The sequence below is a fragment of the Pipistrellus kuhlii genome, unplaced genomic scaffold (genome assembly GCF_014108245.1).
Source record: "Pipistrellus kuhlii isolate mPipKuh1 unplaced genomic scaffold, mPipKuh1.p scaffold_m20_p_13, whole genome shotgun sequence".
Classification (NCBI taxonomy): domain Eukaryota; kingdom Metazoa; phylum Chordata; class Mammalia; order Chiroptera; family Vespertilionidae; genus Pipistrellus; species Pipistrellus kuhlii.
In genome coordinates, this window is record NW_023425438.1 from 44,644,313 (window position 1) to 44,716,401 (window position 72,089).

At 35.1% G+C, this 72,089-nt stretch overlaps 1 non-coding gene and 1 pseudogene across 1 annotated transcript; both read right to left on the reverse strand.

Moving 5' to 3' along the window:
- Positions 1 to 11,320: 11,320 nt before the first annotated feature.
- On the reverse strand, positions 11,321 to 40,980 carry LOC118717785 (annotated as a pseudogene).
- A 9,920-nt stretch (positions 40,981 to 50,900) lies between these two features.
- On the reverse strand, positions 50,901 to 50,994 carry LOC118717870. Its single transcript, XR_004987630.1, has one exon. It is a non-coding gene; the product is annotated as a small nucleolar RNA U83B (small nucleolar RNA).
- Positions 50,995 to 72,089: the final 21,095 nt, after the last annotated feature.

Below are 72,089 nucleotides of genomic sequence, written 5' to 3' on the forward strand. Positions count from 1 at the left end.
AGGCTAAAATTATATGAAATATTCAAATTTCAAATGCCCTAGCTCAATCTAAAGGCATACTATCTCTTTCACCAGATCAGTTCTCTCTGTAGTTCATAACAATTGTATGAGACAGAGGCCACACCTTATGTGACTGACTATCTTTGCTCTTAACCTAGATGACTCACACAAAGTTATTATTATGACTTCATATTTTATCTTATGTCTTAGATTACACTCTAATATGTTTTGTTTGAGATCTATATCCTTGTTGAAGTAATCAGAATATTAAGACTATATCTGACCCTTCTATATTTTGTATTCTTGTAGGATTTTGGTTATGTTGTTAAGATTGATTTGAACTGTTTCCCTCTTTACTCTTTGAAGATGATTTTTTTTCCTCTTTACTGAAATTCTGTTTATTTGGTTATTCATCCAATCAATGTGTACTCAGTAAATAGCATTCTCACACTATGATGTATTAAGTGATACACAGATAAATATAATGTTCTTTATATGAGACAGCATGAAGTCCAAAGGAAAGCAAGGCTTGTGCTTTAATGATGGCTCTGCCACATACTGCTAGAGTAATATTTCACAAGTTATTTACCCAATTTTGTTTTGATTTTCTTATAGTAATTTGAAGATAATGGTAATGATTATCAGTGAGATCAAATGATAAATACAAGTACTCAATTAAAGCAGTGCCTTGTATGAGATGAGTTGCAGAAAATGTAGCTATGCTTATTCTTGATGATTAGAGTCCATAGGTGAGAGTAGTAATATATGTAACCACAATATTTCACTGCAAATTTGGAGGATAATGGGATTGTGTATACGTAGTTGTGTAGATAATGAAATACTTTGTCAAGGAAATTACATATGCTCCTATTTTGAAAACTAATTTATTGTGGCAAATCAGTTAATTTCTTATGTTTATTAAAATAAATAGATTTGATGTGCCTCAGTCACAGTATTGTTGGTTATTTAAATATGATAATGTGCTCAAATGAACATTTTATATGATAAAATATTAAACAAACTAAGGGATTTTACTAAGTAATGTTAAACCATTTGTATCCCATTTCAAGTCTAGGAAATCCTGCTTTTCCCAAACCAGGGATGAGCATGCTATAGTTATAAAATTAAAAAAATTAAGTGGTAATAAATAGCTAATGAAATGTGAAACACATTTCCTGTCTTATTGAACCAACATTAAACCTTACCTAAGAATGGAAACCTTGACTAGCACTCATACAACTCTTTTGTCATAGGAGTGTTAACCTGTTAACCAGGGAGTTCCCTTTTTAATTACACAACGTACAATGGGCGCATACTCTTTCACTAGGACGTGTCAGTACATCACGCCCAGTGGACGTAATTTTATATTATTATTTTTTTATTTATACTTAATTAAAATAAATGAAATATATATTTTTTGTTTATTTATATATAAAGCACAAAGGAAAATACAAAATTACAAACAAATAGAAAAGAATACCAACAAAAAAATGAAAACATCAAATTAAAAAATTATAAATTTTACAAACAATTATAAAGATTACAAAAAATATATACCGTCCCTCTCAGGGCGAAACATATATTTCAAGGATGTATTCATGCGTCCTACCCGTTCCCAATATTGTTTACGTTTGACGTATTTTAGGTCCCGCTCTGTTAACAGGTTTTAATCAACTATTCTGTGTCCATTAGATATTTCTCAAAAACACTAATGAGGTTTTCTATACAATTGTCCTTCTTGATCTCATTAGAGTGGATGTATCTAGAAATTATAGAGCAGGCATGTTTCTTCTGGTCCCCCAGACACTTATACGGGCTTGGATTTTAGATGACATGCATCATTATAAAAAGTTCTTAGTTCCTCACCCATTCTTTCACATTCATGGGAGAGAACTATTTATTTAGGACTGTTCTGTAGGGATGTTCATGTAACATTAAAACAAGGAACTTAGTTTTGTTTTGTTTTTTAACATGAAGAGGCATGGACAGATGGCACGCCTTTTTTGAAAGGGGTAGTAAGTACATATATTTTCATTCATCTGTGCTATGTGCAGTAACCAAGAACATACTACAGATAAAAGAATCAAATTTTTTTTTAGCTGGAGACTTAAGCCTGCAATGTTAAAAAAAAAAAAAAAAAAAAAAAAAAAAAAAAAAAAAAAAAAAAAAAGCATTACTGGAGTACAGTATTTTAAAGCAAAAAGAAAAAGGGAGGGGGGAAAAGCTTCTCTAAAATATTAATATAATTATTTTTTCTTTTCCAATAATACTTTTTGACATTGTTAACAGCATTATTGAGAATCAACAGTATTCTAACTAGGGTATTCAGAAAATAAGATTAATGTAAAAAATGCAATAGAAACAAAATTGAAGTTATATAATTAAACAAGTAGAGTGATTACTTTTATACCAAAAAAATGAAAAAATAAAATAAAACTCTTTTTGAGATTAACATTTCCAAAGGAGCTGAATCTTTAAAAGGATTTGTTTTCCAAACTCTTAAGTGGATTAAGGCATGGGTTCCTGCCTATAAAATATGTTTTACAAGATAGACCGAGGAAGGATATGGCAAATATTTTAGAAAAATACACCTGTGGAATTTTAATGTTATTTGTTTATGTCTCTCTACCTTACTCCTTCTCTTCCTCCCTCCTCACCCCCCCATCTCTTTCACACACACACACACACACACACACACACACACACACACACACACACAGGATTCAAAATATGCAGAGTGTATTATTTTATTGGTTTTATCCACCATTCCATCCACATTTTTATTGTGCTACTTGCTTATTCTCCTGTGATCTCTTATCCTATTATTTTAAAAATATATTTTCATTGATTTCAGAAAGGAAGGGAAAGGGAGAGAGAGAATCACTGTTAGGCTGCTTCCTCCATGCCCCACACTGGGGATCAGGCCTACAACCTGGGCATATGCCCTAACTTGGAATTGAATCATGACCTCCTGGTTCATAGGCTGGAGCTCAACTACTGAGCCATGCTGATGGGCTCTTAGCTTATTTTTTATTACTATTCTCTTTGTGTCAAACATGCTCTTCTGGTATAATCAGGGACGGGAGCTCAGGATTAGGAAAAGAGTGCTCCATGAAGCTCAGCCACTCCAACACACAGCTTTGTCAAGAAATTCTCAAAGAATCAGGAGTCGAAATAAGTTTATGGTTTGGTATAATGGATAATTATCCATATATCCCCATGCTGCTTTAATTTTAGAAGTTATGAAAGACACACAAAAATCATAAGAGATGAATCACTCTGAGGAGAAAAAATACAATTTAAATCAGTCAGTTTTTCCCGGGTATCCCTGATATTTCTTTGTTCCTCTCAACATCTTTTTTTCAAAAAATGAATTAAATATTTTATTCTCAATGAGCTATGAATCATTGAAATTAGCTCATCTGTAAAGATTGTCAACAACTAAGTGACATGAACGTTAAGAATATAGGAGCTGCAGGCGTTAGCAGCTCGGTGAGACATCAGGGAAGCCTCCAGAGGAGGGGCACTCTGGAGGGAGCTAACCCTTGCCCACGCTCAGGCAGGAGGGTGAGAGAAAGATATGCTTGAACACTCTTCTCAAATATTCCACTTGTATCTGTTCTCCACAGCCATTTCACTTGCCAGCCCAGGAAGTTACATCTCAAAATGCTTTCTTAGATAGCATGTAGTTATCCCAAAAGGTTGTAATGCTCTCTTATTTGTGCAATGAGGACTTTTTGCTGGGAGATAATCTACTCTAAGATCAGTATTAACTTTTGCCATGATCAGTACTCTATTGAATTTCCTTGTCATTTACTTTAGGTTTAGTTTTGAAATGTTCTAGTGACATCAAAGAATTTAGTGAACTTGCAACAAAGTCATGATATCTTGGTAAAAATGGACTACAATTTGTGGGTGTATGTCAAAGCCTAGAGGACACTGACTGTTGAAGCAGGCTATTTCTCTTCTAATGATAATCTTGCAGAGTCACAGGAGTTTTTCACAAATTGTTAGCTATTTTTAATAGTATTTTACATTAGTTTCAGGTGTACAGCATTGTAGTTAGATAATTATTTAATTTACAAAAGTATTTCCCCTATATTTCAAGTATCCACCTGACATTATATATATAGCACATTTTCCGTGCTATCCTTTATATCCTCATGACTATTTTGTGACTACCAATTTGTACTTCTTAATCTCTTCACCTTTTTTTACCCAGACGCCCAAATTCCTGCCTCTGGTAACCATCCTTTGTTCTTAGTGTTTATGAGTTTGTTTCTATTTTGTTTGCTCGTTTTTGTTCTTTAGATTCCACATATACATAAATCATTTGGTATTTGTTTTCCTCAGTTTGACTTATTTCATTACCATAATACCCGTTAGGTCCACCCATACTGTCACAAGTGGTAATATGTCATTTTTTATGGCTGAGCAATATTCTATTGTGTATATGTACCACAACATTTTTATCTACTTGTCTACCAATGGGCAATTGGGTTGCTTTCAGAGTCACCTTATTTTTAACAAATTGAATCATTTCTACACATTTCATTTTGCCTGATCCTCAAAATAATCTTGTTAAGAGAAGAATGGATACTTGAACTTTTCAGAACCAGAAAATGTTCCTATGGCAAGCAAAGTGATTCAGCATCTTTATATTTATAGTCAGTCATTGCTTAGTGGGAACTCGAGCAAGGAAACCTTGACCAGAACCAAGAGAGCATGATGTGTTCCTTTCCTGAATCTCCCACCACATTTTGTACCATTCTTTCCTTGCTCATTAAGATCCAGTTGCTTAGCAGCACAATTTTCTTTTCATAAATTATTTTATTTCAGAGAGAAAGGAAGAGGGAGAGAGATATAGAAATATCAGTGATGAAAGAGAATTAGTGATTGGCTGCCTCCTACATGGCCCCACTAGCGATTGAGCCCACAACCCAAGCATGTGCCCTGACCTCCTGAACAGGAATCAAACTGTGACCACCTGGTTCATAGGATGATGCTCAACCACTGAAGAACACCAGCTGGGCCAGCATCACTTTCTTAAAAATTTCTTTCTGTTCTCAATGAATATGCACCTGTGGTTCCTAATATATTCTTGGGATCCTTTCCCCCCCCCCCCCCCGCCCTTTTTTTTTTATTTTATTTTTTTTATCCTGACTGGTTCTTTGTATTTTTCAGGTGCCAGTCTAATAATAATTTCATAGACAAGCCTTCCCTTCCCACCTTTCTCTCACCTTTGGCCAGGTGTTTTATTCTTTTACTTTTTTAAAATATATTTTATTGATTTTTTACAGAGAGGAAAAGAAAGGGATAGAGAATTAGAAATATTAATGAGAGAGAATCATGGATCAGCTGCCTCTTGCACACCCCCCATTGGGGAAGTGCCTGCAACCAAGGTACGTGCCCTTGACCAGAATCGAACATGGGACCTTTCAGTCCACAGGCTGACGCTCTATCCACTGAGCCAAACCAGTTTCGGCAAGTGTTTTCTTCTTATATTATTGTACTCTTTTTTTTAAGTCCTTAATTTATTTTCACAGTTACCTTTTCAATGCTTATTTCCACCACCGTTCTAAAAGCTCCAGGTATGCTATGGCAATATTTTCCTCCTCATTGCATAAAAGCACTCCATATGCAGCACAATACTTGAGACCATAAGTGCATAAAAATATAAATGAATGAATGAGTAAATCTAGATATTTGCATCCTCGTATTAATTTTCATATGCTATTTTGTCTCCTCTGTATGAAAACGAGGTTTTGAAATCATACCTCTTTTTGGTGGTGAGATACATATAGTATTTCTCCTTTTTTATTAAATGTTATTTTATATGTGTCCTGTTATTTCTCTAGTTCTAATTTTTTTCTTCCTGAAATTAGAGTGTGACTTGATAAATTCTAGAGGGAAATGATCCACTACTTTCTCTTGGCATGAGTAACTAGATGATAGCTCTACCTGAATTTCTACAAAGCTCAGTTCCTCCCTAGACATCTTTCACTGTGATGAAATCCAGAGCTGTCCAAGTGATACCCAGTGAGATTTTTCTCACTAACTAGATATATGGCTATTGCAATGGCATATGTAAATATGTAAATAAAGCTTTGTGATTCTTGATCCAAATCCACTTTATTTATCTACAAGATACCAAGGAAACATCAGCATATAGAGCTACATTTGCCTTCCGAACCTTCTACAGTTGACAGAAAAACAGAAAATAAGCATATTCCTTTGTGAATGCCATAATGTCACATAGTAATGCATATGTTATTTACCTGAGTTGTGTATCATATTAATATATTTTTATATCATTTCAGTTTCTGCTTGGCATTCCTTATGCAGAAATCAAGTATTCTCAATTTGAAGGTCATTATATGTCCCTAGGCAATCAATAAATACTTGCTATAACATACACAAAAAAACTCCAGCAAACCTTCACTTAAATTGTTTTGTAAGGTTATATTCCCAAATGTGAAATATTATTTTCCCAAACCTGGTATTTAAAGGTTTATTTGATTTAGGTGATTGGTGGTCACAAAAGAGTCATAGAAGCACTAGTACTCCCCAGTGGACATGAAGAACAGGTGTTTAAAAGATGGAGAATACCCTAGCCATTTTGCTCAAGCCTGTGGACTGAAGGGTCCCAGGTTCAATTCAGGTTAAGGGCACATGCCTGCATTGCCAGCTCGATCTCCAGTAAGGGGGCGTGCAAGAGGCAGAGGATCAATGATTCTCTGTCATCATTGATGTTTCATCTTTCTCTCCCTCCTCCTTCCTCTCTGAAATAAATAAAAATATATTTAAAAAAATAAAAGAGAATAAAATTTTCAGAGGATTTCTGTAAAATTGTCAGTGAGAAGAACAGAACCAGAAGTTAACTTGAAGCACATTTTCATATATTTATTTTTATTAGTATAAATCAATGATGGATTTAAATAAAGCAATGAAACAAAAATAATATAAAATATAGGATGAGTTACATTATTCAAAAGCACCTGTTCAAATGCCCATAATTGTTAACAATAGTGTTGTCTTAGTACATTTGGGCTCCTAACAAAATGCCATCAACTAGGTAGCTCATCAACAAAAATTTATTTTTCTTCGTTTTGGAGGCTGAGATTTCCAAGATCATACACAGCACTGGCTGATTTGAAGTCTATTAAGGACCTTTTTCATCATTGACAGCTATTGTCTCATTGTGTCCTCACATAATGGAAGGGGTGAGCTAGTTCTGTGGGGTCTCTTACTAGTCCCAATCATGAAGGTTCTACCCTCATAACCTAATTGTCTCTTAAAGGTTCCATATCTTAACACCATCACTGTGGGGATTAGAATTTTGACATAAAATTTGGGGGACACAATCATTTAACCATAGTCATTACTGCACATAGTAAGATATTTTGCACTCAATAAACAACAGTGGGTTTCAAGACTACACTTTGTGATTTTGCATGCATAGGTAAGATAAGGTTTGTATAAAAGTTAAGCTCAATTGTTAATTTTGAAACTCTAGGCATTTATAATATAACTAGAAGCCCGGTGCGTGAGAGTTCATGAACTGGAGGGGGGAGTACCTCAACCAGTCCTGCCCTGTCTCACAGTCCTGGAGCCTCCAGGGGTGGGAGGTGACAGGGCAATCAGAAGAAGACAAAGCCACATCACACCTCTGCTGCTGCCACTGAGAGCAGGGCAAGCCTTGGCTGGTTTTGGTTACCTGAGCCTTGGGTAGCCCTGGGCAGCTGGGCAGCTGTCATCTGAGGCTTGCCTGTGCCTTGGGCTAGCCCTGGGTGACTGGGGGGCTAAGAGGACTGGGGGACTTTGGAGGCAGGCACATGGAGTGGCCAGGCCCATCTTGCTACACGTCTGCCACCCCAGTGGGGCCTAGGGACCTGGGCACCGTCATCTTGTGGGTCTGGGCAATGCTATCTTTGAGGGTGTGGCACTCAATTAGCATATTCCCTCTTTATTGGCTGTGGGAGCTGCTATCTTTGCGATGGTATAAGGGTCAATTAGCCTACTCCCTCTTTATTAGATAGGATAAATGTCCATATTGACTAGAGATGGACAAACAGAATTAGAGCAAAATAGCCATTTGTGAGAGAATAAGAGTGCTAGAGAAACAAGTGAGATGTGTATTCCAGGCAGAATTTTTAAACATTTGAAAGTAGATCTCTATATAACAAAACATATATGTTAAGTCAATGTGGTCACTAGAAACATTTCTAATATCTGGAGGCATAGTAAGCAGCCCTTATGATAGGAGAGTGAGGACCTTATATTTCTTTATTCTCTGAGAAAAACAAGAAATATCATGTGGCTGAAGACAGAAACATTATTTCTAACAATGATTCTTCTTAGATAAGTCATACTTTAAAGCACATGTGTCAAACACAAGGCCCGCGGGCCAAATCCATCCCGCCAGGCTTTGCAATGTGGCCCACACCGCGCTGTCATCACTGCACTCTGCTGCGTTTCCATCACAATGACAGTTTATGACTGTTCAGTAAACCATTCAGCCCGCGATTTAGGCTGGATTTTAGATTTTGGCCCCTTCTCTGATTGAGTTCGACACCCCTACAAGTATCAAATTTAAGCTCTCTTCATAAAATCATAGGTTCCTTTGAATCTGGTGGATTGGAGAGTGCTCTTTCATTTTTCAGGGGTGAATTGGGAAGTGTTCTATTTATGGCTGGAAGACCCACCGAGGTGCTATTTCCATCCTTCATGTGCCCAAGGGTCTGAAGATGCCCTCTGTCTCCTAGCTACTCCTACTTGCTTTGAGGACCAGAGGCTCTGGCAACCGGGAAGGTTTTGGAAATGCACACTCTCAGGTCACTCGGTAGATATAATGAATCAGACTCTATAATTAAACACAATTCCAAGGTAATTTGTATGCACTTTAAGCATTGAGAAGCACTGCTTTAGAGACATGCTATTTTTAAAGAACTGAAGCAGAGAGAAGCATATATTTTAGGCAGAGAAACCTAAAATTAAGGCCCAGTTTTTAACAGAAAGACATGGAGTGAAAATTTGATTTCATTGTTTTCAATATATTGATTTTTGAAGAAAACCTAATCCTACCTCTGATAGCAATAATAATGTTAATAACCCCCATAAAGTAGTAACAACAATAAGATGGCTGTATGTCAATTACTCTGTTAACACCTTTAACACAATACTATGCACTAATGTTTAATCTAAGAACCTAATGAAGCAAGTGTGGTTTTACCTGGGCTTAGAAAGGTGAAGTGACTTACTCCAGATTATTCAATTTGCTCATTAGAGGCTTTAAATCTTACCCTAATTTGTCTGCAGCCTAAGCTCTATACTATTTCCCTTATTAACACATTTCTCACATATAAAGTTAGAATGATATCTTGTTTTGATGATAACATGGTAAAATAGTGACAAATATTTGTTTCCTTCATTTTAAATAACATTTTTCTTACTAGTTCTTTAATTAAATGATGGCATGCACAAATCTAATCCTAAACTTTAAAGACTTCAATGATCTAAAAGTAGAAATAAAATTAGCTGAATCCAACCAAACTGTTTTAACAAGTTATTTTAAAAATGGTTATTTAAAAATATCTAATAGTAGGATAAAATGTGCAATTTGATTTCAAATGTATATACATATTTATGAATACATATATATATTGAAGAATGTAGGTATGGTAAGTAACAAGACACAATAGAATGAGGAAACATGAACCTTATTATTCTAAAAACTAAATTACTCATATCCTCATTTTAACTCCTTTAGACATACACACACACACACACACACACACACACACACACATGTGTGCAACATTGTACATTTGAAATCCTAGAGATGGGAATTTAGTTTTGTAAATTAAGTCACTGTAAGGTAATTTCTCATAATATATTTTCAAGCTTATAAAATGTATATATTAATGGAGAATATGCTTGGTGCTATCTCTGAGAATATTTTTTATATATAATTTTATAAATTAATTTAATAAACCCCACTGTTCTAATCTTACTGAAACACAGCCCTCTTTGAAAATAATTTTTGTCTCTAGTACCAGTGATTCCTTATCTATGACACTTTCATGGAAATTCTGTTTTGACCCTCAAGCCAATGCACATGTTCTGTTTGAAACAACATTTTAATAAACAGATTCACCCCTTTCGTTCACTAAATAACTGAATACAGAAAAAGTATTTTAATAACCAACCAGCATTTCGCAAAGAAACAATGTTCTTATCCCTGGACCAAACCTGCCATTAGCACATCATTTGTTGTTATCCAAAAATTATTTCAGCCAATAGGAACTTTTATGTTGGACCTCTTTGTTCTCTGACAACAACTGCCAAAAATTCCTGGGTGTTGAAAATGTATTATTGTGTACACCACACCATGTTCCCTGGATCAAGTCTTAAAGAAGAAAATCTGCATTTCTCCTGATTAGTTGGTCCAGTTTGACTTATAAAAACTGAGAATCCCATGACTGTGTTTCTTCTCTCTTTGAGTTTTAGGATGTTTGGAACACAATAAATATACAACCCAGTTTTAAAACCATGCAAGTTTTGTGTTATACACAGTACTAATTTCACTGTTTAATTGTCTAAAAAATTATTATCCATTTTATTCCTTATGGTGAGTGACTGTTCAGATTCCACTTCTTATTCCAAGTGTCTAGCAGTGGATGAATGAAAAGAAGAATGGGGGAATTTACCTGCTGTAGTTCTCCAGGGATTCCTGGGACCTTTGAGATCAAGTACTCTGACATCTTCATATAGTTATGACAGTAAAACATGTATTGGATAGATAGAAACTCTTTTTTCAATTGACTTTGAAAAATGCATTACTAACTAGCTACCCAATAATTTTGTGGACCCAATATTGACATTTGAAATATAATTGACTTATGTTACTGTGGCTTGCAGTGCTACATTTTATGTTTCAGTAGCATAAATTTTACATATATTGCTTATATAAAGCTATAAAGCAACATGAATACACACACACACAGATATATATATATATATATATATATATATATATATGATAATGATGAATAATACATAAATAGATGATAAATAGATAAATAGGTAGATAGATGATAGACAGATAGATAGATAGATAGATAGATAGATAGATACTTTACTTTATAGGACAATGATGTCAGTCAAATGGGAAATATTACTTTGTAAACAATGTTTTTCTCCAGCCCATAAATGCATTGTGCCATGAAGGCACATGTAGCAAATCTGGAATGAAAATACAAAGGCAAAAGACAGTGTGTTCTGGAGGTATGCACAGTAGTGAACTAAGTATATTCACTGTTCAAGCTTCTTTTTGGCTCGGTTGGTCATCTGTTTTACATAGAAATAGTAATTATAAGGATAATCCCATTGTATTTTTTTTCATTTTGTCCCAAATCTTTATTACTTAATAATCTCAACCCTTCTTACAACTCATTCATTTCTTTTTGTTTTAAATGAATGACAACTTTATTTCTTAAAAGCTGATGAAAATCCATTATAATTTCTAGTAAAGAAAATACCACATCTTAATTAAAAACTATCATATCTAATAAAAGAGTAATATGCAAAGTAACTATTACTCAGGTTAAGTTATATCGTCATGACTGTTTTGTGAAGTCCACATGGATTATAAATTAAACCTAGCATCAACTCCCATGCATCAAGCCATGTCCACCAGCCAATTAGGAGAGAGTTTGCAAATTAACCCAACCAAGATGGCTGGTGGCCACAGAGAGAGCAGGAGGGAGGCTTGGACTTCTCTGGTGATGGAGAAAGCCAAGATTTCCACACACCCTGGCTGGCCTAGGCCTCTGCTTAAGGCTACAAAGTTTCAATTATAGAAAATCAATAAATCCCAACAGAAATGGTTGCCACCATTGAGCCAGCAGAAAGCTTGGCTCTGCTCCAGGCTACAAAGTTTCAATTGTAGAAGGCAAATAAATCCCAGATACCAGGGTCTCCACTTGGGTCTCTGGGGGGTCGTGGCCAGCCTACAAACCACCACAGGCCCCTCAACCAAGTTGACCCATGCCTAAGGGAACCCCCACCCTGCTCCAGGCTATAAAGTTTCAGTTGTAAAAGGTAAAAAAATCCCAGATACCAGGGCCTCCACTTGGGTCTCCGGGAGCATGGCTGGCCTGCAAACCACCACAGGCCATCTCATGCCCCAAGGAAACTCCCACCCTCATCTGGGACACCCTTCAGGGCAAACCAGCTGGCACCCACCCATGCAACAGGCCTCTATCCTATCTAATAAAATAGTAATATACAGATTGACCATCACTCCAATATGCAAGATGGCTATCCCCATGTGGTCAAAGATTCTGCCCCCATGTGGACATGAGATGGCTACCACAAGATGGCTAGCAGGGGAAGGCAGTTGTGAGGGGGACCAGGCCTGCAAGGGAGGGCGGTTGGGGGCAATCAACCCTGCAGGGGAGGGCAGTTAGGGGTTACCAAGCTGGCAGAGTAGGGCAGTGTGGATCCAATGAATGATGGATTAATCAGAACATTCTGAACTGTTGATGTTGCAGGAATTGTTGCTGATACAGCCTGGGACTATGAAATGGACATTTGTACTGTAAACTTTGCTCTGGGAGGGACATTAGAGTCCCTACTTTAGTTGTAACTAACATGGTTTATGGAGTTGGTGCCAAGTGTGAGAGTACTGAACCAACACTTAATTATGGAACTGCTATTCTTCCTGCAGAAGCAGATGCCTTTTTGGGGGGGTAAAGATTAAATCTATGGTTTGGAGCAGACAAGCAATATCTATCAGTTGGCAATCTAGGACCTGAATATGGCTTGATCAATGACAATGGAGTTTTATTTGCCTTTCAATATCTAATAAAAAATCTCTTGTGGGAGGAGAGGTAAGAGACTGGTCAGCACAACACTGGATTGCCAATTGCACATCAACTGCATTAATGGTAACATTCTTAGCATAGGTTGAATAAATTTTTGCAGCATCTAGAATTGAGATCACATATTGGAAGGCAAACTCAACATCTGATTTATAACTCTTGGCTCATGTAATCCCCATATCCTTCAGGATTTGTGCCATCATCTGTGCATCTTTTGCTATGCTCTTGGAAGAAGCTATCTTGGAGACTCCATGATATCTGGTAATCAGACTTCTTGAGCTAAATCACCCACATTAACATATTTAAGTCCCAATCTCCCTGCAAGTTCTTTGCCTAATGTAGTTTTTCCAACCCTTGGTGTGCCTGTGAGCAAGACGTTTCGGAAACAGCATGGTCCTCAATGTGATCACTCATTCCTTTCTTGAAAAGACAAATAGCTACATATCCAATGCAGTATTTATTTATTGGGAATACTGCGTTTTAATTGTGCTGTCATATTATTTAGAATATTATTATGTCTGGATTTTGATTTTTTTTTCTTCTAGACTTATTTTCTCCATAAACTATTACATTTTTTAGTGTGGGATTTTGCAGAATACAAGATTTTTCAGGAGCACATTTATAGTATTTTAGTAGAAACACCTGCAAATCTGTTGTTTTTGTTGGCTGCTTACAATAAAAAAAATTGATCCTTTTCATGAGAAAGGAGCAATTTGCTTATTGGATAGAATCAAGTTTTGGATGAGAAACAGATGTAAATCTGAAAATAGCTCTAAATATATACCTGTAAAGCCAATTAGTATTGCACTGTGTTGCTGATTGAATTGGTTGTTTATATTTGAAAACTGACATTAACACGTGCTATAAAAAATTAAAATTTCTGTATCAGTCTGGAAAATATCAGGAATATAAAGACCAATATATCTATATTAAAAGGTATTATGCTAATTAGAATGAACATCCTTCCAGGGCATCATTCTGGACATCCATCCGGACAAAGCTGGGGCCAAAGCGAAGCCCTGGTACTGGGTGCCTGCTGGAGGCTGGAGGGAAGCAGCCTGGAGCCCAGGTGCCTACGGGCAGCCAGAGGGAAGCCAGGAACCTGACTGCCAGAAGGAAGCCTGTGCCAGCAGCCGGGGGAAGGAAGGCCTACTCCTGCACGAATTTTCATGCATCAGGTCTCTACTAAAAATATCTAACTAAAATGATGTAACACCATTGTTGGCTGTTCATTTATTTTTTGTTTCAAAACCATAGTTTTTTAAAGGTTCCCATCTCTGAGGCAGGGTGGCACTAATACTCAGCTCAGGGGTAAATCCTGCCAAGTTTACGCTCCCCACAGGCATCCCACAGGTCACAGGTATGTGATGCAGTTCTATTTACTGACACGAGGAGAAAACTGTTGCAGCAATTTGGGGAAATTTTCCTCATTCTAAAGGAAAGAACAGCATTATTGTTTCTTATTCCTCTGTCAGTTGAAGTACCTATATTTATATGACATAGGCCTAGTATCTCATGAACATGAGGGCACCTAAACTGAGGACAACCCAAAGACAAAAACCTGAGTCTTCAATGAAGACTCAATTACTAACCCTGGAGCCATTTACATTCAGTATTTGTTTTTCAATTAAATATGTTTTTATTTTAAACTATGAAATATATATTTCTGTTATATTCAGTTAAATGTATCCTATTCTGTCAAAATATACTAATTTTCATGTACCACACACACATATTCTGTATATATAGTCACACACCCACTATACATTAATATGTGTGCACATGCACATAACACACAGAGAGACTTTCATGGAGATTTTATTTCCACATATTCCCAGTCATCTTCCCCATCATTCTCTTGGATCTATAGTAATTTTTTTTTCCACTTCAAAACAAGGACATTCCCAAAGGGGGGAAATTGTGAACTTCTTCCACTTTTTCTCCAGTTTTTCCTGTCAATAATTGAGTTATTCATGGTTTCAATCATCTTCTTTAAGAAATGTAACTGAATATTACTACACATGATTATACCTCTGCTAACTTCATATGCTAGTGTGGAGTTGTTAGTACCATTATCCATTATCCAGTGACTTTTGAGCATACCCTAATTTTGCCTGATATGATACCAGTATTTGCCATCACTATACTTCTTTGTTGAACTACCTTTCATCAACTCCTTAGCATAAAAATCTAAATTGTCCTTCAGAGTAATAATTTTACTACCATTTTAGATCTTTAATATATTTAATAAGACTAATTTGACTTTAGCAGACCAGACTTCCCAAATAGTGGTGTACAGTAATATATTACTTGTACACATATTTTAAAGCATCTATTATGTACCATGTCCCTTCAAACTGCTGGTGATATATCAGTAAGTAAAACATTTCTATGCTCATTGAACTTACATCTTTTAAAACCCTTTATTAGAAATACACAGTATTTTTTAGTTATTTTAATGCTTATGGCCCAACATTGAATGTGTGTGTGTGTGTGTGTGTGTGCGTGCGCGCGTGTGCACGTGCATATGTGTTAAACCTTCAGATTGGGTCTTGTTTGTTTAGAAGGCCAGTATAACTTTGTGTTTTACTCAGTATCAAGTATTATGTGCCTATTGTATGTGAGGCAAATGGTTACTATCTTTATAGAGATCAATATTCAGGGAGGAGGGAAAGAATGTAAGTCTAGTATTATAAATAAGTACTAGACAGAAGTATGAAAAAATGATCTATAAGTGCACATAAAGTAGTTATATATTCTGTGAAATAATAAAGAGATGATAAAAAATAAAAATAAAGGGAGGATATATTTAATTAGTACCGAATTATGAATAGGAGTTGTTTACATTAGGGATACAGTATTAATAGAGAAGTATGCAATCTGTTAAAGGAAAATACAATTTTAAATTTAAAGTAAACTTGGACTTCAAATTTCACCTACGTACCTAAATGAGGAGTATGGACTCTAGGCACTAGGAGTTATCAGAGAATGTGAAGGGAATGATGTGTCAGTATGCCTCGCAGGGGTCCTCAAACTTTTTAAAGTGGGGGCCAGATCACGGTCCCTCAGAGAGCTGGAGGGCCGGACTATATGAACTACTAATTCCTACTGTAACACCTCGGCTGCGCTCACTGCCCAAAAAACCTGGCGGGCCGGATCAGACTCCTCTGCGGGCCGCATGTGGCCCGCGGGCAGTAGTTTGAAGACGCCTGCCTTAGAGAGTTCATTCTAGTGGCAATGTGAAAGCTGGTTCCCAGTGGAAGTAGCATAGAGTCAGGGAAGCCATTGAAAAGTTAGTGCAATGAATGAGCCAGAGATGGGTGAAGGCTTAAAATGCATCTGGCACAGATTACAGATAAATATGAGAATTATTGATCTAGGCTTTATAAGACAGAAACTCTTAGATCAAAGCCTATAACTAAAGATTAGATGAGCTGCCTTTAAGAATGTAATGGTTTCTTTGATCTTACTGCTCTACTCACGAATCAAAGAATTGTGTGTGCTTGTGTGTGTGTGTGTGTGTGTGTGTGTGTTTGTGTGTGTGAGCATCTTACTAGTGAAGTAAAAATATACATAATATTAAAGTGCCTTTTGACATTTCAAATGCATTCTGGAGGGAGATTAGTTTATGTAGTATTTGGTGATGTTATCTAAATAAGGCAGATAATAAATGCATTGGGATTACTATTCAAACTGAAACCACCATGGTCTAAGAACCATTATGATAAGTGGCTCCTGAAGATGAGGAACTTTTCACGGGTCCTTGGTATTTGCAATCAAACTATGAAGAAAATTGCAACTGCCATCCTTGATGGATAAAGCGGTACCCTGCCCCAGACCTGCCTAAGGGAACACTTATTCTATGTGCAGGGTGAAGCAACTGGCCTTCAATTTTATTTTCTACTCACTTTTCAGCAAGGCCAGAGTTGCCGTGTTTGTATATTTATTTATTTATTTCAATCACAAACTGCCCAAAAGATTTCCCTGTAGCAATTAGAAAGTACAAGGGCCTCCTTGACTGCTGGTGTGTGACCAGTCGTGGGCACTATTTCATAGTCAAATCCCGCTATAGAATAGTAAGTTGTCACCCACACCAGAGAACAAGCGACAATAAAAATAACTACACGATTCAGTTCAGCTCAATGTTAAGAACGGAATATGGGGTCGATGCTGCCTTACAATCTGGCCCCAGGGACTCCAACCAATTTCCAGAAATTGTACAGGTGCACTGCAATCTTCCTTGTTCATTTGTGTATGTGCCTTACATGATTGCTCAGGCTTTCTGATATTAGTTACTTTCCTAAAGGTCAGGAGAAAAAGCAAAATACCAACTAACGACTTGGCCCTGGAAGATCACTGATGTTTCATTATGTTTTGGCAGCTGAGCAAAGTTGCTGTGTACTGCTTCCACAGCTTCCCGGGGAGGGCTATTGTCCTCTTTCTTTCCCTTGTTGTTTTTAGTAAATAATGTGTCATATTTTCAGATGATTAAGTTATACTTTTATGCACACAAAATGATCACCTAACTTCAAAATAAGTCCAAATATACTGTGTATTTTCCTTAAGCATTTGCTTTGCACTATACTAAAAAACCATATATATAATATGGTTTATTATATACAGTATAGATATTATTTATTTAAAAACATTTAAAGCAATTCCTAATATGATGCCAAATTAGTTTGTTGACAAGTCAAAATGTGTCTTAGTAAGAGTAGCAAATCTTTAAAACATTGTGGTAGAAAAAAAGAAAATAACATATCCCCAACTATCCCTAAATGTTCATGCCTCAACCTTTAGAGAATGTTATATCCCATGGTAAAAATAATTTAGATTGAAGAATTTTCATTACTGTTTGATTATTACTTTCATAGAAACATAGTATGTTTCTGTGTACTCATGTACTGCCTTTTTCTGTACTTATTCATTTGTTTAACATTTATTGTTATGGCACTGATATAGGTATTTAGAAAACATGAGGCAACAAATTAGACAGAAATCACTGTCTCTGTGAAATTTACATTTTACTAGGATTTGATATAGTTTAACAAATGTAATATACGGTCCCAAACTATGGGTGATATGTATGTTATCTTTTAAAATCTTTTTTGCTTCTAGATTCCTAGAACATGCAGTACTGATTGATGAAAAAATTTATGTAGAACATCTCAATGAATATTGACATTCTACAATTTCAATAAGTCATTCATTCTCTCTTTTATTAAGCATAAAAGAGCTCTTAGCATTTTTTAATTAGGCACAAAAAATATTCTAAGTTCATGGCCAATATTCATCTGAACTGGTGCCTTTTGGGATTCTGAACTGGTGCCTTTTGTTTTCTGTGTTTCAGAAGAACTAACAAAGGACTATCAATCAAGAACAGGTACACATTTCTGTGATTCTGCTTTCTTGCTATTGAAATCTATCTTGTCCTATGCTAAAATATCCAAGTCTGCAAGGGAAAAATGAAAATTTGTTTGTTTATAACAGAGAAAAATAGTGTTCAAACCAACTAGTAACACTGTTACTTGAAGGATGTTAGGCTGACATTTTTCAGAAAGCATTTACTTATTGAGTTTGTCTTATCATAAGTTACAGAAAGCTAAACACATCCTTCCTTAGCCTTTGAAATCTGATTCAGATTTATACTATGTTTAAATGTTACTTGAAAATCTTATCTAATAAAGAGGGAATATGCTAATTGACCCTCATGTCATCGTAAAGAATGTGGTACCTACAGCCAATAAGGAAGAAATATGCAAATTAGCTACCATGCCCTCAAAGATGGCAGCGCCCACTCCCCTCAGCACTGCTGGGGTGACAAGTGCATGGGAAGGTTGAGTCTGCCCCCAGATAGGACCAGCTATTCCATGTGCCTGCTCCAGAGTCCCCCAGACCCCTCAGGCCCCCAGCCACCTAGAGCTGTCCTAAAGTGCAGGCAAGCCTTGAATGACAGCTGCCCAGTCACCCAGGGCCACCTGAGGCTCATGTAACCAGGGCCAGCTGAGGCTTGTGCTGCTGGCAGTGGAAGAGCAGAGGTATGATGGGGTGTCACATTCCCCTGATCGCCTGGTCACCTCCTATCTCTGAGGGCTCCTGGATTGTGAAAGGGGGCAGGCCAAGCTGAGGGACCTCCCCGTCCAGTGCATGGATTTTCATGCACCGGGCCTCTAGTAATTTTATAATCTAAAATATATCAGAAAACTCAAATAATCACAGATTTTAAAAAATGACAGTGAGTGTGGAGTATAAAAGAACATATAGAATAATATATGTTTTATGTGTCCACAGAAGGGTTTTACAGATTATATAAGTCTTAGCTTTCTAAAACACTTTATGCTTTACAGCCTCTCATTGACTGGCCATTGACTGAAATTTAACACTGATTTTATACTGTGTTTCAATTATGCTTAATAATATGAAACATAGCTGTTTGTATTATGTCTTAAGTGTAATTGGACCCAAGATATTATATATTTGAAAGCTAATGTTCATGAAGATATAAAGATCAAATTATGTGAAGCATATTGGTCTAAGGAGTCTGTTTATTATACCCATTTGGATAGTTGCTTTGCTTTCTCTTTTATTCTTTTAATTATAAATAATTCTGTATACATTTTAACTTCTTAATGTGTACAATTAAAAATATTTTTGTTGATTTCAGAGAGGTAAGAAGAGGGAGAGAGAGATGAAAACATCAATGATGAGAATCATTGATTGGCTACCTTTTGCATACCCTCTACTAGAGATTGAGCCTACAACCCAGGCATGGAACTGTGACCTCCTCGTTGATGGATCAGTTCTTAACCACTGAGGAACACTGACTGGGTTTAATATGTACAATTTTTAATTAATTCTGGACAAAATAATTGCAGTTTTTTCTTCTCTGTGTCAGAGTACCTCTTGTTCTCGGCTTATCGGCAGACACATAGACAATGCCCTACAGGGTTTTCAATGATTGCCACACTGGGATGGCAAAGGTGCTTGCCTACAGGAAGCACCAGCAGCATAAAGGCAAATAACTGGATTAAATGTGGAAAGTTCAGCTCAAAATAATTACTGTATTAAGGGCAATATTTATTGTGTAATGTGAGCTGGTGGATTCTCAAAGCTCTCCTTTGAGGGCAATCATACACCCAGCAGTCAACTCAAGGTTCATTTGTTCTTTCAAAGAAGAGATATCCACTTTTGTTAAGAGGATTTTGAGAAGTCAGGGTTGCCCAGTGATCTTCCATCTCCCTCTTACAGTTTATCTTCAGCAGATATTTCCATTCCTAAAATACCACATTCACAGAAAATCTGTTTATGTATATGTTAGAGCTCTCTTTTGAAAAAATGAATAAAAAGCCCACAAATATGTTAGATATCAGAGGTCAGATAACAGTTCTTTAAATTGCATTTCATAATTGATTTTATAGAAAAATACGGGCCCCAGAATGTACAAGACTAAAACAACATACAATTTTTCTTCAGGGATTTCCCTACTTTGTTTTAAGCTTCTAGGAATTATGCCAATAGATACACAAAAGCCTAGAAGGAGGAACCTAGGAGCCTCCCGTTACTGCCCAGAAAACCAGTTGGCAGGCAAGCAGGAAAGGTTTATATTGTTAACGTGATAATTTATTTCCTTTATACAATGGCCATTGCTAAATTCTAACCTATATTAAGAGTAAATCACATGGCTATACATTTCTGTTTTATGCCACTTCTTTCTTTCTCCCACACTGGGAGACATTCAAACTGCTATCACAATGTTATTAATGAGAAAGCTGAGTAGAAAGTAGAAAAATCTGCTCCAGGTGACCCAGAGGATAAGACTGAGAGATGAGATTATTGCTCTTACTTTCTGACTGGAGAGCCTAAGAATGATCTATCACCTCTCAAAGAGAATGGCACTATTTTTAGTGGAAAAGCAAGTTAAATGGAAACAATCTATTTGTCCTTTTGACTTTTCCTTTTTCTTTTCCACAGTGTTTTGTGCACTTAGTTCAGTTGCCATAATCCATTACCTGAAAACTTGGGAACAATGAACAAAACTGATGTGTAAAGTACAAGTCCACATTTATAGAGCTGACTGTGTTAGTTGTGGGGAATGTGAGGTGAGAATTCCCAGAGTACCATTACTGTCTCTGCCCATTTTGATACATATTTTTATGATTACATGTGCATGTATATCAAAATTGTATGCTGGTTGCTGAAAACCAGCATACAATTTTGTTATTAAAGTTTTTAGTACTGATTACACTTTCCTTCCACTTAAAAAATAATCCATTTGAGACACCAGAGGCAGGAGGACTGAAAATAATTATACCTTATAAGAAATGTTAAGGGGAGTTCTTTAAGTGGAAGTAAAAGGACATTAATTAACATAACAACATAAAACTATAGTGTAATTCTTACAGGTAATGGTAAGTATACAGTTAAATTTAGATTCTGTAATTTGGTAATGGTAGAGCATAATTCACTTACAACTCTAGTTTAAAAGTTAAAAAAAAATGGATGTAGTAAAAATAATCATAACCAGCATGACCTGTTGTCCTGTTGAGATATATATATATATATATATATATATATATATATATATATATATATATATAAAATACATACATTTTGACAATATTAACCTAAAATGTGAGGGAGAGGAGAAGTGAATGTATAAAGTTAAGGAATTGTATTAAAGTTAAGTCCAATGTAAATTAAACCAGCATGCTGTGTGTCTTAAACTTATATGCTACTGTATGTGAGCTATTTCTCAATCAAAGTGGAAAATAATAATTGGGACTTAGATAATACATTTACCAAGAATGCAAAAATCTGCCCTTTCTGCTGTAACTAGAGAGTTCTAACATGTTTAAATATTTTAGAACTATTTCAGACTCAATCACTTTGTTTATTTTTAAGAAGTAAAAATCAAATTTATTAAGTACTATTTATAAGTATATTTATAATATCTCATATTTAATTATCTTTCAAATTCACCAAGACATGATATTTATAAATTACCTTACACATCAATGTCTGTTCTTTCTTCCATTCTTTATCTTTAAAATTTATAATGAAAAGTTTAACTTTCATGTTTTACCTATATTCATTGATAACAATTTACCACATCTTTATGTTTTTCTACACACACACACACACACAAACACACACACATTCGTTTTGGCCATTTGAAAGTAAGTTGTAGATATCATCCAATTATATTATTGTAGAAACTAGGACATTCTTTTACATAACCAAGGTCATCACACTTAATAAATGTCACATTAAAACAGTATTATTCAATATTTCATTTAAATTAAGATTCCCCAACTCTACCAGTAATACCCTTCAGATCTGTTTGTTTCTGTTCACTTCAAGATTTTTTTCAATAGATGTAAATTGCATTTATTTTTCATATATTAGAGGCCCAGTGCATGAAATTCGTGCACAGGAGGGGGTCCCTCAGCCTAGCCTGCACCTTCTACTAATCCAGGACCGCTTAGGTGATGTCCAACTGCCAGTTTTGGCCCAATTCCACAGTGGGATTGGGCCTAAACTGGCAGTTGAACATCCTTCTCACAATCTGCACTGCTGGCTCCTAACTACTTGTCTGCCTGCCTGCCTGATTGCCCCTAACCCTTCTGCCTGCCTGCCAGCATGATCACCCCTAACCATCTCTGCCTGCATGCCTGATCGGGCCTAACTGCCTCTACCTCAGTTCCCACTGCTGAGGCCTGATCCGGAAGAAAGTCTGAAATGACGTCTAGAAGGTTGTTCAGCTGACTGGTCTAATTAGCATATTATGCTTTATTGTTATTATTATTATTATTATTATTATAGATATATAATCCTATTTGCTCTGTAATAGTTATCTAATTTTTGTCATTTATGACATTAATATTTTATACAGTTTATTGCACTTGTATTGCAAAATATCTCACATTCTGTATTTTTCTAACAGCTTCCTAATAAACGGATTTTAAATGAAAGTTGATGTTAATAGCACTTTAGTTAGGGATGCTGCTGTATGTGTCCGGTTGCATTATTCTATTATTGGTGATGATCAGCTTGATTACTTGGTTGGTGGTTTCTCTTGATTTCTTCATTATAAAGAGAACTTTCCCACATTAATTAATAAGTGATCTGGGAGCTAATGTTTGGGATCAATGTTTTTCCTATTTTCCAATAATATTTTATAAATGCTTTCTGTACCCATTGATATCCTCTGCCTGAATAAAGCCTTACATTAGTGGGGATACAATTACAAATTTTGAATTCTATAATTTCTTACCCAAACACTGACTGACATTCTTCTATAGATATTTTTCTATAATTAAATTCCCTTCCTTTTGTTATCATTTTGTTATGGGTTCAGAATTTTATTTTGATTATGTGTATTGAAATATATTACAATTATTCTTTTTAATCTTTAAATTGTCCCCAAATTTGCTCTTTTGAGCTGAAAGAATCAAAATATTTTGAGTTGCTAAAAGAATTAGTCATTTAGTATTTGTGCTCCTTCTTACTTTTTGATGCAACAAACTACACTAGGCTTTCCTTTAACTTTCTCTGACCCATATATATCATTATTTGAGATCTTTTTACTGGGCAATGGTATTTAGAAATGAAGATATGTGAACTAAATGCAGTAGTTTCAAACTGGGGAGACCATTTTCCCCATGTCTGTCGGGGGAACAGAGCTGTGAAATAATTTTGTAAAGCTATTTTAAATTTAAACTGATATCTCTAGTTTACATCTAACACTATGTTCAGCCACCCTTATTCTTAATCCTATCTCATTTATTGCAGAGGAAAATCAAGAAATGTTTCTATGTTTACTTCTTTTCTATCTTTTAACAGACACATATTGTTACAGACTTAATATATTAGTAGCACTATCAAAACAAGTCAATTAATACCCAGTTCATTTTTACACTATCTTTTGCCTTTTGAGTATGTTTCATTGAGGGCATTCAGTTAAACATTTTGCATTGAAAAATTTTTTGATTAATTCGTTTTTTCTATATGTATATTTTAATTTTAGTTTTGGTTTTCTTTTCTTATTATGTTACCTATAATTTTGTTTTTGAAAATGTATAAAACATACATGATTTAAAAATCAAAATTAGATAAGAAAACTATGATCAGAGAAAAGTCATGGAATGTTTCAAACCATCACATAGAATATGATTATGTGTGTGTGTGTGTATACACACATATGCATGTTTTACTGACTGTACAAAAAAATCATCTAGTGCAGATCTGCATTACTCTTGAGGTTTAGAGACCCACATAAACTGCGAGAGTATATAATTTCTTGTTCCCTGTATCATGGCATTTCCAGTACTTTCATGCCCTGCTATGTGATTTATAGCCCCTAGTTTATGAATTGGTAAGGAAGATGGACATACCATTTTAAGAAATGTGTTTATCTCATTTCTATGAAAACAAATGAAGAAAATAATATCATCATGGTTTTGTTCAAATTTTTTAATTGTTTAAATTATAAATGCTTGTTATCAGTTTAAATAACAAAGTGCGGTAGTGTACTACATAAATCCATTTCGGTCAATGATAAACCACAGAAAGGACTGTGCTGTACTGTGTATCCCAGGTGTGCGGTGGGCTATACCATCTATGTTTGGGTAAATGTACTCTATAATGTTTACACAATGATGACCTCGCCTAACAAAGGGTTTCACAGAACTTATACCTTTCATTAAGTGGTGCGTGATGCAATTGCATATGTGTATACACAATACAAATAATTGATTAGGTAACCCAATCATTTGTTTAATTGTTCCATTATATAGTTTGAATGTCAATTATGCATATCATGGTCACTTTGTGGTTACTAAGGAAACTAATATTAATTGCAAATGATAGTGACTCACAAATTGTCAAGTGAGATGAAAATGTTTTAGCTTTTAGTACCTAAGTTCTATTATAACCAAGTATTAAACCTGTACATATGCTTATATGTAAGCACCATGTTTTGTTATTCAAAAACTAAAATAAAATGTATTTTCCCTGCATGTGATAATTTTCTCTACAGTGTTATTCTAACAAGCACAATAATATGAAGTAGCAATTGTATTACTTTCATTATATTAACTAAATTATTGCACACTCTATATTTTAAAAACAACAGGAAAAGAAAGATTTCAATTATGTGGCCCATTAGATCAAGAATTTAGTATTTTATTATTTTGCCCTTCTTTTTGAAAAGCAAAAATGAGTTGTATGGAATAAACCTTTATATAAATTAAAATATATTTTGGTTTTTCGTTAATTATGGTTTGTTTGTTATAACAAATTCTCTATGAATATACATAAGCTTACATTTCCCATTATAGTTTAATTATACAGTCATTAGAAGAAGGAAATTATAGTAAAATATGTTATGAAAATGGTAGATCATCTGCAATACAACTCAAATTAAGTCATTTAAAACATGATTTTGTAGGTTCTGAAGATTTTAATATGCATTTTAGCTTAGCTATTGTTTGTTTATGAAGAAATACATAAAATGTTTTATAGACTTACCACTTGTGTATAGTTTGACATTGACATTTGTGTTAAATATAGAATTATAAGTGTGAAATTTTAATATTCAATTTTCCTGCATTTTATAATATGGAATTTCCACATTACTTTGTAAAGAGATCTTAATTATAACACAATTTGCTTTTCAAATTCTATCCTCCTTATGTGTAAGTAATATATTATAACATTATTAACAAATATATACTTCCTCATTCATATGGGGAAAATCACTTCCAATGACCTAAGTGTATTTTCCTGAGTGAGTACATTGTGTTTGTATGTCTTAAATTATATTCAGAAAATTCAATGTTTCCAGGGAACCCACAAATCTAGAAACTGCAGTCTATTATCTAAATGTAATTCAGCATATAATACATGCATTGTTCAGGGCACTCTGTCTTTGAGCGATGATGTGATGGGAGGGAGGTATAAAACATATATATCAATGCCTATACTATGGGTCAAAATTTATCACAGAATATTTTTATAAAATTTATGAATCTGAGATAAATATCATTAGCTTGTGTCACAAAGATAGACTAAATTACTTTGTTCATCTCTGAAAACAAAACTCTAGAATAGTGATTGACACATAACAATCAATACAAAATATTTGTTGAGAGAGAAAAATAATTAAACAAACTAAACATGAATGAAGATATTAAGGAGTGGTATTTAGAATTTGTCAAATTGCAGCATTTTTGGTAGACAAAGTAGTAAGAGTGCTCTTTGAATAATTTTCTAGGAGAAAGTGTAGTCAATTTAGTTTGGTTATGAGAAACACCTATTATAAAAGATGTTGCTATTTCATCTAAGAGTTAACTCCTCTACTAAAATCAAAGTATATGAATTTTTATCTAACATACTTAAATTCCACATATCCTAATTTTTGCATAATAAAGCATAGTAAACTATAGTTTCATAGGGTGAAGAAAAATATCTGGGGTCTTCAGGATTATAGGATATTTGCTCTGACTTCATGGAAATCCTAAGTGACTCAAGATACCGCAGAGATCCACAGGTCTGACCCACTTAATGGAAGTGAGGTAATAAATGTTTCATTGCCTGAGTTCTTCCCTTATCAGGCCCAGTGTGTTGAGAGACATATTGTATGTTTATCCAGTTCTTGATATTACACTGAGTGGCCAGATTATTATGATCTTTGAAAGCATAATAATCTTGCCACTCAGTGCATATATATTAGAGGCCTGGTGCATGAATTCATGCATGGGTGTGGTCTGGCCAGCCTAGACAAGAGGAAGGGACATGAGCAATTGGCCTGCCTGCATGCTGATAGAACTCCTGGTCTAGGGGACAATTTGCATATTAGCCTTTTATAATATAGGATATACACTGAGTGGCCAGATTATTATGTGTTCAGAGATCATAATAGTCTGACCATTCAGTGTATTTGGACTATATACTGAGCAAGAGGAAAAATACCACATTAGTTCCCTGAACCATGGAACGAGGGATATTTATTAGGAAAGTTTATTTGTACATTACAAAAAATGCCCTTCCCTACTGGATTATTACATCTGGAACAATATTCAGTGATGGGATTTTTCACCCCACTTGAAAAAACCAAAAATAAAAAAGTGTTATCCATGACACTGTACATCAAGCAATGAAGAGCAATAATTCCTGAAAAATGGGAAACAAATGAAAAAAGACCTAGGATAAACCACATTTCTTTGAGATAATTTTCTGGCTAAATGCAGGGAGGACAGAGCTAGATAGATTCCTATGTTAAGGAGAAGAGGCTAATTGTGTGGTGAGAGCAAGGTGACCAGCATAATAGTAAAGACCACCAAATATGAGAGAACAGCACAAAGACAGGTATCTGGGACTGTGCAGAATATTCCATTTGTGTGTTAAGTGTAGTACTGATAAGCAAATATATGTACTGCAAGAATTGGAGGAAGAAACATCTGAAAGAATTAAGGGTGACAACAGAGGACAAGGGTTAGTGCCTATTCCCAATTCCCAGATTAGAGAATCCCATGGTTCATGGGCATTTTGAACAGTATAAGGAAGGTCCTGCTTCAGTAGTGGGAATAATGGACCCTAGACAGAGCCCTGATATAGACCTAACTAAACACTCAGTCAGTTTGAAAGAGTCAAACTTAATTTTACATTAGTTACATGTCTCAGACAGATCTCAAGGACATTTAATATTCTTCTAAAGTAAAACACGATAACTCAATATTCACAAAATCTGACATCTAATCAAATGTTACATGGCCTAGAAAGAAGTTAAAAAAGAAAAAAAAAGTAAAAATCCAAATAAGATAATTAAAATTGATACTAATTCAGAATTAATTCAGACATTAGAATTACCAGAGATACTTTGAAGTTATTAAAACTGTATTTTTCAAGTATTTAGGTAAAATCAGGAACATATAAAATCTACACTAATAAAAGAGAAAAATGCTAATTAACTGTACCTTTGCTATGCCCACAACCAATCAGAGTCAGTATGCAAGTTAACCCAACAAGATGGAGGTTAATTTGCATATGCAGGCCAGAGCAGTGTGAAGGGGGAAAAGGGGCAAGCTGCTATGAGGGGGAAGTGGGCAAACCAAGGGAGCTACTGGAGTGGTGCTCCAGACAGAAGTGAGGACTTGCTGGCTCTGGGTGGTTTAGGTGTGGGGACGTGTGTATAAATAAAACATCTAGACATGAAAACTACAGCTTGTAAGATGAAAGCTACATTAGTAGGCTGAATGGCATGTTTGAAATTGCATAAAACATTAGTGAAACTTGAAGACATAACAAGTATTATCTTGTATAAATAGCACATGCATACAAGCTATTTTTCTAATTTTTTTTTTATGAACAGAGAGAGTATCAGTGCGCTATAAGAAGCCAGCATCACACAATCAAGCATACAGCTTGAGAAATTCCTGAAGCTGAGGGGACAGAAATAATCACCAAAATTACTCAAAATTTATTATACAGCAGAGAAAAAAAAATCCCTTCTTCAGTGCCCCCTAGGCTCCCCAGCTGATGCCCTAGAAATTAAAATGACTAAGCACATATTAGCAAATAAAAAGAAAAGTTTATTAATCTGTACAGTGTGCACACATGTGGAAGAAACTCAGTGATGAGTAACTCAAAAGGGTGGTTAATACTTGGGCTTGTATAACATATTGAATGATACGTTGTTAGAGAAGTGGTAAGACAAAGGGAAAATAATTTAGATTTCTAGGGGCAGCAAATTCTTGGTAGGTAGATAAATAGAGAAAAGTAATGGAAGATAAAGTTTATTTTATTATAGTTTTCTGCAGACCATAGTTAGTGCCTTATTTTAGGCTTTATTTCATGATCTTCATGGCCATAAAACTTCTGGAGAGTGCATTTACACCAGTCTTCATTTCTCAGCAGTTTCTGCTTTGTTCAGATAAGGGAAGTTCCGGGAAGGCTTCTTTCTGCATCTGTAAATTGTCAGTTGCTTTCAGCTCAAAATATTCCTTATACTGAAATGGTATATTTGGGGGAGACATATTCCATTCTCCATACATAAAAGAACTTTAAGAAACTGCAAGCACCAACATATGAAGAAAACTAATGCAAGGTACAGCATAATCAAATTGCTTATAACAAATGATAGAAAAAATGTGAAAAGTAGCCAGAGTAAATGACAAATTAATAGAGAAACAAAAATAAGAATAATGTAATATAATGAGTAATGTAAGTGGAAACACAATAGGAGAATATGTTTAAACTCTGAGGAGGGAAGCCTTTTAACTTAAAATTCTATAATGGCAAGATACTAAGATGATAGACATAAAATTAATCACAACTATGAATAATTTTCAATCACATTAATGCATATTATAATTAATGTAATTAATAGGCAGGTAGTATAAGATTTAATAAAAGGAAGGTGCAAAGCCAGCAGTTGGACATCCACTGAGGTTTCCCAGATTGGAGAGGGTACAGACTGGGCAAAGGGGAAACCCTTCATCCCCATACACAAATTTTGTACACTGAGCCTCTAATAGCAATTATAAATGTTTATGCCTTTTATAAGAGTTTCAAAAAAAACATAAAGCAGTATCTTTCACAGTAATTTTATATTTTCTCAAAACATAGCTTGATACCCGTGTCAGAATCTAAGAAACCAATTTGTTCACACTTAGCATAAAATAAAGGTAACATCAGAATGAGATGACAGTTGAAATCATGATGTGGATGGAACCATCTAAAAAAGCATTTAAAATGTACTGAAGTCTAAACATGGACACTTAAGGAACAACCACCTTTAGGCCATCAGTAGAAAAGTAGCCAAGAGAGGTATCTAGCATGACAAAACAAATCGAAGAGAATGAATGTGAAAATCACCCTGTTTACTTTTTCTTTTCCAATGAATTTGGCATTCCTATAAAATGGCTTTGAATTATTGTTTCAGTTGACAAGTGCAGAATTCAATTAGCCCTTATTTGATTACCTGGAGGACTAAATGACTAACAGTCACAACTACTATTTACAAGTGCAAAATACATGTCAATATCCGTGTCTCTCCAATGAGTTTAATTAGTTCTCTCTTTCTCCTTAACAAGTCTTGATAAGACCATTCATTTTCTAGCACAATAAGAACTCAAAACCTTCTAATTTTCACCTATTTAATTATCTAAGAATGGCTTGGGCAGACCAAGTTGACTTGACATTTTGGTGGTTATAAATAAGGTAAATGGAATGAACAGTGACTCCCTGGATAATGTAATAATGGTAAAAACAACCCTCCTGAAAACTATTTGTTGAAGTATTAACATACAATGCAGATAAGTATAATCTATGCCCTTGGAATTATCTACTGTTAAAATACAGTTCTAAAGAAAAAGATTGCCAGTCTTCTAAAGTCATAGAAGGGGAAATCTACACGCACTTCCAAATAAAACAAATTTTGCATGGACAGGACATTTAGCATATTATGTGCAATTCATTTGTTTAAGTTCCAAAATTAAGGCACAACCTTGTGGATTCAAATCTTCCACATAATTAGTTTAAGAACTTACTCTGGGGTGTTCCAGTAAGGCCTTAGGATGTAGTTTAATTTCTCTCTCTGCTCTTACTAAGCTTGAAGAGATGGACAATTATTCTGAGTTCTTGAGACTTCAATTTTCCCACATATAAATCAGAGAATATAATTTTATTTATTTCAAATTTAGTTTTGAGACTTACATGATAGTAAGACAAACATCTTTGTGAAATTAACTTTTTATACTGTAATTTGAAAAACTTTAATGAATACTTAAATTGCAAATACTTCATTTTTACAGTAGAGACAAAAATGAGACATTAATTTACTCAATATGGTACACTGATTTATAATCACTCACTTAAAAATTGGTCTAGTTTACCTAAATAGATCACAGTAGCATCTTTAATAATTATTCTTTAATATTTCTTTCTTTTTTTAATTTTTGGGAACAATTCTAGGCTTTTTACAAATTTAAAGGAAAGTACATAAATTTCCCATATACTCCCTGCCCCCATACATGCATAGCCTTCCTAATTATCCAACATCACATACCAAAACAATATCTTTTTTATCCTCACCGAAGATATTTTTTCCATTGATTTTCAGAGAGAGTAAAGAGAGAAGGAAAAACAGACTGAAACATCCAAGTTAGAGAAATCCATCGATTGGTTGTCTCTTGCTATAAACCATGTGCAGATTTTGTGTGAGTATAACATTTCAACCCCTTTTGGTTAATACCAAGGAATAAGATCTCTGGATCAGGTAGTAAGAAACTGACAACTTCCTAAGTAGCCTTACTATTTTCCATTCCAATAAGATGTAGTATTTCTGGGAGTATGCAGAACAGTTTATTTTTGTGTTATCATTTATTAATTAATGTATTATTTTCCATACAAGTGATTATAAACCTACCTTTGTACAATATGTTTATAAAACTAGTTTAGTCAGAAATATAATAATTTTTAACAAATTATTAACTTTTATCTGTACAGATTGCCCTGGGTGAACTGTTCAGAAAGGTCAAGTCATATAGCAATGTTTCAACCTTAAAAATGAAATGCCAAGTAAAGAGATAGCTTAGATATACACAGACCACACTTAGAATATAATTTAAAAAAACAAAATTGAAAAATCGAAGACAATAGAACTTATCACTAAGTCTATCGTTACATTAGTAAGATAATAATGGGTTATCAGAGGATAGTTCTTTGAAATTTGGAAAGTAACTTATGCATGTGGGACTTGGGTGCTATTAAAAACAAAGTGGGCTATTGTTTGAGATGTCTTATTAATAAGCATGAGCTAATTCTGGAAGCATTAAATAATTTTCTTTAATTTTTATATAAAGAGAATCAGAAAGTTTAAGAAAATACTAATTTATTAAAGATTTTCTGTGTATTGCTTGAAGCTGAATCTTTCCAGGTGGCATTACACGGGGTCTCTGGCTTTGACCTCTCTATTGTGCATTCTCTCCTGCCTGTCGTGAAGGATTTTGAGTGATTTCAGACCTTCACATTCCTGGCAGCACAGAGAAAAGTCTTTTCACACCCTATTTTTGAGCTCTGCACTATGATGAGGGCTAATCTGAAAATCTGCAAAAAAATGATGAAAATTTAATGATTCATAGTCCCTCGATATTAGGATACATGCCTAGCACAAGTGAATTTTTTTTCCCATAACAAATTTCATATTCATGCAAGCAATGGGCAAAATACAAAAAAGTAAAAGGAAAGAGAAATGTCTTCTTTTCTACTAAAACAACACTAATATTCTTATTCCTATTCTTATTCCTATATCTTTTTAGATTAATATGTTCACAGTGAGCTATCATGAGAATATGATTTAGAGTCAAATTGATGAGTTTAAATATAGGTTGAGCCAAATAATTAGTCACCTTGAGCCTGCTCCTAGATCCAAGAGGTTTGCTAACATGCGCCTGCCTTGCATTTTATTTCTTATTAAATTTTGAGCTGGTTGGTTTACAACATGCCTTCAGTTTATTTTCATAAGACATGAAATATTCTCAGACAAGACTTTTCCTTTGAGGATTTAATATCTAAATAAAATTAACTCAAACCTAAATAGAGTTATCGAAGATTATAATATTCAATTTTTAATTTTGTACTTAAGATAATTTCACAGAAAATAAGTATGATATGACATATTCTGCATTATTGTATTTTATAGTATAATTTATAATATGCTATGTTTGGTTCACACATTTTGTTCGTAAATGTGCATATCTATTGCATGTTGTTAATATTCATACTAAATCTTATTATCCAGTATCTATACTAATAAAAGGGTAATATGCTAATTAGACCAGACAACTTCTGGACATCCTTCTAGACAAAGCCATGGTGGTTAGGCTGAGGAAGAAGTGGCTAAGGGTGATCAGGCTGGCAGGAGAGAGCAGTTAGGGTGGTTAGGCAAGAAGGCAGGTTAGCAGTTAGGAGACAGTGGTCCCAGATTGCGAGAGGGGATGTCCCAACTGCTGGTAGTTGGACATCCCCTGAGGGTTCTCAGATTGGAGAGGGTAAAGGCTGAGCTGAGGGACCCATGACTCCATGCATGAATTTTGTGCACTAGGCCTCTAGCTTATTAGAAAATTGTTAAAGTTTGTTTTATATTAAGTTATTTTTTAGAATCAATAATTATCTTTATATTTATGCAATAAATATATTTGTAATAAACTGACTGATGGAAGTTCCAAATATATGGTAAAAAGAATATTTACTCTCTTTTTATTTAGAATGTATATGTTATTTGAAAAGAAATATTTGAATATCATCTTATTCAAAAGACTGACTTGTGTTATACTAACTTGTTATGATTTTATCTACATTACCCATATTCTTTATTTATACACTTGTTCAGTGATGACAGGAATGGCAGAGATTAGCTGCTTAAATGGGTTACAGTTGAAGCCATAGAGCAGAATTTGGCCAAGGAGTGAGACCATGGTCTACACTTAGTGCAAAAATAAACTTGACATAAAAAAATAGTCTTGTTCCTACAGATTTTATAAGATTCAGGAGATCATTCATACATGAAGAAATTCCATAATGTGAGACATATTTCCAAACAGGACTATGTTATCAATTTCTTCCAGCACATTTAGCAATAGAATTTCATCAACACCTATGAAAAAATATTTGGAATTAAAGAAAACTCTATATTGATCATAATTTTGCCTGTTAAACACATATTTCATCATTAAATACATGGTTTTAAAAGTCTGTATATAACATAGTCTTTAATAATTTAAAAAATATTCTTAAAGTACAGTTTTATTTTATTAAAATTCAGGAACTGAATAGAATAGACTACCAAGTTATAGTTGTAAGTATGAATTAATTTCATGATATTTAATCAAAGCCATTACAGGGGATGGTAGATTGGTTTTCTAAACCAGCTGAATCCAGTAAGAGACAATATTAACTCTAGTAACTCTCTCTTTTTTTAAAAAAAAATATATATATATATTTTATCGATATTCTACAGAGAGGAAGGGAGAGAGACAGAGAGCTAGAAATGTTGATGAGAGAGAAACATCGACCAGCTGCCTCCTGCACACCCCCCACCGGGGATGTGCCCACAACCTGACCAGAATTGAACCTGGGACTCTTCAGTCCATAGACCGACGCTCCACCGCTGAGCCAAACCGGATTTGGTGAACTCTAGTAACTCTTTATAAAGGCTTCCTTTCCTCTAGGAACTGGGTAAACTATGAAACTTATCCCATCCAGCGCTGGCCTGCCCTGTTCCTTTAAGTATTTCCATTCTGCTGTTATTCATGGAACTACTGAGTGAATCAATTCAAGTGACCCAGGAAAGACCCATCATAGCAGTGAATATATTCCCCTAATGCTCCCAACACATACAAGCACAGTATCTGAAATTCTGAATAATTCATCATAATCCATGCTCAGTGCTTCTGGCTACAGGCAAGGTGACAAGACAGGTAAGAAGGGCAGTCAACAAAGACTGCTTTTTGTAAATGAAATGAACAGATGGTTGTTGAAATATACCCTTGCTAACATGCTGGGGATGTTCAGAAACTGGGTAAGCACACTTAGGCTTGATGCACATCAGCTATAGACTATTCTGCTGACAACCGAAGCTAGAATGTATTGAGGGCTGTTGAGGACTACTGTGTCCATAGAAATAATAGATTCTTGCAGTGGTCAGCCTTATTAAAGTCTGCCTTGAAAACTTGGTGTTAATCTGGCCTGAAACCAATAAAAAATAGCAATGAAGTAAACTGTAGTTGAAAACAAAAAAGAGGTTTCCATTAATGTTGAGAAAAATTTGGAAGACCTAAGTATTGGGAATTTGGAATACAAACGCTATCTTGTGGCAACATTGTAGCCTAAATACCTTTCCAATCTCTCCCATCTTTATTCCTCCTTTGTCCCAGACACACCATAGTAAAACTGATCTTACTTTTGATCTTCATCTAATCAGACTCTGTATATCTAAAATACCTCTAGCTTGCCCTAACCGATTTGGCTCAGTGGATATAGCATCGGACTGCGGACTGAAAGGTCTCAGGTTCAATTCCAGTCAAGGACATGTAGCTTGGTTGCGGGCACATCCCCAGAAGGAGGTGTGCAGGAGGCAGCTGATGGATGTTTCTCTCTCATCAGTGTTTTTAATTCTCTATCCTTCTCCCTTCCTCTCTGTAAAAAAACAAACAAACAAACAAACAAAAAAAACAATTAAAATATTTTTTTTAAATTGAAAAAATACCCCTCGCTAATAAATAATGGATTTTTATAAACAGAGTAATCTTACACAAGGAAAATGACAAATACTTAAAAAAAATCTTGCTTTACACTAATGCTCTTTGATTTTTATTAGAGTAATAATTAAAACTCTTACCAGATCATAGTATGCCCTCTGTGTTCTGCTTCTGATATCTGATATGCTTCATTTCTGTCTTCTCTTCAATTTCTGTGGTTTCCTAACTTGAAGTCATTCAGTTCCTCATCTTAACACATTCTCTTTCAAAAGGGAGCTTTTGCATACCAATCGCCCTACCTGAAAAGCCCTGGCTGTCTCCTAACTCTCTCCTTCACCTTTCCCTGGTTATCTTCTGATCATTTTCAGATCGTAGTTTCCTCAAGAAAATCTACTCTGATTCCTCCCATCAGGCTAAATTATTCAGAAATCATCTTCCACAAATGAAAAATTATAATTACTTATACATATTTGGCAATAAATGATACACTAAATTTATTACAAAATTAGCTGTAATATTTATTTTCTCTATACATTTAATCTGATTTAACTTTTTCCACATGTAATTTTATTCAGAAGTATTCAAAAATAAACTATATTAAATTCACTATTATAATTTTAATTAGAAGGATTTGCTTTCTTTTATGAAGAAATCAGGAAGCCAAAATATTTAATATTTAATGTGTATTAATAATAAATATATACCATGAGTTGACTTAACACTAAGGGAGTTGTTATACAAACAGAAACTTCTACTAAAAAAAGAAAAGAAATAGATAATTTTAAGTTACCAAAGTAAGAAAAATCATGGTGATCATCTTGATGTTTACTATAAATATTTCACCTGAACCATGACAACTAGTCTACCTGCCCTTGAAAATTTGATCTTAAAGATTTTGCTAGTGGCTCTAATGAGGGAAATTAAACTTAGACACTGAATCAAATCTGCCACCCTACAACTTTTACTTAATAGTCTTAATTTGGCTATCTTGCTGTAGGCCATAACATAAGTATATCTGGTAGATAATAGTACTTAAAGTAACTAAAAACACATATTTTTCCTATTTATATTTTCTTCTTAAAATTCCTAAAATCTTCTAAGTTTTTTTCCTGAATGATACAGTCTGATCAAAGTTAGACTTACAAGAATGTCTTGAATTGAATTGAATGATCTTGATAGGGTCATATCTATTCAATGTCCAGTTGATATTTTTTATACTCTACCAGTTTGGACAGCCTCCAGTACCTTAGTTGATGATAATCACATCACCTTGTAGGTGCTGCTAATTTTTGGTCTACTGAAATGTTTTATATGGTAGTGTTTTAAGTCACATGTTATCTCTTTTGCTTATTTTCAAGTTCTATATGCAGGTTATTCTTATTTTCCCTTCAATTATTGTATTAGATTAATGATTATCATATCTCTGGAAATTTTAGAGTTAGGGACTTTTGTCTTCAATTTATTTGTTATATCACTTTTGAGCCACATGTATATATCAGCAATAATAATTGCAAACTTGCTACAGGGACTAAGATATTTTAAACTACTGCCTATTAAAAGAAAATGGTGGGAGAAATTGACCAAGACATTTGTTGACAAATTTATTTATTTTAAAAATTAACCACTTTTAATTAAGATGCTTTTTTTCTGTTTACAGATGACTGCCTTAATCACCACTTAACATCCCTTTTCCTTAATATGCCTACCAAAGGTATTATAGTATAACTGTGCATTACTGATTGCTTTCTGTAGCATATGGACACACATCTATCCTGTGTGTCCATATGCTATATGAATTTAAATCTGTCAAAATCTGCATGACTATCAGAATTTTTTTGGTTGCTACTTTGCTTTTAGATTATCAACTGACCCACAAATGAATCTTAACAATCTAAATGCTTTTTATTTGCATAGATCTTTTTTCTTCTAAAGCTATCTTCTCTAAAAGCTCTGACACAAACATCCATAAAATAGGGCAATTGAGACCAAGTGGAGATTTCATGTGATCAATTAAGCAGAAAGTGTGTTTTTCCCCCCAGAGCTTTCCAATATCCCTAAGCTGAGAATATTTTATTAAAGGGGTTATTTTTCCTTTAGTCGCTGAAATATTTCTGGGCTTCGAAGTCATATATAGTCCTTAAGGGTTCCTTGGAGAGAATGTGTGACCTTTATCATCAACACACTAAATGAGAACTCCATTGGCCTAGCTGTATTATCATAAAGCACATTTGGAAACCAGATTTCTAAAAGGGCATGAAATTGGCATAATGGGAAAGGCCAAGCACGAGTCCCTGTGGAATTGTCCCATGTATTGATGAGATTTCAGATCAACTAGAGTGGGAAAATTCTCCTCCTTTAAATATCTGCAGCAAATTGAGCATGAGAATATGAAAATAGGATATCGTTACAGAGACCACACACTAGCCATACATATAGGTTAAATCTTCTTTTACAGATTATAACAAGTCAAGGCTGATTGATTCTATGATAAACACTTCTTAACCTGTGTCAATGACCAGTCAATGAGATGAACACAGCTGATTGTAGATGATTAACTTTAGATTACTTCCATGTGAGTAATAAACACTGCATTGTAGAAAAGCATTATGATACTTTTAAGCAAAAAAAAATATTATGAACTCACTGACAATAACTTTATATCACTTAAAATGTATATGCTACAGCAGTAAAGAATTTGAAGGTTTACTATAGCATCAATAACTAAATTAATCCCCTTACTTTAGCCTTTCCAAATAACCTAATTTGTGTGTACACACACATACACACACACACACACACACACACATAATATTGGCTCAGAAATGTCAGTCTAATTTCTATTGTGCTTTCAATTACCGAGATTGGTTAATTTTTATTAAGAGTGTAAGTATGATTACCTGTGAGAGTTGATATATTAAGTAGCTTACAAATGCCATTTTATAACCTTGCCAATTTCAATATTGATCCTTTGACAATTTTAAAGGCAAGTAATCAAAGCATGATATATATTTAGAATGATATTTTTTAAAAAATAGAAACAGATTACGTTTAAACAACTATTGCCTACGTAGCTATATTCAGAATTAATAAGAATTGAAAAAAAATCAGACAAGAAGACATAAGAGATATAAAGATAAAATAAAATTAAGAATAAGACTTCATAAAGCATTATAGGTGCTTTTTCTTAGTGTGAATAGTTAATCAATGTTTCCTCAGTAGATAATTAAAAGTTCAAGCAGGACAACTCTTCCAGCCAATTACATCTTAATACTTGTAAATGTCTATTGAGTGAATTGAGAACAATCTAAAATGCACTTGGCATGTAGATAGATATGTGAACATGTACACAAGCAAGGTTAACACACAGGAGGGAAGACAACTCTATTCAGCTCAGGGAGGGTGTAAGATGGAAACTGAACACTAAATCTTTTTTAATAGTAGAGCATAATATATTTGTATGGCATTCTCAATCATTGCCTCTGAGTTCATGTTATCACAAACAGAGCTATCACAAAACCTTATGGTTGTGTCTTTAAGACTTACATGAGAGTTTCCATTTGCTACAATATCTGGGAGTGAGTTCGATAAGCCTTAAATACACTTAATTAATATGTTCTGTGCTATAGAAGAGTGAGGGCTTTTTTCATTAACAGTAAATATATATATATATATATTTTTTTTTTCAATTCTACAACACACTAAACATTATTATTTTGCTCACTAGTGAACTGCTTATCTTTTCAAATATCCTACTTGTTAGTCACTTTAATTTCTCTTTTAAACACTTTAATCCATTTTTTTAAAGACAAAATCTATGTTTTGCCAATTTGTTTTCAATAGAATGTCTCTCTCTTATTTAACTGTTGACTGAAAGTAGTTTTTTTTCATGTTTGCAATAATATTAATCCTTTGTTCATTTAGCTATTGAAAATTTTTAGAATCTATATCTCAACAATGATTTTCACTGTGACTTTTTTTATATAGAAATGATTTATTAATAGAGTATGTCAGTATAATTAAACTTTAAAATATAATTTATATTTATATATTTTTTATTTTATTTAATAGGGCCCTCCAAATGCATGGCCACAGGCATATTTTCCAAACCTGTTTTGGAATGATTGTTTTGTTTGTTTTTTTTATGTTACACTTTATTTTGAATGCATCTGATGTGCAGTGTATATATTGTGAATAAATATATTATTCTTAATATTTATGTTACATTTAATAAAATTAATTGATGATAGTTCTAATTTGGTCCTATTTTTAACCCTAAATATTAGTCATTTATGCTCTATTTTTTATTGTTTTGATCGGCTTATTCTTGTTTATTCTATTACTAGAGGCCTGATGCATGAAATTCATGCAAGAGTAGGCCTTCCTTCCCCAGCTGCCAGTATCAAGTTCCCTCTGACACCCTGAACCCAGGCTTCCCTGGCAGCCCTGGCTCTGTCCCAAAGGTCATCTGGAAGGAGGCCCGGTCTAATTAACATATTACACTTTTATTATCATAGATTATCATTTCATAGAAAAAATCACTTCAAAAGAAAAAATCTCTTGTATGACATTTTATTAACTTATGTTCAAAGCAATTGTATCTGCATTCTCCATTTTTATACCCTGGTGCCCTTCTCTTTATATTCTTGATATTGTATGCTTAGTTTAAAACAGTCCATCATTTTCTCACCCTGGCATGTGTCCTGAATGAGTAGAGCATAGAACCACCCATCAATGTTGTGGGTTCAATCCCTATTCTGTAGGTTGTGGCTTATTGAAGAGGCAGCCACCCAATGTGTCTCTCTTATATGGATTTTTTTTCTCTCTCTTCCACCCTCCCTAAAAGTCAATAAAAATATCCTCAGGTTAGGATTTACAACAACAAAAATTGTCCATCATTTTTAAGCATTTAAGGTTATGAGTTGCTTTTGAATTACACTTTTTTTTTGTAACTCTTTTAAAAAAATTAACCTTTCCCCTGTCTATGTGGCTCAGTGGACTCATGAGCCAGGAGGCCACAGGGTTCCATTCCCAGTCAGGGCACATGACAAGGTTGTGGGCTCAGTTGCTAATAGGGGACCTGCAGAAGGCAGCTGATCAACGATTCTCTCTCATCATTAATGTTTCTAGATATCTCTCCCTCTCCTTTCCTTTCTAAAATCAACAAAAATATGTTTTAAAAAATTAACCTCTGGCATTCTTTTGCTTTCTTATCTATAACTAGAGGCCTGTTGCACAGATTCATGCAAGAATAGTACTTCCTTCCCCTGGATGCTGGCACTGGTTTTCCTCCAGCCCCTGGGACCCAGGCGGTCACTCTCAGGGCCACCTTCCGCCTTCGTTCCAGCCATGTTCACTCTGGCCAGAGCACCGCTCCTGTAGCTCACTCTGCCCCCTGCTCTCCTCCTCATAGCAGGCATCCTGCCCTGCCTGGCAGCTCCGTGCCTGTGTATGAAAATTAACCTGCCATCTTTTTAGTTGTTATGCATACTCACTTCTGATTGGCTGGTGGGCATCACAGCAGTATGATCAATTTGTACATGTCTCTTTTATTAGAGTAGATGCCAAGTTATATTTACACAAGAACAAAACAAACTTTAACCTCTTTATTTTATCAAAAACTGGGGAATATTTAAGTGATACCAAAAAATACTGGAAAAGAAACATTTATGCCTCATCAAATTTCAGCTATAATATCAGTGCTTTACCTTTACCATCTGCAGTCCAGTGCTGAACTCATTATCTTCACCCACAAACAGATCATTTCCCCAATGCTTCTGTTCAGAGTACTCTTCTGCTCTTCTTTCCAACCTTGCCTTCTTAACTTTGTACCACTTCATTTGGTCTTGAATGTTTTCTTGCAGAAATAGAAAAATTCTCTGTTTCTTCAGAATTCTTCTAAACAAATAAAGAAGTACATATTTTGAACACTGGTGTTCCAGTGGTATTTCTTTCATAAGGCAGAAAAAGTTCAGTCTTTCAGTTTATCCTTAAATGTCTATCACACAGATTGTTAATGTCTTTGTCTACATTTGTTTTGGTTTGCATATTTTCATTTACTTCATTCAGGTTTTAGATGACAAAAAATGCAGTATAAGGAAAAGTAAAACATAACTGTTTAGTTGCTCAAGCAATGCAAAATATATTGTCACTTAAATTTTAAAAGAGTGTTCTATACATTAACAAAGGGGGAACACATGTCCTACTGGCTTTACATAAAAGCGTGTGTTAAATTTACACAATTTTTATTTGAAACTTACAACAATTAAGGTCAGAAAATCTAAGGAACTGGTGATTGCAATGCCTCAATAAGGACACGTGAGTTGCTGCATTAGGAGAAAGTGAAAGCAAACACAGACAGGCACTGTTCCCCAAGGCAGCTTTTCAGTTGTCAAAGACACACAATCTGTTTGTACTATTGTGAACCTAAGTGATACGTGTGAGCGGAGCCAAAGCACAGGATTACGGAGACATCCTGTATAGCCCATTGATCATGTATCTAAAATCAAGTGCTGTAACCTGCTACAGCAGGTGGAAACCATCAATCTATATATTTTCAATAAATAATGCAGACAACCTAGTAAAGGAATTCCTCAGGTGTCTTTCAGACTTTAAACAGTGTATTATAAATTGCTGGTAAGTACATTTTTTTTTTCTCATCTTGGTCCAGGAACTGTACCACAGTTGCAGGCACCTAAGAAATAAGCATGGAAATTCTACAGAACAGCTGCAAGTTAACCCTATTTTTAAGGATTTTTTTTTAAATTTGCTTTTCAGAGAGAGAAAGGGAGAGGAAGAGAGAGAGAAACATCCACGTGAGAATGGAACATCCATTGGCTGCCTTGGGCACCGGGGATGGACCTGAAGCTTGGGCCTGTGCTGGCACAGGGAATTGAACTGGCAACCTTGTATTCAGTGCAGGGATGATGCCCCACCCACTGAGCCACATTGGCCAGGGCAATCCTATTTTAGACAAAACTGAGTTATAAGTGTCATGCTTAGCTCATATTAATCTTTCTTATAGGAGCATCGATGGATTTTTTACTGGAAATGTGGTAGTAACTTTTTAGGATATTAACCCTCCTTGGGAAGATTTAAGCATAGATAAAATGACAGTAATTTTCCCAAAGAATTAATTCAAAGCAGAGTTGGTTCATTGGCTTTCATTTTTTTACTTGAACTATTTTTGACATTTAGCATTGTGTAAGTTTAATGTATATACCACGGTTTGATACTTCTATATGGCAATAAAATTGTCATTGTCATGGTACACCTCCAAGCCTCAGGTAACCAACATTTTACTCTTTGTTTTTACAAATTTAGTTTTTTTCAGATGTCACATATAAATGGTATTATACAATTACCTATTTTCCTCTAACATCTCATTGGCTTTCATTTTTAATCTTAATATTACAGTATTTAAATAGATAGTGATTTGTTTCCATAAACGTCTTCATAAATATTATGTGTGTACACAATGGACATAGCATTTTTTTCTTCCATATTTTATTCATATAGAAATACTTAAAAAACTAAGTAGCACCATGACTTAAGTTTTACCTTTATTATGTAGAACTTTAAATGTCAGAAAAATAAAACTCTTGATACAATTTCAAATCTTGTCTCAACAAATATAATATTAGTATTTTGACTATGAGTTTAAAGGCCCTTTATCATAAAATAAAATATACTTTTTTAAAAACTTTGCTCAGTAAAGTACATTTAAGCTCAAGTAACATCACCTACATATACATAAACAAGTGGTAAACAAATGTATTAAAATAGAAACACTAAAACTATAATCTTGACTAAAAAATGTATTTTAATAAACTCATAAGTCACCTAACTTTCAGCGATGGTAACAAATTAGGTAAAGGTTACAAAGCTACTAAAAAAATGGAGTTTGGATTCAAACTCTTTAAAAAGTCATGCTTATTAAGTTGATTTATTGTATAATGTGGCTATGGGTTCTATGAACATCAAATATTTATCATAAAATCCCATTTAATTCTTCATTCTTACTGACTATATTTAAAACTCTTTTTTTTCTGTTTATTTTTTAATTTTTTAAATTTCCCTTTCCTTAATGTAACAAATGCTTTGGAAACTAATACAGAAATTCTGTAGAATACTGGAATGCAGAGGAGCAATTTATTCTCTGGGTTCTGGTCATCAGGGTTTAAGCACAGCTCTTGCCACTTCCTGCTTCAGTGTCTTTGGACTAAGACATAAATTTCAGTTTTTAGTTTTTGTCTAGTAATTCCCCAATAATGTGACAAATCCCACTATCTTATAAGCAACCATTAAAAAAATTGTCATTAAAACAAACTCATATATTTGACAAATGGCATATATTCTTTTAGAAAGCACACAACTCGAGCATGATTTTTTCTTCATTTTTACTTCTCTATTGGGGAAGACTAATATTTTACATATTAAATTTTCAATGGTTAGCATATTAAACAATATGCAGGACACTTAAAAAAATTCAGGGTTCTAAAGACAAATATCATATATGTTATAAACTGCTCAAGCAATGTAAAAATAATTCTAAAATTTTCAGGTGTGCATGTAGATTAATTACAAACTAGATTAATAAGGCAAGCAAAATCCAGGAGAAGAAAACATCCTATAATTATTTAACTGAATAAAAATGGTAGGTAGAAATGAAACTGGTCTAAAGACAAGTCAAATATATTATTATAAAGTTATACATATGTAAAATTGAAACTATTCTTAGTCTGAAAAATGTAATAAGTAAGTTTTAGTGTCTCAATTTTACCAAATGAGTCAGCAGGTTAGCCCCTCCCACCCTTACCACCCAAATAAGAAAGCATGGGGAAAGGGAGGAATAAAATATATAATATATGTTATAAAGAGTCTGAAATTTTTTGTGGAACCAGTTAGGAAAACAGGCTAACCAATGTGAGAATGAATAGGACTGATTTTAACAATCAAGACTAATAGAGATCAACCAAGGGACTTGTATGCATGCATATGAGCATAACCCATGGATATAGACAACAGGGGGGTGAGGGCATGTGCTGGGGGGTGGGAGAGGCCAGGAAGTGGTCAATGGGGAGGGGGGAAGGAGACTTGTGTAATACTTTAAATAATAAAAAATTAAATTAAAATATATTTTAAAAAGACTAACGGAGGTCTGTATATTTTCATGATTTTATTTAATTGATTGAAAGATGCGGGAAAGCAATCTTTAACTTCATTCCTAATAATTGCTAAATTGGGCATTTTATCAGTTAACTTCATGTTTATATTTATAATTTTACATAGTTGAAAATAGGGATTTTAATCCCCTCTCCCAATAGTAAGTACTCTGCTGGTTTCCAGAATTTCAAGTCCCGGAGGAATGACTGGTCATGAAAAAGAGTCCACGGATGCAGCAGTGCTATCGGCAACGGTCACATGTGCTTCCCTCACTGGGCCGTGAGTTGACAAACTGAAAACATTAGCTGAAGGGAGATCATTGTGACTATCACGTCTGGAACAAACCAGAGCACCAGACGTTATCAGACATGATCCACATGCCATCTACAGTGTCATGTACTTATAAAAATACTTCTCCTGCAAGATGTCTCTAATAGGGACTCTACATTTAAGGACAGAAAAAAAGTAAAACTAATCAATATTCTTTACTGAGATTCAAAAAGTGTTTCTATTTGTTTCTTTCAAAAGATAAAGAAGCTTCCATAAATCATGCATGGAATTGTTGGCAAGGACTCAAAATTGGCTGGTGAAGGAAACACCTACAAAACTTACAAAAAATAAACCCTGAGAGAAACAATGGAAGATTGGAGCAGTTGTAGGAAGATTTTGAACCAAAACTCTGATCCCATGCATGATGCTCATGCAGGCATGCAAGAACTAAGCTCATTCTTGCCATGCCTTTCTCACTGTCGTCCTTTAGAGTTCCTGTCAATCTGGAGCAAGCTAAGTCCACAACTGACTAGCTGTGTCATAAAGGCCCCAGGCCTCATCCTGATATTTGGTACAAAGAAGCTGAGAATTTACTCAGGGGATGCGTTAATTTTAGAATTGTTTTTCTTTGAAAGTGGGATAAAATAACAGCATGCTCTTTGCTCATCGAAGTGATCTAAAGGTAAGAAACAAGAGAGAAAGAGGTATATTGGTCACCAAGAGGATAGGAAGTGTAGTGCTCCATGCAAACCTTGATCTTACCTAGTACACAGAGTTCTGATCAAGAGTAGCAGGAGGAGAAAATCCTAATATTATATATAAAGATATATAAAGAGCCAGGTGCCGAACGAACGGACCCCCAGCAGCTCGCCATGAGGGGGACGTGGAGGTGGGCAGGACTGGGGACTGTTGAGCCGCGGTGGAGGAGGTAGACTGCTTCACAGGGTGGCAGTGAGTTTAGTGGAGTAGTCACTGGGCGGCAGTGGCGGAGGGCAACAGGAAAGAAGACAGACGTAAGATATTTGAAAGCTTTAAATTCAAAACTAATGAACGTGTCAGACACAGACAGCCTTTGTTGAAGCAAGGGTTCAGAGGCATGCCGTGTCTTTCCCCCATAATCCAACCCTCATATCCTGGAAGTCTCATTTCTCACCAAAGCTTCTCCAGAATTTTGCCCATAATAATCTCTCTTTCTTTACTAAATGCTTATTGGGTTTACTCTCTTTACCACCTCTGTAAATAGGACATGAGAGATAAACAATAAATGTATGCATTTTCTATGGCATTGCCTGGTTGGACTAAATGCTCATTTTCTGGTATACTATGCCAAGTTCAGTTACTCCATTAGATATATATTGACTCTATAGCCCAGATTCACTAATTTGTTGCCTATATGGCCCATATTGATAGCCTAGAAGTACTACTTATATTTCAGTTTAATGATTATTTAACAGGGGTGTGTGATTTGTCTCTTTGTTGAAAGATGGTTACTGCCTCAGTTTGGTGAGTAGATCGCTGGTCGTGGGGAGGACTACCCAATGAGACTCCACACAGCTCATATTCACCTCATTTGCATAGTGGCTCATTAACACCATTAATGTAAAAGGAAGCACATCGTCAAAGGCTTTTCTAGGTTTCTTTTCTTAGCTCAGATATAACGCTAAACGTTACAGAATAACAGATTGGCTGACAATTCCACTTTGCTCATATTATCTACCCTAGTTCTGCTGTTCCCATTTGGGTTAAAGAGTTTATAGACCTGCCAGAATCTTACAGATTGTTCCAGTGAAAAATTGACCCTCCTGGGAAATAGAAAAGAATGAGAGATTTATTTTAATTTACATACCATTCTTATAATTGGTTTGAGAATAAACATGTTTACTCTGCCAAATAATACATTTTAAGAATCCTTAGTGTCAGCTACAGCAAATATCTACAATCCCTACCTTTTCTTCCCCCTAAAGAAATCTACAATTTTAAATATTCTTAAACGTCTGAGGATGCTTGTTAAACAGAAGTTGGGAAGGTAATATTCAAGTTGCTAATTAGTTGTAAATGTATTATTTATGTATGCCTAAAAATATTATTTAAATAACCTCTATGTTAACAATGTTGTAGAATTAAATTTTAATTGAATATGGTCTCATTGTTCTTGAGATGTAGTGAAGTTTATTTTTTATATGTACATATTAAACTTTTTAAACATAGAAATACAGACATATATATCTGTCAAAGTTTATTTGCTTTAGAATATGGTCCATAATCAATCCCACTAGACTTGCACCAAAGAGTTATACATGCATGCACATGTGTGCCTTAATTTCTCCAGAAAGTACATATTGAAAATTATATTCAGACTTCCTTGGGTACTCTGCCAGATGTCAAAAATTCAAGAACATTTCTCAGATGTATTTACCAAGCAGTAGAAAATGTTATAGGTTTATACATATCAGCATACTTTCCTTCATCTTTCCCAATCCAGCTGTAATTTTGTAAGAATAGAATTGATCCTATATCTTATAAGCAATGAAGACAATACAGAATTTATTTAACCTCTTGAATAGAAAAATGATGGCGAAGTCCAATCCCTAAGGAAAAAATCAAAGTAAAGAAGAGAGAAACTGAGAAACCATTCTAAAATGAGCAAAGACCCACTAATTCTGAGAACTAAGGCTGAACTTTGGAAGATATAGTAATATTTTCTATTTTTATTATAGTGAAGGTTATAGAGATGTATGTATTTGTCAAAAATATAAATATGTACATATAAAATTGATAAATTTTGTTTTGTATAAGTTATTCTTCAAGTATGGCAATATTTTAAAGAAATGGTTATATTCTCTTTCTTTTTACAATGTTTTTATTGATTCAGGGAGGAAGGGAGAAGGAATGAGAGATAGAAATATCAATTATGAGAGAAAATGATTTATCAGCTGCTTCCTACACACTGCCTACTGGCAATTGAGATCTGATTGGGAATCGAATCTTGACCTTCTGGTTCATAGTTCGATGCTCAACCACTGAGCAACACCAGCCAGTCAAGAGTGGAAATTTTTTTAAAAGTTGCATTTAGCCATGTCTTTATGTATGTCACCTTAGAACTTAGCACAATGTCAGTGTGTTTTCAAACAATAAAATCTAATCACTTAAGTTTACTTGGTAATTACCTGTATATTCTCAAAATGAGAGTATAATAAATATTCTGTAGAATATTATAGAATATTACTTATATTTACATGATAGGCATTATAAATATTCTGGATATTTATAATACCTGAAATAAGAATGAGGTCAATATAAAGTTTGTTTTTGGAGTTAAATATGTTTATAAATATAAAGCAGTTGAATAGATTCTGACATATAGATTTGATATTCCAGGACAGCATGCACATTGCACAAAAATATTACATCTCCCAAAATGTTTTATGTCAACTGGTTCTATTTAAGTTACAGTGTGAGATGAAAAGCTCAGGAAATATTTTTGTGAGCTTCAAGAAACTTCTTATATATGACTAAGCATAGGTTCATATGTTTTACCTGATGGAATTTAAATGAGAATAGGACCTATGTGCATAAACGTGAAGACACCCACTATAAAAATATAAATACATTTTCCTTATTTATTTGGCTTTCATATTAATCTGTCTGGTCCTTCGTGCCCAGATCACATAATGATAAATGATCCGTGAATATGTTTAAAAATTCATGAATTATTTTTATGACATCAGAATAGGTCTATCAAAGATATTGCAACTCAGTACCAAGAAGAAGGCACATATATTGGGACAAAGTACACCTTTCCATGGTCTGTGTACAAATATAACAGGTGAGCTGTGTCTGTCATCTACATGTGCATGGCCTTGGACCTATATTTAAGCTCATATTTCTGTGTCACTGTCATAAATGTTTACAATTTGCTAGTTATTATGTTATATGGATTTTTATTTTATTGAATCACAACTTTTCAAATTAATTTGGCTCAATAAAAGACCGTATGATTTTTGCCCATTTTTTTGTTAAATATGTTTTTATTTATTTTAGAGACAGTGGAAGGAAGAGGAAGAGATAGAAACATTGTTGAGAGAAAAACATCAATATTGATTGGCTGCCTCCTGCATGCCCACTTCAGGTGATTGACCCTGCAACCCGGACATGTGCCCTGACTGGCAATAGACACAGTGACCTCTTGGTGCATGAGTTAATGCTCAACCACACTGGCCAGATTTGCCCACTCTTTAAACTCCTCTCACCCTCAATGTCAACTTCAGTGACATGGTCACTGTTATTAAATTCATGTTCAACAGATTTGTAATATGGGAAGTCATGACCTTTGGGATATTTGAGATGTGTGTTTGGGTTTCAGATCTATCATTTGGAATCATTTTGACTATGTCCATTTTTCGTAAGGTCCTTAAGCATTCAATTACTCATTTGAATGGTGAATAATATTATTGCTACCTCACAGGTTGGTCTTAGAGAATAAGTGAGATAATAGAGGTAAGATACAAGGCAGAGTGTCTGAGATACAGTCAGTACCAGTTGTGACTAATGTGATCACCACTATATACTGTTCTTGTGTGTGTGAGTGTGTGTGTGTGTGTGTGTGTGTGTGTGTGTGTGTGCGCGCGCACGAGCACATGTGGGAAAGAGAGAGAGAGAGAGGGGGGGGAGGTCAGTGGAAGAACTTGCTAGCAAAAATGTGTCTAGGTGCATGATGGGATGATCAACATTGTTAAAGAGAAGCTGGATTTTCAAAAGAAAGATTGGTGATCTTTTAGTGTATTACTATGTGTTTTCTTTCTCTTTTGCTTTTTTTTGTATAATAATGTCAGGAAAGATCAATTGGAATAAATCAAAAATTTTAACAGAGCATGGGATACCCATCACCTGTGTCAATGAAACAGATAAAAACTGAGTGGATGTTCTTCTCTCAGTATATTGCCTAGAGGCAAAGTTGACTTGATAAATCAAGAATTCATCATCTGTTTATTATTAGTGTTACATAAATTCACCTAAAGAAACTAAACTAAAAAACACACACCAAGATTTAGAAACACAAATCACATCAGAATTAAAAGTAAATATTATTTAGTCAGTTTAATAACCGAACAACTTTTGACAGTTTAGTTGTATCCACAATATATTTCTTGAAAATATGCAGACTTTCAAATGAAATGTTCTGTAATATTAATCTTGGAAGAAAGGAAATTTAATTATGCTGCTAAGTAAACATTGATTTTCAAGAAAACAAAAATAAATAGTTATATTGTAAAAAGTAATTAACCAAACCTATGTAGATAGCTCCATCTTTTGTAGATTGACAGAAATTAGAGATTTTTTGTGTTTTTATTTTATATGAGGTTGGAACTTGGTTGCAACAAATGTGAAATCCCTGAGTCTTTGCACTTTGTGTGTTCTTGTTCAGCCAGTTACATTAATGGGAATGTGGGGTTTATAAGGAAAGTCTTAATTAGTTTGTATGCATTATTATCTAAGTCTCACATATTAGTAGTCACACAGTAAAATATGAATAGTAAGGATGATGGTATAGATAGTGTTGTTGACCTATCCCAAAGTCTATGGAAGAAAGCTAGAATAATTCATTTAAAACATTTACTGAGTTTCTATTTCAGCTAAGAATGTATCTTCTGATTTATGTGTAAAATTGACAGGAAATGCTGTAATAAGCTCCCCTTATTCTTTATTGTATGTGTGTATGAATTTCATGTACTGGGCCTCTAGTTGTAAATAATGCTTCAATTAATACAGGAGTGCATACTAGATATCTTTTTTAAATTGATATCTTCATATGTTTCAACAAATACCCAGAACTAGAAGTGCAAGGTCATATAGTAGTTCTATTTTTAATTTCTTGAGATACTTTCATACTGTTTTTTATAGTGGCTGCATCAATTTACAATCCCACTGACAGTCAAGAAGGGTTCCCTTATTCCTGCATCCTCTCCAATATTGTTATTTATTTTCCTTTTCTTTTCTTTTCTTTTCTTTTCTTTTCTTTTCTTTTCTTTTCTTTTCTTTTCTTTTCTTTTCTTTTCTTTTCTTTTTTCTTCTCTTCTTTTCTTTTTGTTACTGGGGTGTCTGGCACTCATGACATTTGCCTTTTCCTCCTGGGAAGGCCCACACGAGTTCACTGGCTTGTTAACACCCAATGACAGTGCATTTCAAGGACAGGAATGGGTTTCACCTGCATGTTACCCTTTAATAGCCATAGTGTCTCAAGTTAAATACTTGTCTAGATGTGAATCTAGAGTTCAGGCCTTGGAGACTTCAATGAGATGTCAAACCCCCAGGTAGCAACCACAGGGCTGTTCTCAGAAGGAAGGCAGCAAGGACTGTTTCCACAGAATGGCTTGGGTGCTGTGCCCAGTACTCATTCCAGAGCCTTATCACTGATCCAATATTGTTATTTCTTGTCTTTTGGAAAATAATCATTCTAAGAAGTAAGATGCCATATTTTATTGGTGTTTTGATTGTCATTGTCTTAATAATTAGTGATGTGGAACTTCTTTTCATATTCTTGTTGGCTATAAGTTTTGGAAATTGTGTTTGTTTATATCCTCTGCCATTTTTTAACTGGGTGGTTTTGTTGTTTTGAGATAATTATTATCAGGAGCATGAGAGAAGTCATGTGAGGACAAGGCAAGGAGGCAAAGTAACAAGTATTTGCTGGATCATTTTCTAAAATTATGTTTCAGAAACAATGAGTGTGGAGCCTGATTTCCATCAATAGAGGTGGTAGGGCCACCCAAGCTTAAGTTAGATTGAGACTAAATATTGGAAATCATAGTCAGTCAATGGCTAGTACTTAAGCTTTTTTTCTGGATGCATTTTGTTTTCACTTCACCTGCCAATGTCAGATACAGCATTTTTCTCCTTACTGATTAACTAATTTTAGGAAACAATTGAAATATACCTTTAAAATATGTACAGTATAAAGTTTCTCTTCTACAAATTTCCCCAAATTTCTTATAAACAATGAATAACTATATATTTCAAATAAGTGAATAAGGTATTGAGGATCCCACCATCTTATTTGAACACAAAAGTTACTTGTAGAGTTTGTTTTTGCCTGGAATATATTTTGGGCAAAACAACCAATTACGAAGCAAACTTATTTTAATGGTGAATAGGTTTTTATAGCTTTTTGTCTAAGGTTCTAGCTCCAACTCTTATCATATAATTATGGTATTTCAGAAAATACGCCCAATATCAAATTTTTCTTCCCTCTATGAAATAAGCATCTTACTGTATATCTATAATATTACTTTCATATATAAAGACTGGAATTCAATATGTAGACTTGATTTGTATGTATCTACTTTATCAATTTGAAAATATTACAGAGTGTCTATGATTCAGCATGGATCAATCTTTTCTGAGAAAATATTAAGATTTTCATGACTGCTGAATGCTGCTGTCTAATTTCTCATCACAATTTTTACAGCCCCATACATATTGATGGGAAAGCATCAAAGTTCAATACCCCAAGAGTCACAATTCAATCAGTTCAAAAAAACCAGGAAGGAATTAAACTATGACAGCTAGACCATAAATGTCAGATTAATTCACTTTCACTTTAATATTGCAGGCATTAAGTATTTTAAGAAGTGATTTTTTTTATAGATTGAATGTATAAGACCTGGATAATGAAAACGCTTTTATAGAAAGGGGAACAATGATTCTCAGGCATGGACCAGTTCTGTGTTATCCACTATTGAAGTTTTATGAACTTTTCTTCTGAAATTCTTGTTATCATATGTAACTTACTTTATAAGTTCCATATTTGAAGCCTCAGATAGCTTTTTGCAAGAAATCTGAATATATACTTCCTTACAGGTTTTTCCCTGAGGAGTTGATAGATGGTTCTGGCAAGTGAGCTCATGAATTTAGAGCTGATGCTTGTCAATGTTATCACTTCACCCAGTTAATTGTGCTGCTCCTCCGGCTAAGAACTTCCCTGGCATCCTAAAACACTTATGACTTTGGTAGCAAAAGGAATTTAAGTGAGTCCTGAGAGCTGAGCACAACCCATGATGTTATTGACAAACAAGTAAGTATTCATGCATGTTGATCATAGGGAAGAATGTAATTTCCACATAAGAAAGGTAATATATTTTAAAAGCTGAATCAAGGTGCCCATAACTTAGGAAACTGCCCAACCTGTAATTTCTTGTCCACAATGAAAGTACAGAAGCTTCTGGGTGACTCCTAAAATGTTAGAAAAATCACAGAAAAGATCTATAACACATAACAATTGCTCAACCAGTAGAGGAATTAGAAAAAATGTACTTGAGAAAAATATTTGGTATCAGTCCGCTGTGTAAAAAAAACAAAACAAAAAGAGTACTTGTTTTCCTGCACACATTCTTATAATCTTATTAATAGCTACACTATGTCCGGTAAATCCAACAGAAATTCATTTTAACAGAACTTGTAGTTTTAAAATAAGGCATTGTTTGATGACATGAAAGAAAAAATATATTAATAGCCATGTTTTAGAATTTAAGAAGTGTTTTTCATCACAATTTTACATTGGGAAGAGAACTATAGGATCGGGAACTGGTAGTAGGTAGATTGCCCCTATGTTTTTGTTTTTTTTTCACTATGGGGGAAATAATAATTAAATCCTTTTAGTAGGTCCCTATGTCTGTAATCAGCTTTTTTTTTTTTTTTCTTTCCTCAGTATCAGAATTCTTTGAGAACTCATTATGTTCAGGGTAATGCCTTCCCAAGGATACTTTTAAGGGAAGAGAAAAGGCATCACCCAATTCCAACATCATGACAGTCCACCATGAACCATCAGAGCTGCGATATATCTGCGAGATTTCCAGTCAGTGAGTGTGTGATGCTGTGCACATCGAACAGGCAGCACCCCTAGAGAGCCCTGGTCAGAGTACTCTAGATGCTGAAGGCCCATTGGCCATACCCAGTTGCGAAAGCAGGGACGCAGTGATTGTCCTGTATACACTGCATGAGTGTGTCTGTCTGTATTCCAATTATTGCTGTCACCATTTGGCAAGAAGCCCCTTTTGTCTAAGCTGGGATAAAGATATGTTACTGACCAGCAGAGGCAAGGCTGCTTTTAGGTAGGGTGTGGCTGCTTGGTATGGCTCCTATGTTTACTACTGTATTACAAGGGCTGCTTTGTGTGGCTACTATTGGGTGAAGCTATTTTGAAGAACTGTTTTATCCAAAGGCGCCTTGTTAGCTATGGCTGCTAGGTCTCCAATAAAGACTCTCCTATACGCCTGTGTCTTCTCAAGTCTTCTCAGTCTGATACCCGGTGTCCATGAAGATCCAGTTCCTGGTAGAGGACCTGTGGACCCCACAGTTGAGTAGGATTCAGGAGTAAGCACTCCCCAAAGCCCTCAGGCAATTTGCAATAAATCAGTTTAATTGTCAATATTAGAAAACAAAAAGTGCCAAACAAAAAAGTAAACGAAAGCTTTAACTTAGTGTGTCCTCTATGCCCAGCCTAAAGAACTGAGCTGTTACAGCTGTCATGGCATCCCCAAGGGACTCCTGGGAGCAGGGACCATGTTCTACCCTCTGCTCTCAACTCTTTCCCCACAACATTGTCTGGCAGAGCAGGCAGTGGTTGAAAGATGCTGATCAAGCAAATGGTAGAAAGAAGTAATTAATAAATAACTGAATAAATGATGCTATAATAGTTATCCATGAGGAACCATAAAAGTGCTTATCAGTTCATGTTATCAACATAGTATTAATTTTTATGTAGATAAATATATAAATTTTAAATATTTATCAATATAAAATATAGAACATATTAATAATTAGAATGGATTTTAAAGAAAAAAGACAAGCTAAGTAAAAAAGCCTTTAAGTAATTTTACAGCAGATATTGCTAGAATAAGAATCTGAGATTCAGACTGAAAGAAGATACTTGCAAAAATATTTAAATAAAAAATGTAGTATCTTATCCAGTATATTTCTACATGAGAGATACTATATGTATATGAAAAGTCATATTTTCTTTTTTCACTTAAACAGAGCAAAAATTGGAAATCTTTCAAAAAATAGTTGAACAGGGAATGAACAGTAAATGAAAATAATAGTCACAATTTGAATAGCATCTAGTTATGTATAAAAACACACACGTTAAAAATAGTACTTGTATCAATAAAAACTGGTATATAAATATAAATCACTAGGAATTCATTTACTCGTGCCATCATATTTTAAAACATATTTTAATTTGTTTTTGAGAGAGAGAGAGAGGGAAGGGTACAGAGAGAGAAACATTGATTTGTTGTTCCACTTATTTAGGCATTCATTGGTTCAGTCTTTTATGTGCCCTGACCCGGGGTCAAACCTGCAACCATGGTGTATGGGGACAATGCTCTAGCCAACTGAGCTACCAGGCCAAGGCTTACCATATTACTTTTCAGGTAGAATAATAAAGGCAATAGCATTCACAAGATGGCATACAGAAAAAAAAATGGTTGAAATAGCTTCTTCTGAAATGTCAGGCTTCTATTTTTTTTAAAATATATTTTATTGATATTTCACAGAGAGGAGGAAGAGAGAGAGATAGAGAGCCAGAAACGTCGATGAGAGAGAAAAATCGACCAACTGCCTCTTGCACACCCCCTACCGGGGATGTGGCCTCAACCAATGTACATGCCCTTGACCAGAATCAAACCTGGGACCTTTCAGTCCGCAGACCAACGCTCTACCACTGAGCCAAACCGGCTTCGGCTGAAATGTGAGGCTTCTATTGACAAAGAATAGCTTTGGTAACTTTTTACTTTTGATTCTCCAAGACTTTTTCACAAATTATATATATATAACAATTTATTAATTGCTAAGAAAAATAGGTAAAAACAGATAAAGTAAATGAATCAGAAATTCTTATGAAGAACATATAACCAACTAATAAAATAAGGATATATTTTAATTAAAATTATTGGAGCCCTAGCTGGTTTAGATCTGTGGATAGAGCATCAGCCTGGGGACTGAAGGGTCCCAGATTTGATTCCAGTCAAGGTCACATGCCCAGTTATGGGCTCAATCCTTAGTAAGGAGTATGCAAGAGGCATGGGATCAATGATTCTCTCTCATCATTGATATTTATATATCTCTCTCTCTTCCTCTCTGAAATAAATAAAATATATTTTAAAAATTACTAGATAAATTATTGAAATGCAAATCAAAAGATACAACATTCTACTTCATTGGCAAAAGTCTTACTATATAAATCCTTGACCTATTTCCATTACATAAGAATTTGGTGGTGACTAAGTGTGTTGCATTAATGGGAAATCACATGCACTGCAGCAAGTGGGAAATCACATGCATGTAAGAGGTAGATAATTGCATTTATGATCTCCGATGACAGAGCCAAGGCTGGAGATGCTCCTTCAGTGAGGCCCTGTCTATAATAAAATCATGAACTGAAACTTCCACATATACTCCCCTGCTTCAAATAAAAAATTAAAAATAAATAAAACAGCATGAAGTATAAGTATCAAACAATACTAGTGAAGCCAGAAAAAAATTAAATATGGCAGATATGAATATTTAAATAGCTTTAATACCATTGTTTTCATATTGTATAATAAGGAAGCTTTTCTTATCTGCTTTTCAAGGTCATTTATTTATTTAACCCTCATTAATATGATTTCCTTTAAACATTATTTTTGTACCAAGATTTCTAACAGTCTGCCCTGTCCGCCTTCAGGCAATCATACCTACTACCATACATATTTCTCAAAAGAGATAAGAAATTTAATAAGGTGTTTTTATGCAACAGGGATACCAGGAAGGACAAGGGACTCTCAAGGAGAATGTGACAGGAAAAGAAGATAAACAATAAAGAATATGTTTCTGCTCAGCAGGCCACCGCTATGCAGTAACTCAGTTCTGTAGAGAACCAGGTGAAGCTCCTGTACAGATAGAACAACCAATGGATTCTAAAGCAGGAGTTTGGGTTCCAGTGTCTGCTGCCTGCTGCTACAGCATTAATTTGTTCCTAAGTCAGAGTGTCTTGCATGCATTGAGACAATTCTCATGGCCCCAAAGACCATGGGTAATGAAGCAGCGGAGGCACATGAGTGCTTGAGATAAAAAAATGTGACCAAGCAAAACAAGTGTCCACCAGCTGTGTAGCTCAGCATGAACTCTGAGGCGTGCTGAGGGGCATTGGGGGTGGTGAGGGAACCAACCTCCTGAACTGACTCATAACTACCTATTCACTTTCTTATTTTTCCAAACTTACCCAATTTCTACACTTCCAATTTCTCTACCTCTCTTACATTTTTTAAAGTATCTGATGTCTTGAATGGATATAGTAAATTACAAGATAAGAAAATACACATATTTATTAATGGTAGCCATTTGGATAGGTATGAGATGCCAACTAATAAAACAAAATATTTTCATTGTCCTAAAAATCTTCCATGTTCTATTTATCTCCTTCCCCAGTTCCTGACCACCACTAATCTTTGCATTGTCTCCACTCCTATCTGCATTTCTCTTCTTCCAGGATGTTCTATAGTTGGAATTATATAGTAAGTAGTATTTTCATATTGTTTTCTTTCACTTAGTAATACACACTTTAGAGTCTGTCATGTATTTTCATGACTTTATAGCTCATTTTTTTCTTAGCACCAAATAATATTCTATTGTCTGGATATTCTACAGATTTATCCATACCTTATTGAAATATATCTTGGTTGCATCCAAATTTTGGCAACTATGAATAAAGCTACTATAAATGTTTGTATCCAAGTTTTGTGTTGAAAGGACTGGTTTGCTCCATGGTATTGTCTTTGTTCCTTTGTCAAGGATAAGAGGAATGTATTTATGTTGATATATTTCTGGGATCTCAATTCTGTTACATTAATCTGTTTATCTATTTTTTCACCAATACCTGACACTGCAAAACAACTCAATTGAGTAAATTTGAAGATGTGATTGTCTTTAAGTGATTTATAAATTGGGCACCTTCCATCTAGCAAATAGGAGTGCATTCAGAGGAGTTGTACAATATAGAAAGTTTTTATAGGAGAAAGGTTGTTCAAGAGATAAATTAAGAGTCTTGTTATTTACTTTTAAGATGTAATTAAGTGTGATTGAAAAACATATTATTTATTTTCTAAGTAAGTTTCTCCTAATGAGCATATTTAAAACATACATGAGAACAAATTAAATAAGCACTGGTGTTTAAATTCCACACTCAAGAGTGAAACTGAAATTAGGCATAAAATATAAATACAAGAAAACACCTCTATTCATATTGGAAAGAGGGATGAGTAAAACTTCATGCAACAAATTCTGAGAAATTATTTTCCATAAATTGCAAAAGCATCAAGATCTTAGGAGGTTCCAAAGAATCGAGTGATGACTTATCACCCTGAAAAATAATCTCATAAAGAAAATATGTCAGAATGTTCTTAATATATCCTTGTAGGGTCAAAGAGTAAGAGCAAAGGTGAGTTATGGGTCAAATCAGAACCACTCCATTTTCAACAACTTTCTCTTTCAACTGGCTCAGTGATATTTGAATAAAATATCAAGAGAGAAACCAAAAGGCAAATGAAATTAGATTAACTAGGAGAAGGTAGATAATAGCTTTTGAGTTTATAGATGAGATCTAAATGCAAAAATCAAAGGGGAAGAGAAAGAACCAGAAGAGAGATAAGATATGATTAACAACTTGTTAAATATGAAAAGTATGCAGATGTCCAATACACGAAAGAGTTAAGGCAGTTCCACAAAGTCTTCAAGGAACCAGACTCTTTTCACCTTTATGTGTAATTTACAGTGGGGTGTGGCTTATGTTTTCATAGTTGGAGATGACTGCAATAACTCCATCCCTAATATCTTTACACCAGGTTGTAGGCTAGAGAAATGTGTAAGAATGCTATGCCCCATTATTTCCAGAAGAATTCCCAGAATACTAAAAAATCCATAAACAACACTTCTCTTTATTATATAAGTGGTTGTTTACTTAATCTTTTTTTTAATATATTTTATTGACTTTGTACAGAGAGGAAGGGAGAGAGATAGAGAGCTAGAAACATCAATGAGAGAGTCATCGATCAGCTGCCTCTTGCACACCCCCTACTGGGGATATGCCCGCAACCAAGGTACATGCCCTTGACCGGAATCGAACCAGGGTCCCTTCAGTCCCCAAGCTGACGCTCTATCCACTGAGCCAAACCGGTCTCGGCTGTTTACTTAATCTTTATATTGACATCTCTATTCCCCAAAGCTAAGTCAGTGGATTTGTTAACCAAGGAGATATAATTAGAATTCTTTTTTTTCACACATTCATTAAGTTTAAAGAAAGAAACCTAGTACTCTGTTGTACTAATTGTTGATAAATTTTATTTCATTAAATGAGACTATGTTGAGTCCTTGGTATAATGTATTTGAAATAAAAATCAACTGAACACTAATTTTGGTTCTAATTTATTTCACAAAGAAAATGTTTTGTTTTGTGGGTTTTTTTTAGATTGAATAGACTAAAATAACATTAGCCATGGGAAATAGGTACAAAAACTGCTCTAAAAGATTATCAGAGAACATTATTTCTCTAGTTAAATTGAGATGGTCTCACTTATTTTATAATTTAATATTATAGATAAAGACAGAGCTCAGAGATGGAATACCTTATCACTGCTTTGAAAATATGAGGCTGTTATTGAGGAAAGCATTAGAACTATGGTGTTCAGATTTTTATCTCAGAAAAGTTTACACACAGGCAAATAGAATTTTCAACCATATTGTGGTTTCAATATTGAGAATATTATAAAACATAATCAAATGGTAAACCAAAGGGTCATCTATAGAATTGGCAATGACTGAGTAAAATGCAAAATAAAAAAGTATTAAATCTTTAAGAGACTAAAAATGACATTTGAAAATCACCATCTAAAAAAGATATTTACTTTATTTCAGAAACTAAATAATAATAATAACAATGGAGATCTAGCCTAGAAAATAAGTGACATGAGATATGTGTGAGAGAGGATTGACTTACAGACAGAATGATTTTGTATGTTATCTTAAGTACAAAGAGAAGCCATAAAAATTTTCAGGAAAGAAAAGATAACATTAGTTCTGCCTTTTTAAAAGAACTATGATATGATTAAAGTATTGGAACAAATACATTTGTAAAGCAGGAAATCCATTAGTAAGATATTACATTAGTTCAAGTAAATAATCAGTAATGATAGCAGTGTTGGGAGTAAGTGTTCAGAGTGAAAAGAGATTCAGTCTGTAGAATCATAGGCCTTGAAATTGAATGCATTTGGGTGTGAGGGAGGAGATGTCAATCACTTTCCTCAGCTTCAGCAACTGTCTTTCCACTGTCACTCTTGCCATCATCCTTGTCGATTTTAATACCTACATGAAAAATTCATCCAAAATCCTTATTCCTGAAGAGCTTGACCTCATTTCCAATGAACTTCTCTTAATCTTAGCAAATAACTTTCAGTTACCCCCTAGACCAGTGGTCGGCAAACTCATTAATCAACAGAACCAAATATCAACAGTACAACAATTGAAATTTCTTTTGAGAGCCAAATTTTTTAAACTGAAACTTCTTCTAATGCCACTTCTTCAAAATAGACTCACCCAGGCCATGGTATTTTAAAATACGTTTAAAATATATATATATTTTATTGATTTTTTATAGAAAGGGAGAGAGATAGAGAGACACATCAATGAGAGAGAAACATTGACCAGCTGCCTCTTGCAAACCCCCAACTGGGGATGGGCCTACTACCAATGTACATGCCCTTGACCAGAATCGAACCCGGGACCTTTCAGTCCACAGATCAATGCTCTACCACTGAGCCAAACCAGCTTTGGCAGGCCATGGTATTTTGTGAAAGAGTCACACTCAAGGGGCCAAAGAGCCACATGTGGCTCACGAGTCACAGTTTGCTGACCCCTGCCGTAGACCAAGCATGTCATACTCCAAGGCTGACACGGGACAAATAAACAAGGTTTAAGTTTATGTAGGCTGCAAAATAAATAAATAAATAAATAAATAAATAAAGCTAATCTGAGTATGGAGGTGGGGGGAGGGGAGTTATGAAGTGTTTCATACTTTCCTCTCTGTAGGGTTCAAAGTTCCTCTGCTGAATATCTCGGTACACATTAATACTCAAGGTCCCTTTTTATGTTGTTGTGGCTTCCTGATAATTTATGAGGAGCACGTGGTACAATGAATGAAATGGACAAAATGCAGGAACAAATAAACAACGTAAGCAGAAAGATGGAAATAAGTAAGAATCAAAAATAAATGTTAGCTATCAAATTACATTGTAACATAAATAAGTAAATACTTTGATAGGCTCATTATTAGATGACACATGACTGAGAAAAGATTCTCTGCTTAAGGATATGTAAATAGAAAATTCCAAAGTGTAAAGTCAGAGAAGCAAAATGAAAAAAAAAGATTTGCTGTCCATAGACAAGACTTGCAAAATATTTTAAAAGAAGAAAAATGATATGCATCAGAAACTCAGAGTTACATAAAAAAGAAGAGTATTGGAGAAGGTAAAAATAAAAGTAAAATAAAAAGCATTTTTTTTCTTATTTATTTATCTAAGACAATTTTATAATAGTAACTACATTATTTATGCATGCTTACATATTCATATATGTATACATTTGCATGGGAAATAAATGACAGATGATACAAAAGGCAGGAGGAAGAAATTACAATTATTTTCTTCTTTAGATGTTTGCATTAATTATAAAAATGTTATTTGAAAGTATACTTAAATTAGTAAATGTATATTTCAATCTCCAGGACATTTAGAATATAAAAAAAGAAAAAGTGCAATTGATATGTTAAGAAAGGAAATATCAGATCATATAAAATTATCAGTTAAGACTACAAATGGGCAGCAAAAGAGTGGAAGACAAAAATAAGGAGGGGGGGAGAGAAACAATGGCAATAATAGAAAACAAAAACAAATATGGTAGATATTAGTTCATATATACGAATAATCACTTTAAGTGTCGATTGTCTTTTTTTGTATGCATCTCTGTGCAGTAATACCTATAAAAATTACAAGAGATAAAAATATTAACTTCATACAATAAATTCTGTTATCATGCATAACAATGGAGTGAATTGACCTGGTTGTTAGCAATTAATATATATTTGTTTATGATTTAGAGTTTACAAAGAATTTTTACATATTTAATCTCACTTAGGATGGCAATCAGTAGAAATTTTCATCTCCATTATTAAAGCATCAATAATATTTTTAAAACTTGGTGTATTGTAAAATATATAAGAGAAAAAGAAAAAAAAAAGTCCAATAATGTTGCTTTATTTAGATGGCATTCCAAAATTTTCTTTGAATTTTATTATTATTTAAGCAGCTTATTGAAATCTTAATAATATTTTAAAAACTATATATATTTAATATAAACATTTTGATGACTTTGGACATATACATCCACTTGTAATATGATCCATAATTAAGGTAATATCTTCCAAAGTTTACTCATGTCCCTTTTTTATTTTTGTGGTAGGAACACTTGACATACAATCTATCCTCTTAGCAAGTTTTTATTTTAGTCTTAAAGTACTAATTGAAACAGACATTGTTACGCTGGAACAAAACCAAAAAGGACATATCTGTACATTGTCTGTAAGAAATCCAATTTAAATATAAAGTCACACATAAATCAAATATAAATGTATGGATCCCTGACCAGCATGGCTCAGTTGGTTGGAGTGTCATCCTGTGCACCAAAGATTACAGGTTCCAAACCCAGTCAGAATACATACTCAGGTTTCAGGTTTGTTCCAGGTTGGGGCATGTATTGGAGGCAATAGATCAATGTGCCTCTCTCTCTCTCTCTCCCTCTCCCTCTCACTCTCTCTTTCAAAAAAGTAAATTTGTGGAAATACATATAAACAAATTATACATGTATAATTTTAGCCCTTTTATGCAAGACATATTTTTTAATGCCATTTCATTTTCATTAAAGGGAATCCCTGCTGAGAACTTCCTCAAATATACACATAGTAACTTCACTTTGTTGTTACTATGAATTTTATTTGCTTACTTTTTTTAAATAAAATACTACTGGCCAGATGCATGAAATCCATGCAAGGGCCTTGGCTTCCGCTGCCACAGCAGAAGCCTCTGCCTAGGACCCTGCCCATGGCAGCCGTCTCCTGGAAAGAAGAATGTCCAAAAGGATGTCTGGCACAATGAGCATATCAGGCTTTTATTATTATAGATGATCAACATAATAATGAAGCCCTATAGGCAGGGCATTTTGGAGCAACATTTGATATGCCAGATTTTTTGCTCTGTGGCAGATCTCAAACTGGTTCTTGCTTGTTCATTTTTGGATTATCCTACCTAATAAAAGAGTAATATGCAAACCAACCATCACTGGGCTCAAGCCACTCCCACCAGCCAATAAGAGTGAGTATGCAAATTAACCCCAACCAAGATGGCTGCAGCCACAGAGAGCAATTGAGAGGCTTGGATTTCCCTGGCAATAGAGGAAGCCAAGCTTTCCACACACCCTGGCCAGCCTAGGCCTCCACTCAAGGATATAAAGTTTCAATTATAGAAGATACATAAAACCAAACAAAAATGGTGGCAGCTGGAGTGAGCAAGGAGCTTGGCTCTGCTCCAGGCTACAAAGTTTCAATTGTAAAAGGTAAATGAATTCCAGATATCAGGGCCTCCACTTGGGTTGCCAGGGGGCGTGGCCAGCCTGCAAACCACCACAGGCCCCTCACCCAGGCTGCCCCATGACCCAAGGGAGCCCCCACCCTGATCTGGGGCACCCTTCGGGCAAGACAGCTGGCTCCACCCATGCACCAGGCCTCTATCCTAATAAAAAGAGTAATATGCAGATTGACCATCACTCCAACACACAATATGGCTGCCTCCATGTGATCAAAGATCCTGTCCCCATGTGGACACAAGATGGCCACCACAAGATGGCCATCAGGGGTGGGCAGTTGTGAGGCACCAGGCCTGCAAGGGAGGGCAGTTGAGAGGGACCACGTCTGCAAGGGAGGGCAGTTGGAAGTGATCAACTCTGTAGAAGAGAGCAGTTATGGGTGGTCAGGCAGGCAGAGGAGGGAAGTGGGGGCAAACAGGCTGGCAAGGGAGCAGTTAGACATCAATCAGGCTGGCATGGGAGTAGTTAGGGGGTGATCAGGCAGGCAGGCAGAAGCGGTTAAAGGCAATCAGGAAGGCAGGCAGGGTAGCAGTTGGGAGCCAGCAGTCCTGGATTGTGAGAGGTATGTCAGACTGCCTCAAGGTGTCCCAGATTGGAGAGGGTGCAGCCTGGGCTGAGGTACACTCCTCCACCCATGCATGAATTTTATGCACCGGGCCTCTAGTTTATTATAAAACTCTAAATTAACTGTTACCATTATTGCAATTTTCTTAGCCAATTATGCAAGTTTGTTCTTTATCCTCTTAAAAAGATGTTAAATATTGTATATTTCATTCTCTCACCATATAAATTATTCTGTGATTGATATTTTCCAAAATCCTTATACCCTTAATACCATATTCAGTTTTCCAAACTACATATAATGCTACCAAAAAAAAATCTAGAAAAAAAAACACAAGTGACCTTATAATTTTGTTTTTCCCTTCCCCCAATTCTACTCTCTATTAAATTTAACATTGTCTTTCTTGATGCTTATGGCATCAACATTAATTGAACAATTGTTCCTCATTTATTTCAGAAATATTCATGGGACATAAAATATGAGTAAAAGCACTGTTTAAAGCATTCTTAGGCATTGCACTCACGGAGCTTATACACTTATGCACTGCATAAAAACATTTCAGTCAACTATTGAAGAAGTGCTCATTGGTGAAACTTATAAAGAGAGAAGTGATCAAAACAGAACAAAGGATGAAGATGGCCAAGAAGTGGGTTTAGCTGAAGTTTAGGCTCAGTCTGATCCAACATGAAGCTCTGAAGCATTACAGTAATAGAATACTACCAACTTGAATCAGAGGGCCAGAATATTATTCACCTTTTCAGTCTATCATTAGTTGTTATTAATTTCAGAAGATGAGGACATTATCTCCCAGGCATTTTAGGCTGAATCACCTTGTGTTGGCTGAGATCAATCTTAGAAGAAAGATGCAGATATGAGCTGTTAGCAGCCAACATTTATAGCATTTAGTGAATTTGTGCCCTCATCGAGTAGACTGGCTCTTGACAGAGCACCAACAGTAGCTACTACAGAGTTCAACATTGGAGAAAGGTGGATGGAAAGAAAAGTCAGACTTCAATTTTATTCATGTAGAACTTGGAAATTTTCCCATGCTAGATGTTATCTTCTTTGTGCCTTGCAAGGTGTGGTTAGAAGCACTAGTGTACTAGAGTATTAGATCACAATAGGAATTAAGGAGGACATAGACAAAATGTCATTTTGGGGAGGGAATAGACTTAATGGGTCAATGTTCCTTATTTTGTAGTTAATGTACCTGAAGCTTAAAGAGGAAAGTGACAAGTATTATAACTGCAGAACTAGCTCAAAATGGATTTAACCTGTTTAAAAAGAGACTGAGTTGCTTTACAGCAGTAAGGGAGAACCTTTTTCTACCAATAGCCATGGATATCTATAGCATCATTGTGGGCCATACAAAACTATCAACTTAAAAATTAGCCTGATAAAGAGTTTGCGGCCAAAACTGGTTTGGCTCGGTGGATAGAGGTCAATCTCTGGACTGAAAGGTCCCAGGTTCGATTCTGGTCAAAGGCATGTACATGGTTGTGGGCACATCCCAAGTAGGGGATGTGCAGGAGGCAGTTGGTCGATGTTTCTCTCTCATCGATGTTTCTAGCTCTATATCCCTCTCCCTTCCTCTCTGTAAAAAGTCAATAAAATATATATTTTTTAAAAGAGTTTGTGGTGGCCCATAGTCCAGTCACTGTTCTTTGTGTGTGCAGCTTCCTTCACTGCCCTTGACAATGCAGATAGATATTTGTGAAGACTTTGACTAGTAAGACTGTCCCCCTCAAGGTTGAGCCCAGTGACACCATCAAGAATGTCAAGGTCAAGATTCAAGACAAAGAAGGCATCCCCCTGACCAGAAGAGGCTGATCGTTGCTGGTAAACAACTGGAAGATGGGCACCCTATCAGACTACAACATTCAGAAAGAGTCCTCTCTGCACCTGGTCCTGTGCTTGAGAGGAGGTGTCTAAGTTCACCCTTTTAAGCTTTCAACTAATTTAATTGCACTTTTCTTTCAATAAAGTTGTTGTTGTATTAAAAAAAAAGTTAGCCTGGCATATTTGACCAAACATCTACTTAAATCATCCCTAATGCTTTGGCGGGACCAAACCAAATGATTTCTATGGGCCTTATACGGCCTGTGGGCTAGACGTTCCCCACCCTTGCTTTAGAGAGACAACAGGCCAAACTGCAAGTCATGCAGCCGAAACATGCACAGAGGAGAGAAGGTTGACTTCCAGCTGCACCTTTGACCTCCAGTTGCACCTAAACTCAAAGTCTCCCCCCACCAAACACACACACAAACATAAAACCAAAGGACCAGAATACAACCAACTGGAACACTTTAAGAAGTGAAGCATCTGTTGTCTAGGAAGATCAAGCATTGATGCTCTGCTCTATAAATGGCCAAGATTCAAGATCCTCTCATTGAAACTTACCCCATCAGTGCTTCTGCACTCCTGTTCGTTCCCCCTAGTCCCTTAGAGGCCCTTAGCATAGTGCAGAGAGAAAGACTTGAGGCATTGCTGAGTCTCCCATCTCCACTGGCACCTTCTCAATCAATAAACCCTTCTTTACTTCAAATTCTGACATTTTGAGTTTGGTCTTTTGAAAGATCAGGCACATTAACTAGAGTTTGGTAACCATATGTGGTCAATGAATCAATGAGTCACTTACTTAACTATGCCGAGAATTAAAATGCCATAATTGTCCAATATTAAATTAATATATCAAATTAATATAGAGAATGATGGAAGATAAAGCAATATCAACAATAAATACACACAGAGCCTCTTCCAATTAAAATACATGTTTTTATAGTAGCCTTTAGCTTTTAATAGTAAAAGGCTTTTGTTCTTATCCTCCTGGGGATTGTAGAGAATGGAATCTAATTTGGTTATAAGGCAGACTCTGGCTACTTCTCAGTTCTCTCTAAAGCTGTGGCAGTTAAATCCATCTATTTATGAGCTTGGCCCTAAGGGACCACGAGGGAAGTAGTGTGGGAAGTAATTTGTCACCCACTACATCTAGTCGCCATGGAATATTGACTCCCTCATTATCACTCAGTGCAAGTCATCCACTTGCCCAAATGGACACATTTGTCATAGTGCCTATGGGGAAAACTACATTTTTTATTTTTTATTTTTTTGCAGTGGACTGTTGAATTTTCTTAGATCCTTAATTACATTTAAGACAATCTGCAGATATTAATCTATTCTCCAATTTATTGAAGGTTCAATCTGCTATGAAACAGTGCTTTTTCTGGGAAGACAGCTTTTTTGTGTTAAGAAAAATAAAGTACATTATTATATTTGATAACCAAAACAAATAGATCAGTCTCTTTATAAGATCAGGTAAGCAAAAGGTCCTAGAAAGGTGATCTTATTCATTTCTGTCCCATTGCTCTAATTACTTTATGCTTAATTTTAATCTCATTATAATTGCCTACTTGGCATAATTATGTACATCATTTTATTTTATTTTAATTATAGGGCAAAAATTAAACACAGATTATTTGAGTTATTGATTAACATATTTTATTGTTCTTACCTGATGATTGGTGTTGTAGATAATGATAATATACAGATGAATTTTAAAATTATTTAGAAAATGGTAACATTAGCTGCTTTTCTGTTTGCCTAAATAGAGAGGCCTGTATTAGTTTTTAAGTTCCTTGAGGGGGCAGATAATGGATTATACAAGACAGAAAAAAAAAAGAAAAAAAAGAAAGAAAGAAAGTTTTGGGTAGTTTCACAGCCAATCCATTCAGCTTCTCAATCCATACATCTTTCAGTGCTTTTTATAAGGGCTTCCAAATATGGAAGGTCGAATCCAATTATAAACTTATATATTGCTGATCCTGGATTGAGAAGATAGGCTTAGGACAGAGACCATGCCATCTTGAGACTGCTTGAGTCTAGGAACCTGGCCTCAGCACCACCCAGTCTGGTCTCAGACGCAAACCTGGACCCTGCAGCCACAGGGGCCCTGCTTCTTGGTATGAGGTCACACCAAGCAACATAGACTCTGATACTCAATTCTTGGTGCAGGCACAGGGGAACTCTGACTCCTGACAAGTGCTAAGGGACTCTGATTTGAGGCACATGCCAGTGGGGTCTCTGTTTCAGCCCTGCCCAGGCAGGGTCCCTGATTCTATGTGCACACACAAGGCCACCCTGAGTGCTAGTGACTCTGATCCTGGGTGAATGTGGCTCCCAGCAACCCACAACAGTCACACATCTTGGTGTCATACCTCTTTCAGTGACACTTGGGTGGTGAAAAACTCCCATTGACCATGACAAGAGACAATAAAGGCCAGTTTATAATTCTAAAGGGATCAATGTAAAAAGAGGATATATCTCTGGTAAACATTTATGCACCCAATGCAGGAACACCCATGTACATAAAACAGCTTCTGGGAGATATCAGGGGAGAGATTGACAGCAACACAATCATAGTGGGAGACATTCATAACTTTTTAACATCACTGGATAAATCTAGAGTCTAGACAAAAAATTAGCAAAGAAACACCAATCTTAAATGATTCACTAGATCAGATGGACTTACTTGACATCATTTGATCATTCCGCCCCAAAACTACAGAAAATATGTTCTTCTCAAGTGCACGTGGGACATTTTCAAAAATAAGACCACATATTGGGACACGGGCAAAGTATCTCCAAATTCAAGAGGATTGAAATCTTCTCAGAGAGATAGGCTTAGGCCCAAGGTAAATTCTTTGGATGTAATTGCAGAACACACAGGCACACATCTCCTCTTCCAAAGATGGGATTTGTTTCCCTACAAGATAACAGATAACCAGACACTGTTCACCCCTGACACTGTTCACCCCTTTAATTTGCCATCAAGGTAAACTATTATGAACTAATATAATTTTGGTTATTTAATTATTTAGTCACAAAAGGACAGCAGATAAATATATATCCTGCCATCAGCAGTGAGCGGACAAAACAGAAACGGTCCAAACCTTTGGTGAAATTTGGAAAAAAGTTGCAATGCAGGGGTCTGGTATCCGACAGATGAATTCCTGTGGCAGGATATTGCTTGATTCTTTAGATGACACAAAAGCATGTGGATGTGTCTGGGATTGATGGATGAGGACAAGGGGGAGGAAAAAGAGAAGGAAGAAATTGCAAAAACTTCATTTCCTCTCCACTCCCTCCCTTGAGCAGTTGCCCAGCAGAAGAGAGAATGAGAAATGCATCAACTCTAAACGCTTCATGTGTTAAATCTATATGTTTTATAATGATTTATGTGTTATAATCAGCACACTAGGTAAGGGCACTGTTGTCTACTTCTAATTTGAAGTCTATCTGGAGTAGTAAGAGGATACATAAATAAGTATGCAAAATAGAGAGCTGTGTGAATGGTGGAAGTTAAGTAGCATGTAAATTTAACTGGTAGGAGAAAGCATCCTTCTAGCTCTATATGTTTACACTAGACATGCCAATGTTACTTATCTGCTTACAAATATTGGTTGTGAAAAATGCTCATTGAATCTTTTGACCCAATCTAGACTAGATTTTTAAAAAATTATGTTTCAGCCCCTGCTGTGGTGGCTCACATATGCAAGTTGCTGGCTCACTCCCCAGTAGGGGGCGTGCAGGAGGCAGTTGATTGATGATTCACCTTTCACATGGATGTGTCTCTCTCTCCCTTTGCCTTCTCCTCTCTCTAAAACTCAATACAAAATATATTTTTAATCATGTTTCAAATATATTGCTACCTTGTAGCAGCTAAATTGTCTAGCAGTGTTAGAAGACCCAGGCCTTTGGGAAAGATTATGGTGCTGTTGTTATGAGTTGAATAATTTTGTCAGCCAATCTTCCTCTACTGTATATAGTGAAGCCCTACCAACCACCGATATTTGGGAGGTAATTATGAAGAATTTAGATGCTGAAGGTGGGGCTGTCATGATGGGATCAGTTCTTAAATTAAGACAAACCTAAGAGGGCCCTCTCTTTCCACAAACAGGCAAGGAGGAAAGGCCATGTGAGCATACAGGGAGAAGTGTGTGTGTGTGTGTGTGTGGGGGGGGGTGTTACTAGACACTGCATCTGCCAGCACCTTGTTGGTGCACCTTCCAGCCTTCAGAACTGTGAGAAATTAATGTCTGCTGTTAAGTCACCCAGGCTATAACATTCTGTTACTGTCACCCAAACCAACTAAAACACATGGACTTTGGAAAACAGAAATAATTAGCATGAAGCTTTTGGGTTGTTCCATAACCTCCCATTATCCTGGGGTTTTGCATCCTGTTCTTCCTCAATGTTTGGTATTGGCTGCTACACAGAAAGTTTGCGTTAGTGATATTGTGAGGGGAAATGGTACAGCAGCATTAAAACATACATTGGTTGAGGCATGCATGGAGTTAAAATTGAAGCAGAAGGATAGCAAGGTGATTAGCTTAATGCACTTTGAAAAAATTGGGTTGTGAACAGTTACAAATCAGAATTGAAATATTAATTATGAATATATCCAAATTCAGTATAAAATAAAGGAAATAATTAGAAAGAACAAATTGCATTTTAGCTGGTGGCATTTTAGCTTGTGGTTACAATTTTTTCATCTAAACTATCTCTTGATACTTTTTTAAAGATATAAACAAACCATCAAGATACAAACAGTTATAGTTTCTTGGAGGTAAGTTACGAAGCACATTTTGGCTTCTATTTCTAATCTTCCACATTAAAAATCTTAAATGTGCATACATTTCATCTTCTATTTTGATAATTAGAAGTGAATAAATCACTTCACCAGGCTGTTAATCTGGGAACATATGTGGATGTTCTGCTTTCGGGAGCACTTCTCATACTGTACCTCTAAGGAATGTTGGGACAGCATGGTCTTTCTTGGTAGATTTCTACTTCATGGTTAAAACTAAAGTTTATTCTAGTGGTGGTAATTAGTTTGCGCTTTGTTACTTTCTGTTTTCCTCCTGTTGTGAACATCCTGCAAGAGCGTGATATTAGCCTGTTTAAAAAAAGTTGTTTTTGAATGCTCTCAAACCACAAAATCCCATCTCAGTGAAGAGAATGTAAACACGGTCCCCAGAAGGAAACTTCTTTCCAGGTGAAGAAAACTGATACATATAGAATAGCTATTCCTTCTTTGTAAGACTTAAGAGGAAAGTGTTCTGTTCAAGTATCAATATATCTCTGAAGATGCCAAGAAGTTAAAGTCTAGGAACAATGCAGGAATTTATAGGGGCCCCGCTGTCTTTCACCTTCAGTGAAGCTGGCTCTGTTTTTCTGCCAAATATATTCAAGACTCAGGGCACTAATCTCATCAGGTGGCTCCCAACCTCCGGATGGAAACTCAATATTCATATCTAAGTTTGTCAGAGACAGATGTTCATAACCATGGCAATAAGAAGCTGCCCAAATCTGACACATGACTATTTTCATAATTTTCCCAAAAATTCACTTTTAAGTTGATTTCAGGTTTTATATTAATAATCAACTTCATCACTGAATATTATTTTTCTTGCTTTTATGTCTTCAAACTTCAGTCTGTAAAAGAGATAAATTAAATCATCAGTGCATATAGCATATAGAAAGAACATGAAAAAATTACAGAAAAGTCAAAGGTGTGGGTAATAGAACTATTCACTATTTAAAAATACTTATTTTAAAATAGAGAGAGAGAGAGAGAGAGAGAGAGAGAGAGAGAGAGAGAGAGAGAGAGAGAGAAACATCCATGAGAAAGAAGCATCATTGAAAAGCTGCCTCCTGCAGGCCTCCCCAGTGGGGATTGAGTCCCTCAACAGGGGCATGTACTCTGACCGGGAATCAATCCAGTGACCTTTCAGTTCGTGGTTCAATGGTCAACCACTGAGCCACATCAGCCAGGCACAACTATTTACTTTTAATCCAACTCTGAAGATATATGACTCATTGCAGAAGCATATGTGCAATTGAAATGATAAAATTATAGGTAAGTATTAAACCAAAATATTAATGTATAAGAATATATTCAGTTCTCCCTAAACATAAGCTAATAATGACCCTAGTATTTTTGTAGCATCTATGTTTATTATGGTAATTATGTATAAATGCTCAGATACAGAAAACATAAATACCTTTTGGGTAACTGCAGAGTACACCACTTCCAGTACTAGTGCAGCAGACTGCTATGACAACAGTACAATATTATTCTCAGAAAGGCAAAACACAATAAAACAAGACACTAACAATGCTATGTTTAATTCATGGTATTTTGCTATTCTTATTTTTTACAATCAGAAT